General features: G+C 42.3%; 3 protein-coding genes across 4 annotated transcripts; 1 reads left to right on the forward strand and 2 right to left on the reverse strand.

The window, feature by feature from the left end:
- Window positions 1-1,063: 1,063 nt before the first annotated feature.
- SLC35E2B (solute carrier family 35 member E2B) lies at window positions 1,064-8,395 on the reverse strand. Its single transcript, XM_009957419.2, has 8 exons — window positions 8,060-8,395; window positions 7,199-7,334; window positions 5,957-6,084; window positions 5,264-5,384; window positions 4,874-4,927; window positions 4,173-4,245; window positions 3,327-3,472; window positions 1,064-2,166 (listed from the first exon to the last, which is right to left on the reverse strand). Exons 1-8 carry the CDS (start codon window positions 8,382-8,384, stop codon window positions 1,920-1,922), a joined length of 1,230 nt encoding a protein of 409 aa, XP_009955721.1. The 5' UTR covers window positions 8,385-8,395; the 3' UTR covers window positions 1,064-1,919.
- Window positions 8,396-14,354: 5,959 nt separating this feature from the next.
- On the forward strand, window positions 14,355-25,253 carry LOC104346960 (uncharacterized). 2 transcript variants are annotated; one of them, XM_086476138.1, is made up of 9 exons: window positions 14,355-14,382; window positions 14,651-14,723; window positions 15,365-15,518; window positions 18,448-18,593; window positions 20,223-20,399; window positions 21,195-21,308; window positions 24,308-24,394; window positions 24,778-24,925; window positions 25,178-25,253. In XM_086476138.1, the coding sequence occupies exons 1-9, from the start codon at window positions 14,363-14,365 to the stop codon at window positions 25,207-25,209; spliced, it is 951 nt and encodes a 316-aa protein (XP_086332264.1). In that variant the 5' UTR covers window positions 14,355-14,362; the 3' UTR covers window positions 25,210-25,253. The 2 variants fall into 2 exon arrangements, with proteins under 2 accessions (XP_086332264.1, XP_086332263.1); XM_086476137.1 differs by lacking the exon at window positions 25,178-25,253 and having other exon boundaries at window positions 24,308-24,818.
- A 5,355-nt stretch (window positions 25,254-30,608) lies between these two features.
- NADK (NAD kinase) lies at window positions 30,609-46,323 on the reverse strand. Its single transcript, XM_086476061.1, has 11 exons — window positions 46,124-46,323; window positions 41,122-41,205; window positions 36,918-37,047; window positions 36,234-36,342; window positions 35,904-35,989; window positions 35,510-35,612; window positions 34,524-34,675; window positions 33,899-33,998; window positions 33,123-33,280; window positions 31,850-31,932; window positions 30,609-30,789 (listed from the first exon to the last, which is right to left on the reverse strand). The coding sequence occupies exons 1-11, from the start codon at window positions 46,294-46,296 to the stop codon at window positions 30,642-30,644; spliced, it is 1,326 nt and encodes a 441-aa protein (XP_086332187.1). The 5' UTR covers window positions 46,297-46,323; the 3' UTR covers window positions 30,609-30,641.
- Between the last annotated feature and the right edge of the window lie 25,011 nt (window positions 46,324-71,334).

The following is a 71,334-nucleotide window of genomic DNA, read 5'->3' on the forward strand; positions in this document are numbered from 1 at the left end:
TCCCAGCTGTTTGGTTCACGAGACGTTTTCCAGCAACGGGCAAGGCCAAAGCCTGCTGGCTTTTCAAATGAAGCTCTGTCAGTTGCTGAAGGGGTTTACATGAGAACAGAGCTAGGCAGCCAAAAAGCCACCTCTACTCCTGTCTTCCAACATGAGCAGAAATATGATGGAAACCAGACTTTGTTTTCTGCCAAATACACCGAGATTTTTGAAAGCACAACTACCAAGAAAACCCCCAAAACCCAAAAAACCCATGAAACAGAGAAACCCACAGAGCTCCACCCCATAGTCCACAGCTTTTATAAAAGTGACAGGAGTCCAAAGAAACAAAACCACACAGACATCACCTGTACAACGATGGACAAACCTGACATTTCCCTCCCGCTCCGTTCTTCAGGGCATATGCTCCGGGCAACCAGTCCATAAAGGAATGCCCTGGAGTCAGTGCAAGACAACACACACACACACGCTGTTGAAACAGGCTGCTTCCCAGAGACCCTCCTGGGACACAGGTTGGCTTCCCGCAGGAACAGCTCACCAAAGCCAACACAACACCTCACGGGTGGAAACGGAAGCACGAGCTTCAATTTTGCAGGAACTCCACTGGCAGCTCCCTGTTCGAAACTATTTTTACCCAAGACCACTTCATCCATGCTTCTAGTGCTGTGCTACAATCTTCCAGAAAAGTGGCAATTATTAAAAATTACCTCATTTCACTTGGTAATTTTTGTTACCAAAAAGTCCATTTGAATGTTTTTGTAGCTACGTGTGCTTTTTTGACAAAACTAATTAATACTTAAGAATTTTTTTTTAAAACGAAAGTTAACTTTTAATCTTTGATCTACCACAAACCAGAATTTCTTTAAAAAAAGAAAACTTCTTAAGAGCAGCAGAAATAAAGATTGGCCGCAGTTTATGGTTAACATTCCTCCCTTTAGTGACCTCTCTTCCATCTGTCACAGATCCCTCCAAGACTGACATAATCAGAAATGACAGAAATACTTTTGCACATAGGTCAGAATTATAACCCTGAGTTTCTAAAAGGCAGCATTTTGTTGCACTCTTAGAAATAATTAAAAAAAATCATCAATTTATTTCCTCATAACAGAAATACATAATAAAACGCAAGAAATGAAAATGGTTCCTTTAGAAACGTAGAGATCCTGTGTCCTCTGTCACCAAAATTTCAGTGGTTTTTACCTCTAAACAACTGCACATATTTAATTCAACATTCTACAGTGTGTACGCTCGCCTTTCAGCACTGTCAATACACAACCAGGATGCAGCATCTCCACATTAGATTTTAGTAGGAAGAAAATCACTTTTCATTCCTAGCTTTGTAGTCAGAAACAGCTGCTCCTCACTGCCTTGGGGCACGGACTCAGTTCCATAGTTTGCTTCAACTAAACCCAGAGTAAGTCATTTGTGTGGAGAGAGGAGGGGCTTCCTTCCTCCAGCTCTGCAGCGCACACAGACGATGAGGATGCAGGCGCTGCAGAGTAACCAACACCCGGGAGTTTCAGTTATGGCCCAATTCCACCCCGCGGCAGGCGAGCAGAGTGCAGTGACGGGTCCATATTTTCACATTATTTTCACAGGGAGGGAGAATGGGGTCGTTTTCCCACCAGACACTGAACTTCTTCCTCTAATACAGGCGTGTACGTTCCTTGCAGTCCAAGAAAGACAATACAGCCCACATTTACCACGTTACATGACGCTGGGTCCTCCGTTTGGTGTATCAGTTTCTCAGTAAATCAAGGCTCGCTGGATTCTTCCCCTTGTTGTCTCTCTGCTTCAAGTCCCAGGCTTGACCTGCCATGAACTCAAAGGAACCGAATCAGCATCAAGAGCTGAAGCAACAACCACTTAAAGGAAGAGTTCCTTTGAGCCACTCTAGGTTGGAAGAATAAATGGCCGTATTAATCATACTGTTCCAAATCCTTGGAAATCAGCGGCTCAGAATCTTCAGCTGCACTTTGTGCGGATGATGGGGCTGCAGCTGCCAGGCTGTGCAGAGTCTCCTGCTGATGCTGCTTCGCCTTGTTATACAGCAGAACTCCAATTGTCACTAGAACAGTCCCAATCGCTGAGAGGCTTGTGATTTTGTTACCAAACACAATAATACTTAGCCAGATTGACAGCGCGTGCTTCACAGTACTAGCAACACTGGAAAGGAATACAGAAATTAAGGCCAAAGAAAGCTTTCTCATATCCCCCCCACAGCCACGCTTGAATGCAGCAGGGCCTCTCCGTTTTGCTCGCTTTTAAACGCCAACTCAGATTCCACTCTTCTTCCTGAAGCTAGTACTAACCCCAGATTGTTTGTACATTGGCACTCCTGTCTTCACACTCCTCTTAGAGCTAGCACGAGTAACTCAGCTCAGGTTTTTGTTTTCATTGTTTTTAAGTATGCAGTACAGCGTTAGCGGTTCACTTGTAGCTCACACAGACAGCCAGACAACTCTAACACCAGCAACACAACCGCCATTTGCGAGTGCGCTGCAACTCTTGAGGTAAAACAGGATTATAACCTGAAAAGAATCAATATCTAAATCACACCAATAACGTTATAGCAAGCAGTTAAGAGATTTTGTATCCACGTAAACAGGAATATATGCTTTTATGTCCTGTTTTGTAGAAAACACTAACACCTTCAGAATAAGCATGTGTGTAACGGTGAATTGTCACAAGACTGTAGCAGGGGCACCTGAAAGCATAAAGCAGCAGAAGCCTTCCAAGTGTAGGACCAGGGTTGTCCCACAGGCCCCAGGGCTACTCAGACAGATGACCTGTTATTGAACCAGAATTGTGCAACAGCCTAACGGTGGAGGCTGACCTCAGAGAACACACCGAGTTCAACACACACAGCTTGACACACCGTGTCGTGCTTCAGAAGAAAGGAACGCAGCGCTGATGCTCATGTTCGGTGCGGCACCGAGATGGACACAGGTATCACCTCATCACTGAGGCAAACGGCAGCTTAAACACTGGGGCTGGGGGTTCGGTGAATCCATTCACTCTCACCACCCACCTGGAAGGAGCGGTGTCAAACCCCAGTACAACACCCCTGCTAGCGCGCGTGAGCGCCTGCCGCAAGCTCGGGAGCGTGGGTCAAACGCTGCTCTCCTCGCGCCACCGGCGAGCAAACCACAAAGTTTCAGTGATCCGGATGTGAAAAGTTTTCTTCTTAATTTGATGCATTCGTGCCTTTACCTCATTTATTTCTTTGCACAATACCCTTAACTGCCTAGTTCTCAAGCAGACATACTAGGCAAGAAAAAAAAAGAAAATTAGAAAATGTTCTTGACATGAGAATACAGTTTTACCTGAAAGTCACAGGAGAAATTTTTCCCATCAAGGCATAGGCTGTAACGCTTTGTAGGTGGAACAAGACTCCATCTATCAAGAGAAGTATGACAACATCTTGGTTGTAGCTGAAGCTCCTCCCACTTTTCCCAATCACAGGCACATCCTAAACAACAACAAAATAAGAGGACTTTAAGAGTTGAGTTTATAAGCCAATCAAGAAGTGATTTTCCACCCAACTCGTTGTTTTTATAAGCAGATATGGTTTTACATTTAAACTTCAGCAAAACAAAACCTAAAACATAAGGGACATTTAGATCCTCAAATTTTCGCCCCAAAAGAACATAAACAGCTCTCATCTGACCGAGCTCCCCAGTGTGTTCAGCCTGCCTGTGAGGTATTTTCTTTCTGAACGCTGATGCGTGGCAATGAAATGCCGGAAGATGAAGGACACATATTTAACCCGATACATTATACTTACTTCATCTCAGTTTTGCCTTCAGAGAGTTAATATTCCTGCACACCACTGAATATGGCCAAAAAGTCAACAAATATTTAAGATTCAGTTTTCAAGTCTTTCTCTAAAACTTTAAATGCACTTTGACAAAGTTTGATTTGATCTCAAAAATCCTGAGATAAACTTAGGCTGAGTCACTTGTCAATTCATGCCTATGTTATATTATTTCTTTGAAAATTTTCTCTTTTTTACTGCCCTCAATCTCTTGCAAACATAAGATGAAGTGTATTCCAGGGTGATTTAAAAAAAAAAAAAAGGGAAGAATGAAAAGTAAAGATTAACCTTAGTTGCACATTCTGCTCACAAGTCAAAAAGAAAACATAAATCCGTGTTAGTGATTTCAAATTACCATGAAAAATATCCAGGCTGGAATAAGCATAACCACTGCAGCAGCACTGGTATAGAACTGAAGTTCCGGGGCTCTACACAGGAGAAAAAACAACAACTAAAATGATTAAAAGCTTCTTTCTTAGAGCTGAAGAAATCTGCATCGTTATTGGATTTACAGATACTGAAAAGTAACGAAAGCCATCGACCGAGCTTTGGGGACCACAAATTCGGCAACTTCTTGCAAAGACGGTGTTTTGCTTTTTGTCTTGGCCGAGACCGACTGGAGATAAAAGGCGCGTGTTTTCAAGACCAAATCCAGCATTTTCTCTCCTGGTAAAACACGTACCTCTGGCCATAGGTATATTTTACTCCTGGCTCGTGTTTTGTAGGTAACACATTGAGTGAGTTCTGAAGTTCGTTTCTGCATGCCTAGTAACGTTAGGGGATGTGTTACGACTGCAGAATAAGGACTTCTTTCTGGGAAAAGATGACTCGTTTTGGGTACGCTGAGAGCTTTAGCCAATTATGAAACTCCGACCTACCGCTGTGGGATCTGCGCATAGGGGAGATTTCTTTTCCTGACACAATGGATTATGTGAAAGCTGTCTGTCAACAGTCTGAGAAAAAAATATCTTGGTGCAATGTAATCATAAATACACGGTTTCCTTATGCAGCCCAAATTCCATCTATAATCAAACCCGAAATATTTTCAATACTTACGAAAATCTGTATTTATCTCCACTGAGCAGTTTTTTGGAAAATACATTTTGCAAACTGGAAAAGAAACACAAACCAACCCAACATCGTTTATTTGTTATTTTAGTTATGACAAATAAATCAATCCATGAGAAAGACAGTTGTTTCCCACACATCATGCAAGCGCAGAGAGGAGTTTGGTCTCACTCCTCCAGAGTAACAGAGTTGCACAGGTTTTTAACTGCATTAATGCTAGCAGACACGATAGGGAAACTGTATCTTCTCTTAAAAATAAATTTCAACTGCCAACGTTTAAATGTAGCATGCAAAAGCAACTACAGGCAACAATTTTCTTCCATCTGCCAATAAACAAAATCCCTTCATTCCACACATGCAGCTACCCTTATGCCTTACCAGTCCATGATATTAGTAGATAAAGCTGCCGAGAAACCTAGAATGTTGAAACTGATCTCAGTAGCTGTACACAGAGCCAGCCCACCCATAACTGGAATGAGAGAGAGATTGACCAGCAATCCTGCAAATGAGAGGAACAATTGAAATCAGAGTTTAATTACTGTACTTCCAATTACATGTATCAGCTACTATAGGTTTTGAAAGTTCAGATTCCGCCTTAACTTCCTCTTGAAAGAAAGAGCAACTTGCTGGTAACAAGCACAATCCCTTCGAGCAAATCGCACGCAATCGCAAGCGGAACCGCAAAGAAATTATATTGCGGTCAGTTGCTTGGGGTTTTTTGGTTTTAATCGCAGAGTGAACACAGTGAAGAAACTCGAGAATGTTAAATTCAGAGCAGCAAGCTGTCCTCATAAGAAGGAACACACTGAACTTCAGTTATTTAAGGCTGTAATAATATTTTCTTGACAGAAAAATAACCTCAGAGCAACGATGGCCTTCCATAGCTGCATTAAAATAAATCCTTTTTTACTTTCTATGTACTCTGCTTACTGTGTTCAATTACTCTTCCAGCTGCATTGACTCCATTTCAGTGGAATCTCTTTATCCACAGCCAACTAACTGTCAGCATTATTAAAAAAACCACCAAAACATCAGAAAAAAATAATCACATTTCAACAGGGAAGCACTTACCAGTGTACTCTCCTAATATCATCCGAGACATGATAACAGTAAAAATAGGCGCAGAGCTCTTCACAGTTTCTGCAAACGAAACCGCCACGTTCTTCAAGCTGACAAGCCCCAGGACTACTGTTGCAAATCTGCCATAGAAGAACAGAGGGAATTAGGCAGAAATTAAAATAATGCTTTAAGAGCTACTCTTCAGCACCTAGCATAGAAAAGGGCTGCATTATAATTTCTCTAGGTTTGCAACTTTGAGCTGCAGTAACGAAGACGATGGAGAGGTGCCGCTGGCGATCGAGTTCAGGGTTGACTGGACTGCAGCAAGGGATCAGCTGCACGCCTTTACTCCACAGCACCTGCGAGCTGGAATGGGTCAGATCGCCTTCTTTCTGCTTTGGCTTACACACTATTGTTTATTTAGCACAAAGGAAGGCACCCTCGGGCAACTCTGCAATCTCTAGGGATGTACAGCGGACTTCCAGAAAACGTCAAGTTTAATTTTAGTGCTTCGAACCAAGCTCCAGATAGCAGGGCTGTAAGCTAAAGTAGTCGGTAGACTCAGCTGAAAAAGTTCATAAAATTCTTCTGACAAACAGTAATCCACCAAGGAAATGCTGTCATTTGCAGTTACCCGTCTTCAGCGTCAGTCAGGTACGCTACACATTTCCCGTATTTCAAACGGTGAAATGAAACACCAGGGTGTTAGGATAAAGCTACTCTGCATTAATTTGAATCCTGTTATCCTTCAGCACTTTTGCAGCGTAGAGGAACCAAATCATATATTCTTATTGTCTCCTGGAACACGCACTGATACTATCCCAGCACACCGCAAATATTTACTTTTAAAAAGATAAATGTTAATAGGCTGTATTGCTTTTGAGGCAAATTACTGGAAAAGGTGAGGGAACAAAGCAACATTGTAGTAAATACTTGTACACTACACAAACAGCCTCAGAAGAGAACAGCAAGAACGTAATTGGAAAGAGAAGTGTGTTGTGACAGAAGCTAAATGTGATGGGAAGCCAAGCTAGCCAAAAAAATTTACATCTAGAAAAAGGAACGTAGCATTTAGCAATAGGAACTAAAAATAAAACTATCCTGTCATTTTTTGGGGGTGGGGGGAAAAGGTGAGTACTCCAAACACTTTGCAATCAAGAATTAAAAAGAAGAGAGCCATGGAAATACAGCTTCCGTTCAGAAGAACGCAGCGAAGCGACCAGATAGACCTCTAGGAAATATTTAACCATTTACCTCATTAATCCAACAAACAGCATTATCATGATGAAATTGGGTGGGTAAGAGATGCGTGTTTTGTGCTGATACAAGCAGCATGGGACAAACATTTTTATACAGCCAATGAAGGTGGTTGAAAGCATTTGAACAGCACCTAAAGAAAGATGAGAGGAAAAAAAAATAAATCAGAAGATGATGAGAACATGATGAATCGAGCAACATAAGAAAATTTCTTAGGCAAACTTACATGTAGCACTTTTAGCAGTTAAAAAATATGGCAACAACTGTCTAGGTGTTATAAATTCTCACAAAAGCCCTTGACTTCTACATCTGCCAGCAAGGCAGCAGAATAAAAGATAGGTGGCATACACCTTAAAATCTGGTTTACAGATAAAGTGCTCCTTGTTCCCCCCTTAAAAAAACAAAATAAAAGGAACGAGCAGCCCATTGTATAGCAGAGATCACACAAAGGCAACTTTTGCACTTCTACACACAAACAAAATCGTAACAGCTCTGGAGACTATCAACAACTGACTCAAGATCTTATTTTTTTTAAAAGCCCACACTACCCTCCAACACAGAAAACAAAATATTACATTTTTCTTTCCAGCTTTTAGTTCTCAAACACCATCTTACAGCTCCTGTATGAGCAAAGTTTCACACCATCCTTCAGCAAGCGGAGGAAAGGACAGTGTCAGAAGCCCTTTTATAGGCCAAGATCACAACTCCTGAGTGGCCAGCCCCAAGATCCACCCCCACGCCTCCCAACTAGGTCTTTTTCACTTCAGTTGAACCATCGTGTCCCTCAGCTTTACATAGGAGTATCTGGCATTGTCAAATACCTTACTGGAACTGAAGTGTAAAGAAAGGTAGGGTTACCTAGCATGCTGGGCTCTCCTTCCAGTAACGAAAGAATGTATTTGTTAAGAAAAAGAGTGCAAAAGCTGAAGAAAAACCACAAAGTGAGGTAGATGAGAGCATGAGAATTCCAGATGCCCAAGTCCGACTCAATGACCGTAGTCTCCGTGATGGTTATCTTCAGAACGTTCTCCTCCGGCACGCTGTCACTCCTAGCAATGACAAACTTTTCACTCCTGTTAGCAAAGAGCCAACCCCAATGAAACAGGGATTTTCCCTTTGGCTTTTCTTCAACGGAGGGAGGATTCGGTTCCTCCGGTGTCTGAGCACTTGTCACAGCCGACATGCTGACATTAAGAAATTAATATTGGTCCTTAATACAAACCAACATTGACTTAGCACCGAACAGCACTCTGACGAAACAAAAACATCACGTGATTAGCCTTTCATCTCCCGAGGCCTGAAGCAGCGTACTCGGTCCTCCAAAGAACATCTTGCGTAAAAATACACTTCACGTGCTTCTTCATGTGGTCTGCTCCATTTTTCCTGCCTAAGAATGAAAAAAAGAGAAAGAAGGAAAAAAGATGTAGCTCTGAATGTAACATTTTAAATCCCTAACGCAGCAAAGACACCACATTTCACCCGCAGTTTGTGTAAGATAAAAAGACAGCTGTAGCTCAGCTTTCAGACTCAGTTTTGCACTCCCAATATCAGGGTACCAAGATTAAGCACTAAGAGCTTAATCTAAATGAGATTTTTTTTTAATTCTGAAACAGCACGCGCGTGCACACAGAAAAGACTTCACGTGTTTTTAAGTTTTCTCCTCTAAAGCATGTCAACACAGCCTTTTCAGTCACAATTAACTCCTCTTCAGGATTCTACAGTTTCTTTGATCTCAGTCTAAGGTCTTCGTATAACCACTCAACAGGAAAATCTTCACAACCCAGAAAATCTGGTCTGGAGTCAGAACTCTTAGTACTAATTAACTTGTTATCAGCTCGAGTCAAAGTGAGCAATCAATAATCAAGGACTATAACCCCCAGTAATCACAAACACAGTTATCCTGGTCAATACGAGATCTAGTTGAACAAAGTAGGAGGCCATGTCCAAGAGCTTCCCAAACAGACTCGTTCTCTATTTAATTAAACAACACAACCTCACTTATTTTGCCATGCAGTACTGCTACAGCGTGCGATTCAATAGTAGCACTTCCAATAATTCTTAAAGCCTTTTTAAAAGGTCTGATCGAAAAAGGCATTAAATCCTCTGCGACTAGACCTTTCTCCTTTTCATGTTACATGACTTGAGGCAAGTTATGGTAGAAGAGTATAGAGAGCAACGAAAACACACCCTGACCTTTGTTCTTCTCAAGTCAGATAACGTTAGTGAGCATCATAATGCTAACGGATTCAAAGTCTGTATTAAGAAAGAAAGAAATTGCACCTGAGCAGCTTCTCTGCAACATTAAAACACACCATCGGATTTATGGCTTTCTATTTTGCAGCCTGTGTTTTATGAGCCACAGAAAATAGGATGAATCAGACGAGAACGGAACGATGGACAGGACCTCTCTTGCTCCTCAGTGAACAAAGACCAGGGGAAATTACACTTGAAATGCTCTTATCCAGCAGCACATCTGCTGGGTAGTCAAGATGGTGAACCTCAGACCGTTGATAAGTAATTATTGTGGGGGAAGTTAATCACCGGACATCTTGGAAAAGCTGTCTGGAATGAGGTCATAACACTACAGTGCACCAAACAATGGCAGCACAAGAAATAATCACGGCAAGCAAAAGTACAAGAGTCGTAACAAGAGCTACGGCACCCGCCCTGCTTCTGTTAGCGTGTGAACGGGATACACCGCTTCCTCCTGCTTTTTGAATGTCCAACGTGGCATCTCAAAATAAACCACAAGGCGGTCCTGAAGAGTTAAATATATCGTGCCAGTTCCAATATCCTAACAGCAGCTACTCCACACTGAAATTTTCCATTCCTCATGTTCTCTACGCCTGTTGTTACAGCCCCGTACAGAAGGTTTCCATCCCCATCCACCACTTGGCTCTCTCCGTTTTACCGGGAAATCGTGCCAGCGGCACGCTGAGGGACAAGACCCTCTGACACGCTCGCATTAAAGCAGATACTTCTGTAACCCAGTTTAAGACCAAACTTTGAAGGAAGATACACATTCTTTAAGAGGATTTGCCAAGAAAAATGGATTCTTGACTCCTCCTCCTTTTTCACGTCTTAAAAAACCACCGCTCTGCATTCACAATGGTTAGTTATTACAACGTTGTTAATACTTTTTCTGTTCATGCTCCTCAATTAAAACCAGAAGCAGTTAAGCACAACAGAACTCCCACCTCAGCAGCACTGCGATATCATATTTGATATCACTGATTCCATACATGGCAGGAAGCAGAACAGCAAAGAAGAACAAAACTACTCCCCTAAATTACTGACCTGCTGTCTTAAATCAGCTGGAAAGTCTTAAGTGGGCTGAAAGAGTTCTCCATCTGGACCTAATTCAGTCTTCCTCCCTCAAGACCAACCAGCAGCTGATGTTTACCAATAGATGAAAACGTGGCAGTGGTTGGTAGACTGTTTATCTTGGATTACACACAAACATTCAGCCTTCCAGCTCAAAAGAACAAACAGCATGCAGCGCATTTTACACTCTTCCTTGTATCTTCTTTTAACTACCTTGGCAATAAAAGTGTTGTATTAAAGCTGGAAAAATAAAGGAGTATAAGCTTTGAGAGTCTCAAACACATTCTGACTTACAAGCAGTAGCCAATTACCAATTCCACAACTCCCCAATTTCTTCAGCTTTAAGACATCATACTCATAAGACCACCTGCATTCAAACTCCTTTTCCATTTCCACTCAAGAGCAGTTAAAATCAGAAATACGTTCATTTCAAACTTAAAACTGGAGCAGAGAAAAAGCTTTTCCGAGAAGACTTTTAAGAGTGAAGAAAATAAATGAAGACATTATCTGCTTATGCTTTTAAGCATCTAGTTTTAATAAAAAAATATTAGTCTCCCCTCAGTTTCCAACCAAGCAGTCATACTTGGTTTGATCACTAAATTGCTTATGCTGTTTCCTACTGCATGCAGTAGCCTCCACGGGCACCCACACGGTTCTGCTGCCAGGCAGCCCACATGGACCTATAGAAACGGCAGCTTTTGTGGGAACGGTGTCACAGCTTAACGAGCAGTTTGAAGTGGCACCAGCTCACAGCTGCTGAAATAACCAGCACCCCCTTTGCTCACTGCAACTACAACAAATGTTGGGGGCGTGTGACAGAGCAAACCAGGGAAACTGCTCCTCCCCGAAGTTTTAAGGCTGCAGGGAAAAGGTCACTTAATCCACACCAGGACTAGTACACATCCTCTACACTTACTTCACGCCCGTACAGTTCAACCTCATCACTGTGAAAGCAGCTTGTCTACACGGATTGTTTTCTGCAGGTCTCAGAAGAAAATAAACACCAAGTTTTGCAAAAAATAAAATGCAGAAGCAACGCAAGCAAGCAAGAGCACACCCCGCCCCTGCATTTTTGCATTAGCTGTTTCACAAGAAGCGTTTTCCAAATAAACGGTAACTCCCACGCTGAAGTCAAGTGAACAAAAGAGAGAAAAAAAACCCAAGAAATTGACCTCACATAAGGTTTTACAGCAGTACAATTTTCTAGCACAATTAAAAGGGAGTAAAAATCAGTTTTCCTTCTCTGGTGAAGGGGAGGTCTGGGTCAGATCCCCCTTCCTCCAAAACTGCAGAGGCAGCTGGTGAAAATCCAGTGGCCGGCGCTCAGCAGGGCTGTATCAGGGCCCGGACACACTCCTCACGCCTGGCCCTCACTGAGGTTTTCTGCAACAGAGCTACAGACAAGGGCTGCCGCTGAGCTGTCTTCACCCAACATCACTGCTCGACTTTAAAAGTAAGCATAAAGGCAGAAAATTAAGAGTTCTTTCAGAGCCACATGGGATAAAAACCCAAAAGGAAGGGATAAAACCAACTTGGATGTTAAATTGTTTCAATGGCATTATCACTGGCGTGTGTCAAAAATCCTCATTATAGTATTCATTTAAACTTTCTTTTCATAAGAAACGGCAGTTTTAACCCTAATTTTTAAGAAATTGTCAAAAATAAAAAAGCCACAGTCCAATGCAACCAGAGTCCTTCCTTAGAACCAAAAGAATAAAATTATTTAAAGATAACACAGCAACAAGAGACAAAGCAATCACATGAGAGAGAAAATATAGTGTCTTTTAAGAAATACATATACCATACCAAGACACAATTTATCATTAAAATAAAGCATAGCATTTCCAGCACTACAGATTCTGTGTTTTTTAACTATCTATTGCAACCCCGGTTACGCACAGTCCTTCATGGTTCTTCCACAGAGCACACTAAATATTTATGACTGAAATATATTCATTGGTAAGCATCTATCAGGTACTCCAACAGATTTAATCTAAAATTCTTTTGTGATGCAGCTCACCTCAAACCTTTTGGTCAGAAGCTCTGATTATTTCTTAAATGCTATGCAGGTTCTGACAATCACCACTACCTGTATGACACCGACAGTTTCTCACTACATTCACTTGCCCAAGACTAGAAGTGCTCCAGGCTTTGGAATGACCACCATATCTAAGAGTGAGGACAAAAACCCATCGCTATAGTTTCTCTGACCACTTGCTAGTACCTGTATACAAAGACAGATGCCTTCTTTTGACAACATCCACAAAGAACTCCATTAAGGCAGCCTGACACCTTGCACAAAAATGAAAGCTCAAAAATACTGCAAGTGTTAGACAAACTAAGGCTGATCTGATCATGAAAAAAAAAACCAGAGGCTCGGTGTCTGTATCTCTTGATCTACTACGAAGCAAAGAGGCCACACAAACATTGCTTCCAACACAACGCATCCAGCATCCCGAGCAAGCTGTAAATATTAACACTGTTTCACTAAATTATAACGACAGCATCCAAGATGTTTATAAACACGGACCGTAAACACAATCGCAAAACTACTTCCCCTACAGAGAGGGAGATGCTAAAAGACTGAAATAGCTTAATACTTCCTCGCGTTTCAGCTGTTCTTCTAGTCACCCAGTGCCCAAATCCTCCCTCCTCTCATTCAGCACCAGCTACCACGCAGGCAAACCCAGCACGTGTTTTTCCGTGCCCCGCAGCACCTCGGAGCTGACCGAGCATCCCAAACGCAGGAGAGGCGACAGCAGCTCTGCCTTCCCCATCGAAATTCAGAGACCTTCAAGGCAGCACTGCCGTACCACGTCCTTTTTTTGACCCGACTTTCCGGCTCAAGGACTTTTCAGCGAGCACCAGCGTTGCAGCAGGGCGCAGCCCAGACATCTCCCCCTTAGGGGATGCCGCAGCCCGGCCGGCACCTACGCGCTGAGCCCCTCCGGAGAGCGGGGCTTTGGCTCTCCCCCTACCCCAGCCGAGCCCAGCCACTCATTTCTCCCTCCCGAGAGCCCCTCACAGCCAGCACCTGGGGGCTCCCGGTCAAACCGAGCTTCGGCTTCCCGGGCCACCACCGGAGCGGAGAGCAGCCGTCCGGTGCCGCCCCCGCTCGCCGGGCCCCGCCGCCTCGGGCAGGGGAGGCGGAACCACCGCGCCGTGCACCGCCCCCGCGGGCCGAGCGGGAGGTGCCGACGGGGCCCAGCGGCCGCCGCCCGGAGCAGCTGCCGGGGCGGGGTGGGCAGAGCGGCTTCGCCCCGCCTCGCCGCCCCCGGGAGCCAGCTCTGCTCCGGCAGCGGCCCCCGGGCGGGCAAAGCGCCTCGCCCGCGGGGGACGGAGGCGGCTCCGCGGGGACGGGCCTGGGCCTGCGCCCCTTTGGCACAGCAGCCGCTTGTTTCCCCCTCACGGCGGGAAGCCATTTTACGAGGAAAAAAAAAAACAAACAAAAGAGAAATAGTAAAAATAAAAAACCCGAAGACAAAAGAAAAGGGGGTTACAGGGGCCTTCAGGCGCTTCGCTCAAGGCCGGCCGGGCGGCAACCACCGGGCCGCCCTCCTCTGTCGCTGCGGCTGACACGGCCCCTCCGCCCGAGGAGAGCGGCGGGCGCTCGGCAGGGCCAGGGGCAACCCCAGAGGCCGAGGGGAAGGCGGCGGAGGGCGGGGAGCGGGGGGGGGGGGGGCCGCGGCCCCGCCACCCTCCGGCGGCTCTTCCCGCCCGCCACGGGGAAATGACGTCCCGGCCTGCCCCGGAAGTGCGGGCGCCGCCCGGAACCCGCGCGCGGCCGCTGTAGCCATGTAGGTACCGTTACCGGAGGGGGACGGCGCCGGAGCGGCCATGGAGAGCGTCGACGACAGGTAGCGGCGGGAACCCGCAGCGCTTCGCGCCATCGGGGAGGGAGAGAGACCGGGCGGAACCAAGCGCTCAGGCGGGGGTGGTTCTCTGTGCTCCCCCGCCTCGTTACCGGGGGGTGGTGGGGGTGGGCGGGGAGGGGCGTGGGCCTGTCCCCCCGCCCCCCGCTTGGTACGACCCGCGCGGGAGGGCGGGAAGCCGTCAGCGGCGGCCGCCCCGGTTGGGGGGGGGGGGCGGTGCGGGTGACGGTTGCCCCCTTGTCTCCCCCTCCAGCGGCGCCGCGGCCCCCCCTCTGCCGAACCTCACCCCCCGGCACCGGCAGCTCATCCCCACGCCCTGCGGCCCCGTGAGTACCCCCGTGCCCCGCTTACACCCCCACCCCCCCCCCCGGGCGGCGGTTCTGCTGTTCCCGGTAAAGGCCTGACCCCGGGCGACTCCAGCCCCACCCTTACTGCCCACAGCACGGGGGGAGTGAAGCGGTTTCTGCCGGCGCGGTGCAGTTTGTCCGTCCCCACCGTGTAGCCGTGACTGGGACCAGCGGGGAAAACCTCTCTCGCTCAAACCAACGCGCGTTGCTCGGGACAGCGAACTCTTCTTTACAGTTTTCTGAAATAAAAAGTCTTGATAACGGGATCCTGGGGAAAAAAAAAAAAAAAAAAAAAAAAAAAAAAAAGGCACTTGCTGTTTGGATAGGCGTGTACGCGGGTTCCTGGAGGTGAAGTTGTAACGCCGCGGGCCTTGTGGGGCACGGAGAACAGTAGAAGGCAGGCTGTGGGCATGAAGCAGAAATTAATTGCCAAATGAAGTTAGACTTCTCCCTTCCCCAGCAGTTTTGGAGTTTCAGTTCAATTGTAGAGAGTTTCTCTTTTTCCAGGAAAAACCCTGTGCTTGTGTCATTTAGCCGACTTGCTTTAATTTAATCTGTCTCTTAGGAGCAGCAACTAGTTTATACTGCATTACGTGTTTACAAATTTTCTTCCGTTACAGATAAAACCATGTTCAGAGCTATCCTTTCCCGTGAAGATCTACTTCTGTGTCACTATTTTGTCTCTGCTAAGTGTAATAGGGCTAACCATAGAGACCCTCGTTCGACAAACGGAGGAAGATTTCACCATTTCTCTCATTCAGTTAGTTGGAGTTGGTAAGAACATACCATTTGTATTTTAAAACAAATACAGTTTTTCCCAAGGTAGTAGCTAAGCATCAACTGAAGTCTCTTACTTCACTCCGTTTGGCCTGGTTACACGTAGAATCTTCTGCTAGTTTAGCACTAACAAGCTAGATGCTTTTGCCACGGTTGGTTTTCCCAGTGGTACTTTAGGGAAAGGATCGGCAATAGATAACGGTGTCATCCAAAAATATATTCATGTCTGAACAGCGTGAAAAAAAGATTGGGGTTTTAGGAAGTGTTGCTGTAATTGGCCTTCTTACTGGTGTTCCGTGAGGCGGATGTGGCAACGACTTTGCTTTCAGCAGCTGCCGCGTTGTGTGAGGCGTTCTGAGCGTTCAGCTGTGCCCCGGCGAGCTCACCATCTCCCAGCCGAACGGCTCTGCTGTAACACGCAGGGGGATTCAGAGGCGTCCATGCCCCAAGGCTTGTCCTAGCACGCACATCTCCTGCCACCAGCCGTGCTGGTACCTGAGCTGTAGCTGGTTTCAAGGCACCTTCTTACATTGCAGGAAACCAAACGTACAGAGTTTGACCTGAAACAAGAAAATGCTAAGTCATCTCTCTGTGTGAAGTTCCTGCAAGGATGTTGCTTCACCGGAAGTATTCTAATAAAAGAAAATAAGGACGTCATTTTTTTAAAGCTCTCTTTCTTTTGTCTAATCATTTTTGTCCTGCTGGCAGCAAAATCCAGACTTCCTTGGCTATTTCCAACGGGAGCTTCAGTAGAAACTTATGTTCGTATTCCTGAGTCCAGTTGTATTAAACAGAAATGAAACTTAACATGAAAATAAGTACAACTAAGTATTTTAGTCCTCTTCAGTGGCTTTAGCAGCTCTTGGCTGTTGGCTCGCTGGCCAAAACAGCGTAGAAAAGACTCGACTCTGTGGGCCTAACACCTTGTGTATGGGAAGGACATGCTCATCATAAGCAGTCATTGCTTTCCCGCTGTCATGGTTTCACCCAGAGGGAACAAAGACAATGGGTTTGTTCCAGATTCTGTAATTCGACACATACAAACAATACTTTTACTCCAAAACTCCGGTTTGATGAGCAGCTTTCCCACAGGACTCAGCACACCAACAAAAATGGCGATGTCAGAACAGACGGTCAGGGCTCCGAGCTGTCACGCTGGTTTTGTTTGCAGCCGCTGGTTTGTGCTTTGGAGAAAAACGAAGAACGTTCATAACAAACCAAACGAGTCCCATGATGTTATAAACGGGGAAGCCGACAGCAAGCTTGCTGATCTGTTTTTCCCCCTCCTGCCTTCTGTTGGTACTAATTAGTATTCGATGCTGCAACACACGCACACGGGAAGAAGCGCGTGCCTCTCGCCAGCCTCTGGTTTAAATTGGGGAAAATGCTGTGTTTTTAACACGTTACTTCTGATTTCAGAGTTTTAATGTAAACAAAAGTTGTTTTTTCAACAGACTGATCAGTAAAGATAACGTCATTCAAGGAACACGGTAACACGATGATTGGCATGCCGTGAGACTGTAAGATGTGTACGCTGACCTCCATAAATGTGCCAAACCCATGTTTTCTTTAGGGTCAACAAAGACAGACAGAACTGATAATAGTTCTTTAAAGAAAAATTGATGCCCTGGCTGTAACAATCTCTTGGATTTACCACTACAGATGCGTACTTTAAAAGAGGGTTTGGGATTTACTTTGTTGAAAAACGCTCACTTACCAAAACGAAGGGGATGTCCTTCATTTCAGAAATGCGTGTGTGCTATCTGCAAAAATCTTAATGCTCAGGAAGAAGTTTGTTTCCAAGTTATTTGTACAGACTTCTCATTTAGCAGCTGAATTTGCAAAACAAGGAAATACCATCTTAAATCTTCCAGGTCTTCCTGAGGTCATGAAGGATGCCAAAACATTGCATGATTCACTGTGCAGTTTGCCAGTCATTTTCAGTCCTCTCAATCACTGTTAATAAAAGTGAAAAAGGAAGTTCATGCACTAGGATGTTTGTTTAGAGAGACTGAAGTTATTATGTTACTTTGAAAACTTCTGTGACACGCTGTCCCCACGTCCCAGCCCAGCAAAACCAGATTATTTGCTGTGCAGAATCCAGGAAGTAGCCCTCTGGGAAAAGAAGTCTATTGTTACCTTGTCTGTGGTAAGAATTAACTAGTGTTTGCATCTTAGGTAAGAACAAAGCACTGATTCCTGGGTTTATGAAAGGAAAGCCTTTTCCTTATTTAAGCTTTGTCAAAACAGCATTGAGTTCAACAGTGACAGCTAACTGTGGCGTTAAGGGTGGTGGGTCTTGATGTATTTCATAAAAACAAAGAACTTTTCCCCAACCGGTTCTGGACTATAGTTTGCAGGGTGGGGTGTTTCAAAATTTCCACCACAAAAATAAACTGAGGAATCCAGTCTGCCCCAGGTCCGTTCCACACACAAGCCAGTCGTAGCGGTCAGAACCACATCAGCCATGCTGCAGAGGTGTGTGTACGAGTAGTAAATTGCTGCTTAGTCACTTGAATTGCTCTCACTGGGAAGATGATGTAATTTCAGTTCTTTAATGAAAATGGTGTTGTTTCACTTAATTCCAATAAGCTATTCAACATAACGCCCAATACAGTATTAATAGAACAACACGGGGCAGCTGCCAGTGCATTTGGATAGCTGATGTGTTGCCATTTTCAGAGTGTTACTTCACAAGTAATTTAAAAAGCTAACAAATTATTCCATTTCTTGCACGCTAAACACAGGGGAGAGTACTCCTAAATAGCTGATTGGGGCTCCTTGGTAAGAACAAAGATATGCTCTTGGCTGAGGAGCCTGAGTTACGTGGTCTTGATGCTTCCATGCTGTCATCTGGATCAACCCTATAGAAAAACCGCAGCCTGTGGTGTTCACCTGGTGACTGACCTTTCCTTCTCCTTCCCAGTGTTCTGTGTGTACTACGTGACGAGAGGAATCCTGCAGGAGAATCGCCAGGAGCTCATCGTCTTTGTTCTTTCCATCTTGCTAGTGATGTTTCGTTCCGTGGTCAACTTCACGGTTCTCTCTGCTGAGCAGAAGCCGAAACTCCTGGTTAGTTTCCTGGTTTTTTAATTAACTTTGCTTCTCTCCACATCGTGGATTTGAAAATGTTAGAAAAGCATCTGTGATAAGGGCAGTGATAGCAGGGAAACATCAGGATGGGTTATTCCTACCATTGAATAACAGAACGGGCACCTTCAGGATTGCAAATCTCTCTGAGCTGTTCTATGGGTTTGCTTTACGGCCGTATCTGAAAGTAACATAAATATCAAAGAATTTACTCACACAGGGTTACTGCAGAAGATATCCTTCACTTCACCTACTCTGCTTCAGATTTCTGTCTGTAAGACGACTGGCCTAAAGGCACGTAAATCTAAGCTTTGAACAGAACTGGAATCCCAAGTCTAGATGCAGGGACATAGCCCTTAGTCCCACTGCTCCATAAACGCAGCCGTGTGTTTTTATGAGGGTTACAGTAACCTGCTGCAAGGAGACAAAAAGATACTAGGGGAGGTACTGCCATTCCAGGTTAGCTTGTTTGCATTCTGTCGCAATAAAGTTTAATACAAGGATTGTATTCGATGTGTTACCGAGATTTGTAGTTAGACTTCCGCTCGCCGTGCTTCTCCGAGTCCGTCCCTTTTGTGGTCACACGTTTATAACAAACGTGAGAAGGAGATTCCCTGCTGTGGAGTCATCCACAGATTATTCTTTGACAAAAGAGAAGGCAACCAAGCTAGGAAGATGCAGCAAAGCAGAATTTGCCTATTCCATTTACGTATCAATTGTATATTTAGTTAAACATACTTATCTACAGCAAACTGGGTTGTTAGGGTCAATAAGGAACAGGCATCAGAGCCGCAAATTACTTCAAGGTATGATCTTAGTCATCAGTGTATGTACTAAACAACCACCTCAAAGTAAAGCCTGGGGTAGAAGATGTACTATTAAGGACTTTTTTTTTTTTTTTAACTACTACAAAAGTAACTTGGATTACTGTAACTCCTGCTTCCCGTGCAAAATTTCTGAGCCAGAATAAGCCATACCAGTACAAATATTCTCACATCAGTGCAGTTATGAAGGACGTTTTGCCACTTCAGCCACCTTTAAAACAGCAGACATGTAGAGTGAATGCCAGCAAAGTTGTGGGTACAACTAAGACAAAACCAATGTTTTCCAAAATTTAGTTAAGTGCAGCATTCAGAATAACCCGCTGTCCCCACTGCAGTCAATGGGGAGGATTTTTACCAGTTGGTTTATGCCGTACAGGAAGCTCAGCGCCAGTCCCTACCAAAGAAAGCTGTTTCTTCAAACTGTCTGATAAAACCTCAAACAAAACCTTGCTAAAAGTCATCACGATATTACAGGCAGGGCAACGGTTATGTTTCCCTTAACAGTTGTAAAACTACTACGTCAAGAGTGACGTAAACCAGAGCAGCCCATGCGTGTTTACAGTTATTACCAAGTGGTTGCAACAAACGGCAAAAATCACGGCCTGATCTTTGACACTTAACAGCGCAGCAAACCGCCACCTGTCCTGTTGTCAGTTAAAATGCTATTAACGGGCAGCTCGGTTCTCCTCGCTCCTTTTTTCTTTCGTTTCCAGTTAGAAGATGTAAGGTTAAAGACTCTCCCTGCGTTGGCATGGCCAGTCTCATCCTTATTTCTCTCTCCCATCAGGCCCGCTTCATTCTGATCCTCTTGGTCGGCTCCTTCGATGTGATCTGTGCCATCATCCTCATTCAGAGTCAAAGCATGATGGCCTTTCGAGTGGGTGGGGCTCTGGAAAGCCTGCAGTCCCAGTACTTCATGCTGAACCTCTGCTTTTCCATGCTGACCTTTGATCTTCAGGCACAGGTATAGAACTCTCTCCCCCTGGGTTCCCTTTTTTCCCTCCTATTGAGAATATCTTAGACCAGCTGAGCCGTTACCTTCCTGGAGCAATCCTGCCTCTAGCTTACCTTTTAGGTAAATTAGCTTAATAATGGTCATCTCTCCACATGTTTGCTGTAGGGAACCACAGGATGTTAGGGGTTGGAAGGGACCTCGAAAGATCAAGTCCATAAAAATGAATCAATATCTGTTTTATCATCGTCCTGCCCAAAAGGAGAACCGAAACTTATTTTGGGAAAGTTTGTCCGTAAAAACAATCGCACGCAGAAGCTCCAACGCAGCGTGGCCTCCTAAACTAAGAAAGGCTATCACCGCACAACATCTCAGCCTACAGCCTCTAGCTTTCCAGCCACCCTAGCTGTCTGTATGTTTGAGAAAGCAACGCTGGGATGGGAGAGGGGAGCCTGACCTAGCAGGGCAATCGGGGTGAGACAGCAACTGAAGTTACAGATAAGTGAAGTGAACCCAAGATCTGTTGAGAAAGAGCTTGTACTCTGTACGCTGCCCTTCGTTGTGTTACCCTGTGTTACCTTGTGCTTCGTCTGGAGCACATCCTACTGCCTTCCCTGTTCTTGTTGCTAGTATGGCACACAGGGAAGTGCATCTGTCCTCGTGTCCCGTTTCGTGCTGTCGGATTCTGAGGAACAATGTCAGCCCTTAGACCTGTGCCCAGCTTACTGAGTGTTTGGGTCAAATATTTGGTGGGCTGTATGGTCTCAAGCTAATCATTTTACCAAGTCTTTGCCTCTTCTCTTTCAGCTCTGCTTATGTATTCTGCTGATAAGCCTGCATGAGATCACCCTTCTACATAACGTCATCTCCGCAGCAGGGGTTCTTTGGGCCTGCCTGAAGGTGACCATTAGCATCATCGCAGTAAGTGTGAAGCTAACGGTGGACCTAGCGAGGCTGGTCAGTTTCTGAGACCACAAGTTCTCACCCTGAGCAGTTATCACAGGCTGGGCAGTCACAGCCATCCCACTCTACATAGTACTGCTAAGTGGAAGGGAGCCAGAAAGGATCCCAGCAGAAACCAGAAATTTATAAGAAGGCAGGTTTGTTATAAATCTGTGTCTCTCAGCTGAGCGTACAGGATGAAACAACGTCACACTGTTGCTATTCCTTTCCGAGGGACATTGTTTATTCTTTCCTTGATCACCTACTTTAATGAAACCTATAGCATCACGGTGTCTTCAATATTTCTGCCTCTCTGACAAGGCTAGGTGAAACTGGCAACAGTCCTCCAAATTACGGTACAGACATGGTGAGACTGCATAGGCCTTATAGACTTAGGCAACCACACCAGAAAGATGAGTGGCCCTTTACGGGGGCAGCTTCTTTAGAGGTGAGTGACAGTTTTCAGGTCAACATAAGGATTTGTGAACTTGAAATGCAGTTTTTCATGTCAGTCAGATGGAACTTCCTCTGAAATCCTGAGAGTTCTGTTCCAGGAACGATTGCAGAATCAGGGCCAAAGTGCATCAGATATGTTAGTCTTTTATAACCAGGAAGGGGTTTAGGGGGTTTTTGGGTTTGTTGGTTTTTTTAGGCTCCTTGGGTGTTTGCTTTAGCCATCCAGACAAATTCCTGACAACTGAAATACAGCTTTCCAAGTGTTTTGATTGCTTTCCTTGCCAAAAATGGAGCTAGCACCAAGCACTGTGCTTTTAAAATACTTCAGTAACTCTAGGTGAACAGTTGCACAGAACCATCTTTCTCATGCACTTTGGAGTGTCGTGGCCACTAACAGCTATCCAGCAGGGAAGCATGGAGACAGGACTAACTGTGAGGGTGACACTCAGGAATACAGGTGGGGATATCAAACAGCTTGGTTTCCTCCTAGGAGCTCCTTCTGTACCTTTGTGAGGCCCCGGATCTTTGCTCTCAGTTCAGTTGTATCAGGTGTGGAAAGAAGGGGGTAATCACAACTGTGTCTCTCTTCCTGCTAGGATGGAAAGTGTAAACCTTTCAGCTACTGTTCCCCCCACCATCAGAAACAAAGTTGATCTCACCAGGTGCCCTTCACAGATTACCAGTTCTTTGCGTGTTCTTGATTTGCCTTTAGGCGTTACCAGAGGCACTGCTGCTTTCAAGAGAACGAAAAGGCACTTCAGTTGGATGGCCTCATGTTTTACCACACGTGATACTCCTTATGCTTTCATCAACAGCAAACGTGTTTCTTAATAGTTCAACCAGTAATAATAGATGTCCTAGGGATAAGTGCACATTCTTGCCCTTTGCTCAAAATTGTACATTAGAACTACTCAAAAGCTATTTTTACCCTGTCTAGGTACATTACTGACTTCTTGTCTAACTAAGAAATAGGAACTATAAAATCAATGAAAAAAAAATAGTGCTGCATTTCAGTGTCAGCACTGCAGGGCAACAGGAACTGATGAAAGGTGGATACATTTCATGAGTCTGGGAGCTTTGCTCCCAAGGTAAAAATGATTCTGTCGTAGGCTGGAGCACATAGACATTTGGACAGACGGGTGACAACAGTAATTTCTTTCCCTTACCCTGTTCAGACAAGTTTTTCCCAATGAGCTTCTTGAGGTGACAGAGCAGTAGAGAAACACATGTCATTGTCTTGTTTGGTGCTCTCAGAAACTGCACCTGCTATGAGGTTGTTACATTAAGAAAGGTATGGAGACATACACAATCCACCAGAAAGCATAATAGAAAGGAAAACTTGGAAACGCCTCGTACACAGTCCTTTCTGGTAACTGCAGAACCTGAAAGCCCAGCTAAACCTCATGCTCCCTTATTGCTGGGTTGATGCACACACCATTTCACCAAGGATTATTAATTATTTTGCTTCTATTTATATACATGCTCTCCCATTTACTTTACTGGATTTATTTTTCCTATCTCCATGATTTATTTTCCCTCTTTTCTCCTGTTAATTACTAATTCTCTCTTTCCCCCTCCTCTTGTTTCTCAGCGTTTGTTTTCCTTTCCCTTTCGGTCTTAACCGAGGAGGAGCACTATGCAGTACCACAGTAGAGACAATAGTAGAGGTGTTGAGAACAGACAATAGAGAACAGACAAGCTCCCTTAGGGGAGGGACAGTTCCCTTAATGCTTTTCTAGAGGTTCCTATATTGACCATTGCAGAAGGGTCAGTATTGGTTTTGCGGGGAATCTGCGGTTGGTCAGATGCCTCAAATCGTGTCACGGCATTGACGCAGTCACTGCTTTCATTCCCCATGAATCAGGTGGTTTTGTTTGTTCAGACCTGTCCTACAGGACTGCTAAAAGTTGCTACCTTCTGGAAAGCAATCCATCGTTTCTTCTTTCCCAGGTTCCAAGGTTAATTGTGAAACAAAGGTTTTCTGACAGTTAAATCCTCTTGCTTCTCCCACATTTTAGCTCTCAGTGACTTTACTTCTCTGTAGTAGAAACAAAGGTGAAGAAAAAAGTCACAGAGCACCTTCAGTCTGTCAGCTATGAAAACATTAATTTGTTAGAGAAAATCTAAGTGTGCCCAAAGAAAACGTACATCAGCTTAACTACCACTCAGAAGAGTCAACTGCTTCTCCATTTAAGCTAGCTGGGAGTTGTACTGCAAGCATTAGAAGGCACAGCTCGAGAGGATGCAGACATCAGTCACATCACACAAGCTGTCAGGACGTGCTCATGAAACAACCAGTTCTGATTTCACCAACATCACTCCTGGCCCAGCTCAGTGGAAAACAGACACCGTATTTCCTGCTAAAAGAATGTAGGTAGAGAAGGCAAGTGGAAAGCAAAGTTACACACGAGAACCCAGCTAGGCCAGCACTTGAAATGCTATTGAAAAAATCAACTATATGGCCTTTATAGAGTATATAGCAACGAGTTATAAAGCTGTATATATCTCATCTTATTTTACAGATTTTAAAAGAACTGAAACCTCTAGTGTGGATTTTTCTGAGTCAGAATGTACCTGAAGTAGCTTATCTCATCTACCTGCTTTACACGGTAATTCATCCAACTTACTTGCTCAATAGCGGGGAGCAAGGCTGGAGGCCTCCTCTTCATTACTGGATGCTGGGGCCCAAAATACGGTGCCTCATTCCCGAGCACACCCCTTCGTCGCAGCTCCTGTTAGAATCATTGACAGCAGCAGGCACGCCCTGCCTCTTCAGGATCAACTTTCAGTCTGGGCATGCATTTAGCTCGAGTCAGTGTGCAGCCAGGGAATCATGCAAGCAGGAAAGTAAGACAGTTTAAAAGGGACCAGGTTTTTTTCCCCACAATTGCTATCTTGTGACTTCTTTCAGAAATCTAGTACTTGATTGCATTTTATGGCTTCAGGGTTTTGTGTCAGGTGTTGATTGTTGTATGTCTCCATTCTCCTGCAGGTGATAACAGAGTGGGGCAAAGGGAATTCTTACACTCTGGAAGCTGCTTTCATAACCGGCTCTTGCATTTCTGTTGCAATAAAATCTGTTTTGTTTTGGGCACTGATTCATGTCTACCGCAGCTTTGGGCAGGGGCTGAGAGAAAGAAGTAAGTACTTAAAACAGTTAACTTAACATTAGTCAAAGTTGCTTCCAACCTATGCAAGGACTGCTGCTATCCAGAAAAGCAGACCTGTGTAGAGAAATCTCCTCTATACGAGATACATGTAATTCTTCTTCTGCCTTATAATAACGCAGACAGACAGAATAAAGGGACCTAGAGAGCCGCTAATCTCAAACCACTCAAACCTTTATAATATGCTAGGCACGGGTGTTGACTGGTCGTCCTTTCTTCCCACAGTGTTTTCTTCCTATGGAAGGATCGACTCCTGAGCATCCCCCACGTGCTCTACCTGCAGCTCTTACAGAGTGAAATCACAGCCGGGGAAGTTCTGATCGAGTACTTGCATTCAGGACGTAAGACAATGGGTCAGCTTCACAGAGGTAGAGGAAGTTGCTCAGAAAAATGTCTGTACATTTCTTGGTTCATATTGTGCTAGGGAACTACAGCAGTGCAGCTGGTAGCTCAGTTTAAAAAGCAAAGTGCACTCGGGAAATTAACAGTAATCCTCTCAGTTCAGTGAGTTTTGCTGACAGGACAATGCATCTTTCACTCCTTGTTTTCCTGATGTTGCTTTGTAACCACAGGAGGTTCACAACATGCATGTAAATAGAGAATGTTGGTAATATAAATACTGTTTTCCTAGATACACACAGACGTAACGAAAATAATTTGCACACCCATCTACATAGCTGAGTCTGGAAGTGCACTGCCCTGCCATCACTTCCCAACTCAGATCTGTTGCTAACGGAGGTCAAGCCCCGAAGCTGTTTTGAGGACAGCTGTGTTCCCTGATCTCCAATATGGCTGGGTGATGGCTTAACCCAACAGGATGGCATGGGCTCGTGTTCCTCCTCTGACTTCAGAGTATTTCCATTTTTAGAATTTTTTTCTTTTTTAAAATCCCAGCTACACATGAAGACCACACAATTAATCTCATGCCTTCCTATAGCGTACCTAACTGATGTGCCATTTCATACACCAGGGTGACTGTTAAACTAAGCCTTTAATATTGTAATTTAAAAGTTTGGTATTTTATTTATTGGAACCTTTAGCTACTGGCTGTCTATTTTTTAATAAAGTATAAACACCGTTTCTGCATGGATAATTATTTCTCCTATCGACAGTGTAAGTTCAATGGGAAGGCTGTTTACAAACGGAGTATGGAAGAGGCTGGAACTGCAGCTCACGTGTGCTGAGAACATTGCCATCCCATTCCTCTTCAGATCCGTCTCTGACTTGCAGGTCCCTGTATGCTGCAAAAAGTAATTCAAATAGTTTATTGCAGCTTATTAGGGAAACTCACAAGGGTGATCTCAAAAACTCCTATTAAAAAAAAAAAAAGTTTTTCTCATCCTAGTCTTCTAAGTCTGAAACAAATCTACTTCACAGACAGCACAATGAAGAGGTTAAATGTCTCTGGGCAGACTGCACACAGCTGACGATACCCAGAGAAAGCACGAGAGAACCAGCTGATGGCTGTGACTTCATTCCGCAAGTCAGAATGTGACTACGGATTGTTGCTGAAATGGAGGAACCCAACTAAGCATATTCAGTCCTGTTCTGAAACCAGCAAACATGCCGCAGGTCTTGCCTGGAGCAGGCCCAGGAAGGAAAGACTCTGATCTTGCAGTAGGCCTGTACTTGGTCAAAACCAGCTGAGGGAAGTAGGCTTGTGCTATGCTCTTTCTACCTGCGGAGCAAGGAGGTGGCAGAAAATTGCATTAGAAGGAAAAAAGTTGTGATTACAGTCAAACATTTATCTCTTCAAAAGCAGGAATGTATCGTTATGCCCTGGGGAGTTAACCTTCCTATTTTCAGAGGAAAATGTTCTTAATTTCTGACTAAGGTCTTACTAAATTCTGTGGAAATCTGCCTGTTCTTTTTCACAAGGTCTTGAAGTTAATACTTGGGTACATAGGAGCTACTAGGCTGAATCTGTGAAAGTTTCCTGATACACAATCCTGTCATAATCTGCAGACAGTGTCTTTGGCCTACTCTGAATGGAAGCACTTTGGGTTTTCCCAGCCACTCTAATCCTGGTTGTAGGCAATCATCAAACCAACTGGTTCAGACAACCAACTTCACATTTTCTGTTATTAAAGCAGGAGATCAATCCAGCTAAATCTAAACTTAACAGTTTGCACAACATGCAAGGGCAAGGACAGAACAGGCATTTAAACCACATTTTCAATCTCAAACTTACTAGGTATCCAAATTATCTGAGATTATCTCAGATTATTGCCCTTATCTATTTCTTTCTTCATTCTTCTACTCTTGGGCGTTCAAAAAAGTTGTTCATGTAGCCCAACTAGTTGTACAGAAGATTTGTTTCAACTCGCACAGCAAACCCAGCTTTTATTTTGAAACTTTTGAGAAAAGACTGGTATCAGACATATACATTCAAAAAAGCCTTAGGTATCTTTCTAGAAAACAGATGCTACTGTCCCATGAGACAATGAACCAAAACCCCGCACTGGACATTCGCCTTCCACGCAAGTAATTGTGCGTACACCTAATTTCATATTCTCAACAGTCAAAGTGCTGCTTTACAAATCCAACTTTACAAAAAGATTTTATTGAAAGGATTGAAAAATATTTGTTTTCAACAATATTTAAAACAAGTTTTCAAAGCATTAACAATATGTAACACGATTTTTGCTCTTTTACAAATTCAGTACACTGCTTTACTCCGTACTGCATCAGCTGTTAATAGCTTCTTAAACTCTAGTAGAGAATACCTTTAGCAAATTCATTTCCAAGCTTCCATTTTGGCCCTTTGTAGACTGGAAAGGATTTGTAGGTATGGTGACATTTACAAACCCTTATATTAAAACACTGCTTTTAACCAGCAAAAACCTATTTTACTAGTACAGTTTAAACGAGTTACTTGCAGTAAGCTACATCAGCACAATGAGCTTTTATTGCCAACAGAACCAAGTCTGCGTTACAGCTTTTTTCCTGGTTCAGCTGTGGTTTGAACAGAAGTTGCCCCCACTTGAAGCAGTTAAATACGCAGAACTTGAGTGCTGTTTAAACCTCGCTAGCCTGCTTGTGAACTGCTGGTTTGCAGATTAAAGGCCTTGAAAAGAGACTTTGTATAGTTGGGTAAATTTGTAACGTATTACCACAGTTGGGGTTGTGTTTTGATGTAACGTGGGTAGTACCATTACAATCAACACAGCTTTCTGAAGAAAAAGCAAAGACTAAAGCCATCGGGTGACTCTCCTTCCTTCAGCCAGTGACTGTAGCTCTACTCGGCTGCTCAATGCTCCAAGTAAGATTGTGACCAGGCGGGAATAGTTGTACAAGCAAAACCGCAGAAGCCTCAAAGCCAGTAATGCAAGTGCAGTACTCTCTACTGATAAATGTCAAGACAACTCCTGCTCTAGATCTAATCTAGAGAAAGTCGTTAGGTAAGTTTGATTACAGATTTCATGAACTACGCACTCTGAAAATTAAAGTTCGGCAATTTAGTCAGTAATAGCTTTACTATTATAAAAAGCATAAATAAAAAGTGCTGAATATAGTTTTATCTTTAAAAAAATACTAGATAAGGCTCATTAATCATTTCGCCTCACCTCTGCAAAATGATTTCCACTTCCTAGCGTGCCTAGTAATCTGCTTGTTTTCCACTTAACAATACATTTATAATAGCCACTATACCCTGTTCCTTTTCTCAATTATTGCATGTTTAAATAAAATAGTTTAAAAGCAAAAAGTCTGACACTTCTATAGTTCAAAAAGTAAACAGTTATTAAATAACTGAATACTCCACCTAGGAAACCCGTAAGCAGCTTCAAAACAGTGATAAAACAATTACTGCAAATTCAAGTGAAAGCTATCTGGATATTCTCCAAGATACCACAAAATTCGTCTCTTTAGACCAAATCAAATGAATATTCTATTTTACAAAATTTACAAACTGAGTATTGATTTATATTAACACAGTTCCATTGTGATTTGTATCATTAACCAAGAGTTTGCTTCTCTTTAATGGAAAAGTGCTCTCACCTGGGTTTAATAAAATCAGACAGAATAGGGCAGCATCCAAAATGGAAGAGACGTTATTTAAACCATCAGAGGACAGCAGGTTAGGCAGAGTTTGGAAATTAATACATTTCCCATTACCACTTTGGACCACATAAACAACATAAGACAGTCAAGAAAAGTTCAACAGAGCTTCTCACTCCACTTTCAAGGAAATCCCACCTTAATCAGTAAATGAATTCCTCCACAATATGATGCCATAGGCTTAAATTTAACAGATCGTGTGCATTCCTTTAATGACCAATGCAGCAAGACTTTGAAAATGCTAAAGTTTGGATAGTATGATCATGAGACTGCACCACAAAGAACATAAATGTAAACATTATACTTGGGTTTGATATTTTTCAGTTAAAGTACAGTACAAACCCCTTTTTTCCCAACTGTTTTTTGTGGGTTTTTTTTTCTTTCATAAAAGCACATACAATAAAATATGTACAGAGAGAAGTTAGAAACATTTGAAAGCATCTTAAAAAAGTAAATAACAAGACTTAGAATATCTTGAGTGTGCTGAAGGCACCATTGCTACTCTACTGGGAATGTGTCCTCTCGTTTATCTGCCTACCAATGCAGTATCCCTTTCTGCATCACAGCACCAAGAGCTGGAAGCTATCTATGGAAGCTGAGGGCATTCGAGGCCTCGTATAGCATATTCTTTTCTTCACGACACTAGTGGCACTAGACAATACAGTAGTAATTGAAGTCCAGATTCTTCTCGCACACTTGGAGAATTTTTCTTTTTTTTTTTTTTTTTTTTACTGTATAGTCTCTAATGCGACCATTTATTCCAGTGAATCAAACAAAAATGGTAAGAAAAAACCAACACGTTGATGATTCCCACCAACAGGAACTGCAGAGCTATAAACCAGCTCAGCTACAAACTGGAGGTCACTGTAATAACCAACTAAGTCCACACTAATGCTCGTCCATGCTGTTTGTTCGTATTTACACAGTGATGACAGCCAAGGGTCAAACACTGTTCAAATGGGCATAAGATATATATATATAACATGTATATATATATATTAAAAAAAATAAATTTTTTTATTAGTTCCATCTATTAATAAGAAACATTCTTCATGGGTGTTTCTTTACAGTGTGTCACATCCAGAAGTAAGGAGAAAGTATTTTAAGCGCTGTCTTAATGGGCAGCTGTTCGGGGCAAGACGGAGCTAAGCTAACAAAGAGGAGCTTTTTTTTTTTTTAAAGAAAATTCCTTAGAGCCTTTATACGCGTAGCAGTCTTAAACGAAATTACAAATATACCAAATTAAGCAGAGTATTTTAATGCCACTTTTCTTCTGCCACTTTTCTATTATGTATCTACATTCAGCCTACCATGTTACTGCCAAGTTATGCGTTGCAATCAAATGCAGTAGTCAATAGCAATCAGAAATAATCCATTTTCAGATCACTCATTTGAAGGAAATTCACACTGGATTACAACAATCAGAGCCTAATTTCTTCCATTCCTACTCTCGGCGGACAAGCAGCAGCACAATAATTTCCAGCCATCAGCAGATCAGACAGATATGAACTACAATCACTATATGTGTCTGAGATGGTGACCACGCTTGTTAGCCAAAAACTTAAAAATCCAAGCATCTAAAGGGATACTGCCACTTCCCATTCCCATGAGTCTTGTTAGATGTAGACACTCAAAATTCTTCTTCTTCAACAGCAAAGTTATTTTGCTTCTTCCGAACATTCCAGTGTAAACACTCAGCCAAGCTTTCAAACCAGTCGCTCACAGGATCTCGGAAACAGATCGAAGGAAGGGGGTAGCAAGAGGTAGTGATGCTAATACTGCAACAACACAGGAATACCCCAGTCAGTCAAGGGCAATGAACAGTAATTCTTTTAAAATAGAATCTTCTATTCACTAACACGCAGAGTGCTGTGTTCAGGCAATTTGGTACAACAGCGAGCTTCCATAACCAAGCGATAACCGAGTCTGCAGGCTCATCTAACCGGAGTGAACACGGGGCTTAAAACTGTTAACAGCTGCACTGTGGGCAGCATTCTTTGACACAGTGAGGATACTGAACCCACTCCCTGACGTCCTGCAGTCTTTCGGTGGTCTTCCCATCAACAACGCAGGGACAAAGGAAAATGGAAGTCACCACCTTGGCCTTTAAGTTTCAAGTTCTAAGAATAAGCTGCAGCGCTAAGAAGTCTAGCACCTACCCAAGGGCCAAATCTCACGTCTGAACCCTTACTAGTCTCCTGATCTATTCTATAGATCTTTCAGCCTCAGAGGAAATGCAGTTCAAGCATTTTCCTCCCTGGCAACTGGTATGGACCAAGAAAAAAATGAAGTCATCCTGAACAGCAAGTCTACCAGTCACATATCACACCATTGCCTTAAATCATCTCCCATTAGGATAATCCCACCACACAACTCAGGAAACTTCACACACTGCATTCTGCTCACCCAAGGCACCAGCATCGCAAGTGACCACAACCACTCACTAAGTTAACGCAGTTTAAACCGTGTGGCACTGCTCAGAGCCACTGCTGACCCGCAACTCCTGTTGGTCTACAACTTCTCAAACTCCTAAGATCTATATTTTAAGTTAAATTTATAGAATTTTCTGAAGGCATGTCCATCTTCCTTGCCAAGTATGCAATGCTGGCATGCTTTTGTCTTAACATTTCACTTGCTTTCATAGGAAGATCTAAAAAACTCAAGTTAAAAATTAAATACTTTCAGCACAGTTTGTGCTGTAAGAGGTGTTAGGGTTTATAAAAGCTTGTTTCTTCACTGCCAGCAACCCTTTTGACAGATGTTAGAGAGTGACAGAAATGCATGAATCCGTATTTTCTATACTTATAGAGAGATCCTACAATCAAAAAAAGGCTTGACCTGTCTCCATGGCATATTTCCTGCCTCTTCCTTCCATCAAATGAAACCCATGCTGTATTCCTGGCATCGGGAGAGAGCATAATCTGAAAAAGAGAAAACAACTAAACTTCAGGTCCAAATCCTATTTTTCAAGAGCAAGGAACAAACACCTCCTCCATCCTCCTTCCGAGTACAGAATTGACTCTTCACAACTTTACAGTTGCCCTGAAATTCATAATCTGTCCATAACAACAGTGCAGTAACATACCACACGAGTTCCAAACCTTCATTTCATGTTTGGTGGAGATACATATGTATTTTTTCTACAGGCAATAAACCCCCTCTTTATAGGTATAAGGTCATAAATCAGAAAGACCTTCCTGTTACAGCCAGTGCATGCTTTAACTCAGTTACGTGAGTTAACTTACCATCTCTTTCAAGAAAAATAATAAAGTTAATCCAGAAAAATAGATTTTAATGCCTAATGAACCTAAAGCTGTCAAATTTAGGAAGTGTTGCTCATTTTTAACATATATTCCTATTAAGGGAAAAGAATTGACTACCATTGGCCAGTAACACCCATTGACGTGAAAGTAATTGAGAGCAGTGCCATGAATAAACATTCCATTTACACAGTAAAACAGAAACAAAAACCCCAGTACGTGCTTAAGTCACTTATCTCAATGCCAATCTTCTAACTTCCCTGGGAGAGCCCTTCTAAACACACCAGCTCTCTTCCAACCTAAGCAGACCGGAGGCTTGTAACAGATACAAGAACCACAAAGGGGTTCTTCCTTACACAGGGGTATTTGTTAAAAATACACATTAACTAAGTCCATTTCATATTCAGGTATTACGTGCCTTTTCTTCTGCAAGACGGCATTAACAAAAAATAATTAGTGAATTGCAGTTAACTCTAACAATATACTCAAAATCTGCAATATCTGTTGTTTCAGCTATGCAAGTAGAATTTTCCATTCCCTTAAACACGACTGATTCACATGCACTTTAGCCGACACGATGTAAAACTTTATTAGTCAGAATGCAAATGTATAATTCCCATTTTGCAGAACGTTACACAACTACTATCCAGTAGGAAGCAGTGGAAAGGACTCCACCAGTGGGTATATTATTTTAAACAAGGATGCATTCTTCAACCAGGCGTGATCCGGTCCGCCCACAAACGAAAGAATGCAGAAGATACACAGCACTTCCTAACCCTTCTGCTCTGGTGAGGTTCACACGGTTATTACAAAGGTTTTTAACTTCGAGAAGTAACGTAACAGAAGCCAACCTTGAGTTCCACTCCAGCAGGAACAACGATGGGTCTGAAAGACAGTGAGTGAGGGCAGATCGGGGTGATCATTATTGCAGGAACATTTGGATGAATCATAGAAGCTCCTGCTGCAGCTGCATATGCAGTGCTACCAGTCGGCGTGGAGACAATGACTCCTGTGAAAGAGGCAGAGTTTCACTTAGATTATCATTACAATCAACGTGTTATTTTGGAGGACGACGAAGAAATAGCACAGTTAAGGAAAATGAAGCAGAGAATGTATCAACTTGTATTTCACAGGAGAATTGCAGTCTTATACACAAGAAGTCAGAAACTCTGTTCTAATCCTGGCACAGCACGTTTGCTCTACAGCTTCATGTAAGTTGCATAAACTTCTAGATCTCAGGTTACACAACTTCGTAACACTGACATTCTTTTTTTTTTTTAAGGGCAAGAGCTTTAAAGATGAACTTCTGTACTTCATGAGTTGAGATCATAGGCCTTCAGCAAATTCCAGATATCCAAGCAGATTTTTTCTGAGCTATTTCTTGCCCTTAGCCCCAACGTATCACAGCCAAAGAAAGTGCCACTTGCCTTCACAAGTCCATAAACGAAGCCTACAGCACTTTAATGCTTCCCTGTGGAACGCAAAACCTGTTCTGTACACACTAATGCTTTCTGTCACCAGTGAACTGACGCTTGGGATTTTGTTTCCGTGTGAGAAAATCCTCCAGTAAAATAGCAACAGGCTACGCATGAACCGACAAGCATTTTAACTCAAGAAGCAGACTCACCATCTCCTTGCACTGTTGTTATCAGGTGTCCATCTAGAAAGACATCTACATTGGAAAGGTAAGAAGAAGGACCACGATCCACTACAACTTCATTTAGGACCTGCCATGACATCAAATGTTACACCAGTCTGCTACTGCTGACTTGGCAACGCAATAAAGGACAAGCCGAAACGTGCTTTCCAGGTCTTTGAAAAATTCATGCTGCTTTAGGACCTGCCAAATTAGACTCTCTGATAAGACACTTTGGTCTTATCGAGTGCCAGCTGAAGTTTTAGATGTTAAGAATTATTTCCAGAAGCAGGTCACTAACAACGTGTGGGGTTTTTCTTTTCGCTTACAGAAATCTTTGGGATATCCTATTTTAGAACTGCTGCTTTGTTTTCAAAATGGAAGGAAAATATTACTACAGGGAAGTACAATATTAGCACTTATAATCGCAGAAAGTAACGAGGTACATCATTTCCCCATTATTTAGTGGAGATATTGTGAGTAAGAGCAACATGGATCTGTCCCATACTACTGGGCTAATGAAAGTAAACTAATGAAAAGGGGAAAGTCATAATAAAATAAGCACAAAGCAATTTACAAAGAGCATGTTATTCTTCTGCCTATTTTGCCCTCTGACCTGATACTGCATAATTTGCTTGCCCACTTCTTTCTCTATATTCGTAGACACTACTCCGTTCTCTTCTATACCGTTTTGTACCGTCATTTTCTCTCTGTGCTCTTTTACTACTTTCACTTTCAGCCTGCTTCGCAGAACGAGCGCTGCATTGCCTAGAAGGAGAAAGTATACAAAAATGACACGCTAGTATAGTAAATAAAACCCTGTAATGACTAGCAAACTGTATGAAATGCATCTGTCTATTGCCCATGCTTTCAACATTCCCAGTTTCATTCACAAGATCATTGTCTACATTTGGTTAAAGCTCAAAACTCATTGTTAGAAGTAATGAGCAAAATTAAAGTCAAATTTTAATCCAGTCCTTCCTCCCTTTCCTCATGATGCAAAAAGAAAATTTTAAGTTTTATATGGACATGACCAAGACTGGAAAACACTGTTAGGCCCATGTGATCTTCACTAAGACAAAAGCTAAGCCTGAAGAAAATCGGTGCATTAGAAACACCTCTTAAAAGACAACACTCTAGCAACGTGAGAATTTTATACGTCTTTTCAGGAATCTACTTCGGATGCAACTCAAATAACCTCATATTGAGGAAACAAAGCATTTCTTTCCTCAGATATTTTATTTGCCTCAATTCTCAGTATTTAAGCGCTGCACTGCTTAGAGAAACAGACTAGCACAGACTTCAGAGCTACGCTCTATTTGTATGTTTATCTGTCATTTAACACAGATTCTGCATCATTTACTTGTTTACTCCACACAGGACAGAGTTATTTCTCAGCCATTTTCCTTTACAGAACAGTACGGAAAGCAGCACCGAGTGGGTCAACGCAATGCAATACTTCTGTTAGTTTAGCACACATTCCTTGTGACTCAGTCTTACGGGACAACCTAAACGAGCTGGTTAAGAAAATGTACTCGTCTTGGAAAAAAGCTACAGAAATGTAATGAAAAGAAACACCACACCTTGTCCCCTTAAATTTACCTTCTATAACCTGAGTGACTTGGGACTGAAAATTCTCAAAATTAAATGGAGTAAGAAATCCAAGGGATCCCAGATGAAAAGCCATAACTGGAGGTACACTACCCTATCAATAAAGAAAAGAATTTAAAAGCTACTGAATAAGAACAAGTCATACTTCAACTAATTGCCTGTAAATATTTTGAGTATTGATGTAATTTCAGTTGTGCACAATAAAAACAACACATTACATACACTATTTTCAGAAGGTATAGGGTAAAGCAGGCTTGATAAAAAAAAAAGGCATGAACAGCAAAGGACAAATCCTGTCCTCAATAACCAAGGAAAAAATCCCAACAACCCTCAAATACTTCAAAGAGAAAAGAGGGCTTTAAGCCTATTTCCCATAAAGACCAACCTGGAAAAGTGAAGAAGCATAAAGTAAGGTCCCATCTCCTCCCAGGCAAATGATGAAGTCTATCTGATTGGAGATATCATCATAATCTAGAAGCAACATTGAAATAGAAGTTTCGAATTAAGTTTTATCAACAGTCTTAATTTCCTGACATAAATTAAGTGCAGCATGCCAACATTCACTCATAAATATAAAAACCCCACAACTAAGATTTACCAACAGCCGTTCGCAAAAAGACACATTGGTTTTACAAACTTGACCCAAAGACTAAGGAAATACCAAGACAAATAAGCAATATACCTCAACTTTACACTCAAGAAATCCTTACCATACCTTCTCTGAAGGTGCAAAATTTCTTCTTCACTGGTCCAAAGTTATCATCATTAGCTATAGCGGGGTCTTCCAAGACTTTTTTTTCTACATACACTATCATATTGTTCTCCTTAAGAGAGGTAAGATACGCTTGTTAATAACCTCTTAAAATGACAAAATATTTTACTCTTTCCATAACTTGCATCAGTTTAAAGCTGTAATACTGCAATACGTAAATCAAATTAAAATACAGACTAGTTCTGTAAAATAACATTTTGCAGAAGTAGTCTGCATCTGTTGGTTGTGGGTTTTATTTTTAATGTGTGGTCTAATCCTACCGGGAATTTTGCAGCGTGCACAGACCATCTCATAAATTAAACAAAACTCTGGAATATAGATTGCATAGATAACATTACTGTTTGTTCAAGGCTTAAAGCTTTTTATATCCCCTTCCCTGTAGCTTAGAATTGCAAATAGAACGAAGGAAAGTTTTGACTTTTTTTTTTTTTAAGCTCTGTACTTGAAGTACTTCAGTACTGATCTTAAGCTCCAAAACATGTTTTATTGCTTCCAGTGGCAACGGGTAGAACAATTTGTTTGCACTATACAATTCTGCACATTCCACATTCAACAGAATCGGTAATTGAAACAGTTCAGATGTAAAATTTGCCATTATGGTAAAAAATGGAATTTACAATTCATTACCTCAGTAAGATACACACAAAGCTCTTTAAAAGGCTGCAGCAGACTGGCATCACGTATCTTTTTAATAACAAGGACGCTCTTGGGAGGCTTGTTCCATGTCAACCGCTGGCTCGCTGGATCCTGAATGTGCCTAGGTAACAGGAAAAAGACACCGTTAGTACATTTTGCTTTGCCAGCGTCCAGGTCTGTCGAGAATATATCCTCAATTATAACTGCAGGCAGCCCTAGCCCAGCAGAAGGAAGGAGGCAATGGTTCCTATCGTCACGATGCTTTTTCCCCCACGAAACCACCCAACGCTTTACTGTATTCCCAGGGTAACGCAGCACTGAGGCGTCCGTTCCTGTCAGCGCTCCCAGGCCAGCAACACGGGCAAACAGGGGCTTGAACAGAAGCAGCACGAAAGCTCTTGGATCAAGTTCTTCAACTAACTGACACCACCCCGATGCCTTCCTCTATCTTGTTTTAGTGCTCTCTCCTCTTAAGCTGACTCAAAAATAAGAAGCATCCAATTAGAGAATCAGAAAAAGCTAATGCATAAATTTTTTTCCCATCCAATACCGTAAGCCAAACACCTTAAGACAACATACATTTAAAAAATAGTGCAGTAGTTCCAACCCAAATATTGCTCTTTTCTTTTCAGCAACGTTTCCTTCAGCATTTTTTCACTGATACCAGTCTATAGGCATGGGTTCCTCAATACAGTTTGAAGCCTGTAGATGCAGACACAAATTCCACTCATCTAGTTGTTCTACTCCTACTAAACAACACTGTCACAAGAGAAGGGCAAGTAAGATTCGCATGGTCATCTGTACCAAATCCTCAAGAGAAGCCTTAACAACTATGAAAAACTGCAGCACATCGCTCTGTTCTGGGAAGCTGCACTGGCAACTCTTGCCCTCCCTATCACAGAGCCTCATAAGTAAAGAGCTTAAGCAGGAACAGATGCCTCTACACTTTATTCCAGGCAAACGTTACAGATATGTCAGCATATGTAACTTTTGTGCAAAATTTTTTAAAAATCTAATCTACATATTAGTTTTATTTTGGTGTTGATCCCAAAGCAAGTTTATCTGCTTAAAGGAGCACAACTATTTTAAATCTAAGAAGAGAATTAACTTTAAAAAGTAATATAAAATTACTGCCTGCCTGTTGTCAGGACAGCATTCTAAGACTAGAGAATCTAATGAACTAAACAGACAAACACATAATTTTGTGGCTTTCAAGAGGGTTCAGTAACAGAACCGTCATGGTGCTCTATAATACAGGTAGTTGATTTAGGAAGGTCCTTCTTCATTTGTATCTACTTCTAAGCTACATAATTTCACAGTTGTATCTCTCCTATTAAATGCATCCCGTCCTTTTCCATATGGTGTAGATATAATCCATAGAGCAAAGCAGATTAGTATAAATGCTGAACAAGCCAAATTTACAAAGAGATTTGGATTTAGCACTTCAAGGGTTAAAATAAAACAGATGATGATGCTGGAGGTGGAATAATCTGTTCATTTTACTTTCCAAAATGCCTATATTCTACATATAAATACATAAATAGCTAAACTGAAAATAAAGTAAAATAAAATAGGAAGAGTTGCGTTAATGGCTTTATTGCTGCCAAACAATTGCAAAGGAACAGAAGCTGAAGTTTCATGTGCTATTTCCAATACAGGTGGTGACTACGGAAGCGTTTTCTATACTAAAGTTCATTTCATAAAATGAAATTCCTCTGTAGAAAGGTAAAAAATACACAAACACCCGCAAAACCATTTCAAGACGATTAGGCTATCTTCTAAAGCTAGCAAAGAACTAAAGATTGCAGCACTGCTTTTCACTTAATAAACCTAGAACTAAACCAGACTTCATTCAAGCGAAAGACAGTCTGCCTATTTCAACTGTACTCACCAATTCCACGTCGTTCTACTAAACGAAAGATTATTCATAACATGCTTTAAGATCTTCATGTTTCTTTCCAGGAATCAAGCAAATGCAACAGCTCCAAAAAAAAAAAGAAGGCTGAGCCTTTTATCACTTCTTAATAAACTGCTACCTCAAAAGAAAACATTCCTCTCTGAATTTTTTTTCCCAGTTAAGTATTTCAATCAGTCCCAATAAAAAGTTGGGAGGCTTCACACAGAAAGCCTGTATAAAACCTTTTTTACAGATCTTCAGAGGCAAGATTTCGTAAGAAAAATCCCATTTCAAGAAAAGGGTTAAAAACAGGTATTTGACCACCCCTCTCCTCAGCAACACAGACACCTGATTCTTTTTTCACTGAATTCAATTCATTTGGTCATCTTGCATAACAGTCCTCCTGAAGCAGGTTTTTCAATCCAATCATCAACATCAGCACTTAAAGAGACACCGTGACCGTCACTAACGTATGCTCATAGATAAAAACTAACATCTTCTGTTAAAAAATCCTCTCCAGTGAAGAGAATTTAACAATATTACTGCCTGTAGAGAAGAAAACCCCAAACAAAAAGGTTTTGCTTGTTTTTAGAAGCCACACCAAAGACCTCACGCACGGTAAGAAAAGTAACTTGCAATCTGGTCCCAAATTGTCCTTTCCTTCAACCGCCCGAGAGCACCCTGCTCTCCCCAGCGACTGAACGCTGCCCAAGCCGCCTTTTCCCTGGCAAGCAGCACGCTTTCAGCATCGCCCGCAGCCTCTGCGCTCAACTGATCCTGCCACTATCACGATATCGTACCATGCTGGCCCGGCCCACGGGGAGGGGCCCGTTCATCCCAGCCCGGTGGGTAAACACACGACGCAAGCTGGGTTTCCCGACAAACCGCGGCACTCCAAGCCACCAGCTTCGGGACAGACAGCAAGAATGAGGAAGCTCAGAGTTACTGTACACGGCAAGATTTCTGCCACACCTTTGTAGGGAAATCAGGATACCACCAACCTGTTCTGAGGAATACTTGTACTATTTAGGTAAAGATTTGGGCAAATAAGTACTTAACTCAAATACCTTATGTTTAACTGAAAGAACAATGAAATAAAACTTTCTAAAGGGACCAAAACAGGGACCACTAACTTGGTCAATCTGTAGAACCTTGGCATTCCTCATTTGACTAAGTCAAGATACCATTTATTAGGTATATAATACACGGTGTAAAAAGCAACCCTTTTATACCACCTAACCTAGAAAACTAAAATGTTTATACGTCTGCTAAGCAGAAACCAACCCTTATTTTCACATTAAGTTTATCAGCAGAGTCTAAAAGCAAATTTGCCTCAATGATATTCACTCACTGAAAGTGCCACAGATCAAATACAAGAAGTCAGACGACCAGCTCCAACACATAACCCAAGCAAGGGAGAAGGCTCTCCTCAGATTTCATAGTATGCACCACAACTTCTCCTCCTGTCCTTGCGTTGTCCATAAAATTTTTGTTCCTCTATCATTCAGAAACACTGCTCTTTTCTTATTTCAAGCTGACGGAATAAACCAAATGCTACCCAATAGCTTCTCTGTACCACAACAGGATTGCTACAAGGGTGTTTATTTAACACACATGGCGAGTTTACTGTCCATTATGTTGGAAAGTGTTTCCTTACACTTGCCGTTGCTGACATCAAACTATGGATTGCAGATTATGTAAAACATGTCTAAACAAAATGTCTGTACTTACTATTCACATGCCCTGCCCTATTTTTACGTGAAATGGCTGGTTTTTCCAAAATAGATACACAGCTGTGAAAAAACTCCCACTAGTTTAGGCAGTAGATAGTAGGTCTAAGAACACCACACGAATTAGTAATATAAAACCAATAAAATTACTTTCCTTTTACATCTGTTACCCTGCAGGAAGTACTCCAAATGGCAAACCCACTATAAATCCATACAGAGAATTCCCAACTATGTCCTATCATCCCTTGGGAGGAAAAAAACCACACCACGACGTTCAAACCCATATAATGCTTTTCAACACGCACATCTAATGGGGTTCTACTTGAGACCACAGTCCAGCAGCACTATCCATTCTCCTCTCAGACTGACTTTTTAAATGGTCAATGTGTGATAAAAATGGCAGGCAATTTTGGCAATGCAGACCCCAAGCTGGCAATCAAGCACCAAGTAAATCTCTAAAAATCAGGTAAAATACAAACATTGCTGATTAGGTGGTGAACAGTGGAAAAATAAACTTTGCTCTTCCACATAGAATAAGGAGAATACCATTCATTTGACAAGTACTTACATAATCGTTTTAGGATTTTGCAGCATACAGGCCTTTGGTCCGAATGTGGTCACTGGGCATGGTCCATGCAAGGAGCGTGTTCTCCTAAATACATATACATATAAAAATGATCAATAAGTAAAAGAACTGTGATGACAAACTGGGTATAATTAGCTCCACAACCACTTATTTGAAAAAGCTGCACTAAGCAACACAAGGGAAGGTACATTTCTTAAACCTACAGCTGTGGTTGACCAGCCAATGTAATTTTACACAAATTAGCTTTCACATTTCCAATCTAAAACTTAACTCCTGTACCTGCTCCTTGGAAGCGATTATAACCAAAGCCTTACTCACAGTTTATCCCCTCCACATACTGATTAACCACTTCCTAAATACTAGTACCAGGCACATATTCATCTTGCATTCACTTCATTTTGCACAAAGGAAGCATCACAGCCTCAAAGAAGATATGGTCAAGTTTTCTCAAGTCGGTTCTGTGAATTCAAGCCAAGTCTGCAAAGATTCTATTTAGTCTCAACTCTTCTGGACACTACAATACAGAACAGTACAAGTGTCTCAGAGAGACCAAAAAAAGTGTAGCTAAATCCTGAATGATAAAAAACATAATCCAGTTTCAAGGTCTCCCTACTGCGAAAAGGAAAATTCCTATGTTTAAGAAACGATGCACAGATAACAGTCAACACGATAGCGTAAACAAGTATTTAACTCTTCGAGTACTCAACCAGGTACTTGAGCAGGAGTTGAGTGAACATTTCAGATTTTGTAGGAGGTTACCAGATACCACCGAGAAATTATCAAGTGAGAGACTTGTGCCAACATTCCAAAGAAACTCAAACTACCTCTGTAATAACACTGGCTGAGCAAAGAGCTGCAGCCTTCAGTAGTGTCACAACCTTCACTTAACAAGCGCGCCTAATCGATTAATTAAATACAGAACGTGAGCCAGGGCTTTTGTTCACACAGTATAAACACTTTCTCTTCAGCAGTATTTGGTGTGCATTAATTTCTGTTGACAGCAAGCAAGCAAACAACTAAGCATACAAACAAAATATAAGCCCCAGACTCTTGTTGTCAGGCCATGTTTTTGGCAACGAAAACTACAATGACTGTTAGCTGTGCGCAGTTAGTGTGTGGTAAGGATTAGTCTCCATCAATTCCTAAGTGACATCAGCTTCACTGCTGCAGACAAAATAACCACGATACTTTTTTTTTATTTCTTGAAGCACTACATCTTACCTAAGAGCACACAATTTTAGAAGAGGACATGCAGAATGATTAAATCTGTTATAAATAGACAAAAAATAGCTTCATGAGTGCTCTTCATCTTAATACGGTACAGTAATGTATATAAATTAGGTTTCCCAGTGTAAGTCTTGACAAGCACTCACAAAGAATCCTCCAACATCAAGGTAACAACTTTTGCCACGATCAAGTCACAGTAATGGCGTCCTGATCATTTAAACACCTCTTTTGTTGTTTAAACCTTTGAAGTTCATAAATTAATAAAATGCAAATCCCTCAGTTATAAGGTATATGGAGATCTATAGCTGCAGTACCAGGCCTTAGCTTTCAATAGGTAGAAAAAATGCTATTTTTTCCATTTATTTATCTAATAAGAGCTAATATGATCTTTGTCTTCAAATAAACAAGTTCTGAGATGTCATTCATCCTCAAACTCAAATCCTCACCCAGAACAGAGGATTACTCCTAGCTCTAGGATGAGATTATCTGGAGCAAGTCAGAACTGTTCTGCCTTCCTTCCCTCCCACCTCCTCCAGCCAATCTGCAAATGGGAGTAAAATTTACTCAACTCATGTAACTGTTGAAACATTATGTAAACTCTATTAAGAATTATTGCATTAAAAAGAAGGGGTAAATATGCCTTTCCTGTGCTTAATTCAATTAACACAGGAACTGGTCACTAACCTACTGCTTGGCAGTAACAAATCGTTACTGCGCTGCCTTCTGTTGTGTACATTATAAAGTAGCTCAGACCAGCCTGATGACTCACTCTTTGTACTAAAAAACCCCTCAGAAATCTAATAAAAATCAAAACCAGATGACAAGTTAAAAAGATATCAGTAATAACAGCAACATCTTATTTGTTCCATGTCTAATAAAACACACATGTGTAAGATCTGAATTCCAATAATGAAAATGAGCACTTAATTTCCTCCATCTAACACACTGCAGTGACACTTGATTTTAAAATAATTTTTTCCCTTTATTAGTCCAGGCAGGTCTAACCCAGTCAGATAAGATTATTACTGTTTTATAAAGTTTACCTTATTTATATTAAAACAGAAAAATAAACAAGGACTGAGATAATTAGAGATTAATGTGTGTACCAGTATGCGTAAAGGAATGGTAAGCCTCTATCTACTTGAGAAAAATTACACTTGAAATCAGGATAGTCAAATGACACCCTGGCAACATCAGCTCCCACTTCTTGTTCCGCTCAAGCCTCTCTCAAATAACTGTCTTTTTTGCCTTCTTTCAACACAGGTCATTCCACGTCACTCCCAGTAACTGGCTAAACTCTGTTCCTACAAGAGGCATTAAATAACCACGTGACCTTCACGGCATTCAAACAAAGTTTTCTCTGCAAGCTCTAATTAATAACTGATATACATTTGCAATGAGATTTTACTTGGTTTCATTAGTACTCAAACCATGCACTATTCATTCAATAGAAGGTAAAATGTTGAGTGAACAGAATTTAAAGTTGTTTGTAGCAAGACTGTCTTTGCTAAGAAGGAGCAGCAACGCACTGGCAGTTACACATCTTTTGGGAAAACAGATTTGTCAGTTAAAGCAGACAGGCAACTACTTAAATCTGAGAATTACAAGCAAGCCTGAGATCCCTTTCTGACATTCTGCAAAACGCTTTGTGACAATTTTTGCACTAAATTGAAGACGGCCAGTGAATGAATGCAGAGCATCTTAATGAAAAAAAAATCTCGTAAACAATAACCCTAATTCAAACCCACAACAGGTAGGGTCTACAAAGATCACTTCTAGCTTAAGAAAGAAAAAGTAGTTATTTAGCCAGAAGATAGTAATACACAAAAATTTAGACCATGTGGCCTCTTACGCAGGTTGACTGAAGTCTACATTCTTAAAAGTCTGAGCGGAGAAGGCAAAATCCACCAGTTTTACAGCACACACGTAACAGAAAGTCTCACCTATTGACTACGACACACAACACGGTAGCTAGAACAGCACGGTCAGAGCACAGCCCTTTGTGAACACCTACCAAAAGCATTCAAGTACACTGACCTTCTGAACCACACATGCAAAGCAAGTATTTTCCTAACCTTACAGCCTCTTCAGGTACAGGCTTTTATTATGCCTCCCTTCACCCTACAGCTTCCCCCTGCGGTCCTCACCCATATACGCTCTGCCTTGCAAGAGCATTCCTACCAGCAAAGCAGTAACTCTGGATGAGAACTTCATCTGTTGAGGAACTCCTCCGTGATTCTGTCCATGTCACAAAAGGTAAAGTTCTGCTACGCTTCCCACAAGATCAAGACACGCTTCCATCACAGCATGCTAGTCAATATTTACAGTGGGTCCAAAGATCACAAAATCAAAAGTTCTGTCCAAGCTGTCCACATGACGAGAGCCTTGCAACTAGATTAGAAATCTGGCTCAAAGAAAAAAAAGGGCGTTTCTCACGGCTGTGCAACGATCTGCAAGCACAAACTTACTTTGTGCTGCCTCATGTTACCATAAAACCTAAATACTCACACAGGTTTTGAATACGCAGCACCAGAGCTCTAGCTAGACATCTGTAAAAAATTGCAGAAGTGTCTCTACTGTTGATTGATTCTTTTCTGAGACTATGAACTCTGCAGATACTTGTCTCGACAGCCATGCCATTTGGATTACAGGTCTGCTTTTAGTCTATCCCCCATCTGCAACGTCCTGCCTTCATTTTGGACAAACAACCTTTTGAAGTGCATTTTAAGAATCCCTTAAAACCAACTAGTTGAGCAAGAGGTGAAGTTCTGTCTACTATTAAAAATCTGGAACCAAGCACAAAACCGTTCCTTTCCTGTGACCCGAGCGACCACCAAGGTATGAGCTAACACAGCTCAGTACAGATGCATTTGTATTTTGCTTCTGGAAGGTACTTAAAACTTCTGAAGCTAGGTTGAAATATGACGAATATCATAGTATTCAAAGTTCAAGTCTACCCCAAAACCCTGGAAGTCAAGTACTTGGGCACAATGGGTTCCTCAAATTTGAAAACTAGTATTTTATCTACTTAGAAACAATAACCTTGTAAGCTTTTACACTTTAAGAACAACTTCTAGCTGGAAACATACCCATACTTTCTTAAGTAACTTTCTTACTAAGAAATAATTTCAATACATGACGCTACAGAGAGCAGTTTTATGTACAGTTTGTCTTCAAAAAAAGGATTTATTACATTTCACGTAGCCATTTCTAAATGCAAATACTTTATTAAATCCAGACCGACATCTCACTTCAGACAGAATCTAAATGGCATATACAAAGCAAACGAATACTCTGTTGTCTTGCTGAAGCTGTATATAGAATGCTGAAAACATAATTTCAGCACATGTAGAATGTTGCTGAAATATCTACAAAAAGCAATTTTAACATCTCCCAAGATACAGTGAAACAGAAGACAGACCTCACAACCGGCCAGAACCGATTCCCATGAATGCCTGAGTTTAGAGATGGCCACCTACACGGCTGCTTCAGAAAACCAAGTTCTTTTCACTGCACGGACCACAGTAGGCTGGTTCACTAATCATCTCCTCTCCCTCTCTATTACCACAAAACACTATTTTTATTTATGTTCATTATCACTTGTCACAGCTGCAAGACTACGGTTACACAAAAAAGGGGAGGAAAAATTAAATTCTAGATAACTTAGCAGTTCCAATTTTCTTTTCTTTTTTTTTTTTTTTTTTCCCTTCCCATTTTTCTTAAAGGTAGCCACAACAGGAAGAGCCAAGAGCCATACCGGAATTCTTTGGTGCTTCCTAGGGCTGGTGAAGCAGACAAACTTCGTGACTTAGCTCGTCCCCGGCTAGTATTGCTCCACTCCTCATCGTCGTGACATGTTGAGCAATGATAAGCAGAATCTGAGCTCCCATCAGCCTTACTGGCACACAGCTTTTCTCGATTCATCTCCATACTGGAAGTGAAGGAACCTCAGTGAGAGAGAAATTCAATTCCTATGGAAAAATACCAGGAGAAAGGGGATAGGGAGAAGAAAGAAGAAAAATCTCAGTTATCAGCAAAGCTAACAAGGTAAGTATTAAACACTGAGTTTACACACTTTGATAAACACTTCTCAAAAGGCCCGACAATTGAGAAGTTCTTCAAGATAATCAGAAGACACTGGAAGCAAAACCAGACCAGAATCAAAACACACGTTCACAGATTCAGAAAAGGGTCAATACAAAGTTGTTTCAGCACCAGCGCAGATTCACGTCTCTGCTTGTATACGAGGTAAAATAAATTTATTTTAGATACTGAAGAGGGAGAAAAGCTTTAAATATTTGCCAAGGAATCAAGAAGGGAAAAACTATAAAATCTCCTATTAGGTGATACATATATCAAACAAATAAAACTAGAATACTCTAAGGTATAGCAGGAAAAAAACCTGCCAAAGTAAGCCAATAAAAAACCAGCAATAGAGACAACCTTAATAAACTTCAGTTCTTCACAAAAATGAGATTAATGTCAAGCTGAGAGGAGACAAACACAAGTTGGAGGACAATACCGGAGTTCTTAAATCATTTCTGACAAACCAGGGAGGTGGTCCAAAACAAACAAGATGAAATAAGGACAAATGTGAAGTATTTCACTTCCACAAATAAAAGATAAACAGCTGGCTAGACAGCAATTTTGCAGATGTAAAAAACCCAAACCAAACCCCAAACTTTACATAACAATCCTTCCTCAAAAGTACTAGAAATCCCGTATGTAAGTCCTCGTCATTATTTGAGCCAAGTAGAAGCAGCCTTATCAGAATATAAATAGAAAGCAACTTTACGAATAAACACTAAAACTATAAACAAATAGTATCTAAGATAATGCTGTCTAAGGAACAGTCCATTCCTCCAGTCAGTTGATTTCGACACGGGGAAAAAGTTGGTTCATTAAAAACGTGCAAATATTTTTAAAACAGCTTAATTTTGGACGCACTTCCCACTGTATCCTGTGGAGAACGGACCATAATGTTATTGTAACCATTAAAATGGACCACGGTTCTGAAAAATACTCACAGAATAACGGTATTTGGCTGTAAAGTCACTGGAGGATGACAATCTCCTCAATTTTACACGTACTATGTTTCACGGCATCCTACTTTTTAGCTAACAAACATCAATAAAACAAAGTTCTAATTTTAGTATGAGCACTGACTCATTACTAAATTAGACAGAACCACCACTTAATCAAATTAGAAAATACTTCTGCTCCTACCACAGATCGGGCTTATCCTAAGAGAACACGACTACAAGAGGTACAATTACCGTCAGCCATTAATAATTTATGAGATCCTGCAACTGTAAGATACCACTGTTTAGTTGTCGGTTACTCATTGCTTGGTATCACCTGTGACCAGGACTTCGGAAACAGTCATTTCAACACATTTCTAACTTTTTATAACTAAAACTAGAAAAAAGTAACTCCATTTTTAGAGCTTTAAGCTCAATATAAACTTTGTGCCGGTTAGTTGATTTATGCACATGATCACTCTGATCGTGCAAGCACATCTGTAAAGCAGACTGTAAAATCTGACTCAACAGAAATTATTTTTAATAGATTTTGATTTGTATTGCCTTTTATCACAACTTCATCAAGCTTCAGGAATACAGGAATACCAGCTACAGAAAACAAGTCATTTAGATACCTGAGTTTCAGAAAAGAAGCAACTTTAAAATGAGATACTCAGTATGTCTGACTGAAGAGGGTCTTTCAGCATCTGTGTCCGCACGAGGAAAGTTCTTGCATTGCTTGTTCTTTAAATCCTAACCTAAACTAGCCCACCGGTTTCAATTCAGGTTCCAGATTGACTTGAACAAGCATTTCTGATGGATTCCCATCCCCCTGCTCCCCAATGCAAACTGGATTCTGAATTAACAGTCTTCCTCATCAAATGCAGAAATAACTCAAAATTTTAAGTTCTGAATTTTAACAAAGAGGGGTTTATCCAATAGATTTAAAAATAATTTCTAAAAAAAGCCATAGAGGAAGTTAGAAAACCAGACACCCATTTACCATCTCTTTGTAGCTACTTACACTTGTAATGCACTTATCAAAGGCCTAACAACCAACATATCTTAAAAAAAAAAAAAATCTAATCCCTTAATTTTTACATTTAAATCTAAGGATTATTCTTTGTTACCTGAAATCATTCTTGAGTTTGATGTATTTACTTCATAGGGTGCAAACAGGCTTCTCCAGCATCCTTATATACCCAGACTTCCACATACTTTACCATCTTTCTGATTTTTAAGGAATTATAGAGCTGACTATATCTTCACCAGAATACCACACTCTTCGCTAATATTAACCAAAACGACACATATCTGCACTATGCATCCACTCCCAAAAGTCAGAATTATAAGTAATTATTTAAAATACTAAAATTATTTAAAATATTCTTTAAAATCTCCACTGCAAAATGGGCACACACACAAATTTGACAAGCCCAGGCAGTTAATAGCACATCATTTTCCTTTGCTTTCCCATTTCGTAGGTTATCAACTCCTCATTCCTTTTGATCCAAACACTGGGAGCTTGAGCTGGGCCTAGGAAAATAAAAATCCCAACAGCAGCTAAACAAAGTGTATGGAAATGCAACATCTGTCAAAGTAGTTTATGGAGAATTGGTTTTCTCAGTAACTTCAGTTGATACATACACATCCTATCCTACAGCATTGCTCTTAACTAAGAGGTGCAGAGAACAATAATTTATATAGTAAGCAGCAAATAAGGTGTGTTTCCAAGCAACTTTGTTTGAAGAATCTTCATCTGACAGGTGCTGCCAGTAAAGAAAATCAGATTAGCACAAAACTGGAAGTAAGATGCTGTACAGACCTACTAAATACAGCCTAAGAACTTGATATTCCTTCCATGTAATGCTTTCCAATTCAGGATGTTTTAGCTACAGCTTACACCATGTACTGTTTAATTAACACTCCCTCAAAAGACCTTTATTAGGTAAGCAGACTTGACATAAGGACAAAACTATCACTGAACAGCTTCCAGGATTGGATCCAAAAACTTCAAGCACATGTCAACGAACTAGTGAAAAGGCTGCTCTGGTCTAAGTCATGTCCAAAATGAAAAAATTTTTCATCTATATTCATATATATTCAACCTTTTACTGTAGTTTCCAATCTTCAGCTTCTCTGTTATTATAAATGAACGCTTCCATGAACCAGAACTTCACAGAGGTTTCACCAAACCATGTTTATATAGGAGGATACTATACCGTAACATCCCCAAAGCTTTACTACGCTGTTCAACTATTACTAAGGAATCGCACTCCAGGTCGACTGTAAGAGTCCCAATTACAAAGGAAGCCTGAAACAACTCCACGAAGCTTTCACACATGTGTAATCTACACCCAGGTGGCCAAGCCAGAGCTATGTGCGCTCACATCTTAAAAAATCACCTTCTCCACTGTTTGATCGCACAGAATAACACTCAACCAAATATGATCTTTGGATGCAAGCAGGTACCCAAGGAGCACAAGGCAGCAAATCAGCAAGCGATTTAAATTTTTTTTTAACGAGCGTGCCTGTAAGCTGTTATTTTGTAAGAAACTTTTCCTGTCCAATGCACTGCCCTAAATCGTCATAATTAGAGGATTACTGCAGGGTCCATCCTGAACAAATACTCACACTACTTTAAGAAGCCTTCAAGGCTGCACAATTTCTACTAATTTATGAGAAATTGCATCAGCCGTTCAAATCTCCTCATTTTGTACCTTATTTTACCAACCTTGTACTAGGGCATAAGAGGACAATGTTATATCCAGAAAAGGTACCACTTGCCCCACTGCTACAGCTCCCTGATTGTTTAATCACTTAATTCTGTGGACAAGCTTTTATACGAGTATACTTTGCTGAAGGAAGAACTCCAATAGAGGTCACATGCATGTGACTCCATCCCTAAGGCACCAGACCCCCTCTCACCAAAAGAGAAGGAACAACTGTAGTGGACAGACAAAACTTCTTTTGTGGTTTTCGTTTAGAACTTCACATTCTAGTGTGCCTGAAGAAAAAACAAAACCAAAACAATATTCCATACTGAAAAGCAGTGGTCTGACAGCAGTTTAAATTTAGTAGCGTGTTTTTTTGATTACATACTCAATGCTATTTCTACTAAAAACCAGAAAGTATGACTTTCACGTGTTAAATACCCACGGAAAACAAGTCCATTGTTAACCCTTCCGCTGCGGGAACACCAGCTCCCTCACTCACAACCCCAAGGAACGGGTATTAACAACCTAAAACTCACCGCCGCCCCTTGAGTCAGAAACGTGGATGTCAAAACAAACCAGCCAAGAGGTGGATCGCACACGCCGGACGTCCGACCAGGAGATCGCGGGCCAGATTAAGTGGTTTCGGGAAACGGTCCTACCTCAGGACTCCTCGGCGCTCACCTTACCGGAGCGCAGCGGTGGAGGAGTCCTCCTGGGTTTGCAAGCGATACCTGGAAACCCGCGGCGGGACCGACAACCCGCGGCTTCCCGAGCGCCGCCCGCCGCGGCTCCCACCCCGCGAAACGGTCGCCCTGGGGCCGGGCCGGCCCGCGGGACGAGCCGCAGGGGATGCGGGCGCCGCGGCTCCCACCCGCCCCGCGCTGGCGCCAGGAGCCCAAGCGGTCCCCGTCCCGCGGCCGCGCAGCACACACACACACACCCCCCCCCCCCCCGCCCGCCACGGGAGGCCGCTCGGCCCGGGCGAGCTTCTCCGGGGGCTCCCCTCAGCGCGACCGCCCTCGCCAGCGCCCGGCGCCCCCGACTCACCGCGGTCCCGGCTGCTCCCCCTCCCTCTCCCGGCGGAGCGTCCCGCCCCCTGCCCCTTCAGAGGGCGGCACGTCGACCCCGACGGTGGTGGTGGTGGCGGCGGCGGCGACTGCTCCCGGTCAGCGAGCGGGGCCGGCGGACCCTGCGCGCCTCCATCGTCCTCTCCCCGCCTCCTCAGCAGCCTCGGCCCCGCAGGCGGGGCGGGGCAGCGCGCATGCGCCACACCACAGCCCTCAGGCTCGCCGCTCCGCCCCTGCGCAGACCGTGGGGGGGGGGGGGGCGGGGCAGCACGCCTGCGCGGACTCCGCCGGGCGGCGGGAGCAGCGTGGCGCATGCGCCGTGGGGCCGGCCGGCGTTGTGGCGGCTGCGCGGGGGGGGGGGGGCTGTCATTTTTTTGGTCCTTTTGGGTCACTTGTTGCTTCCCCTTCGAAATGACGCGGAGGTCGAGCGAGGCCCCAGCAGAAAGGTGCAAAAAAAAGCCCCGAAGGAGGGCGGGCCGGAGGCTGAGCGCGGGGCAGGGCCCTTCGCCGCCCGCCCTCCCAGCAGCGCTGGGCCCAGGGCGGCCCCGGCGAGGCCCAGCAGTTCCCCCCGCCCCAGAGCACCTCAGGCTGCTGTGGGGTGGGGCTGCTGGGCAGCCTCGGGTAACGGTATACACTGTATTGTCTATCAGGATAAATCGGGAAAGCGAGAGCCGGTTACACCATTTAAGAATGTGGCAATTCGGGATTTTTTTGGTTTTGTTTTCTTCTTCCTTTACGCAGAAATGCGTTTTCAGGAAACCGGGGAGCTGCAAAGAAGTGACAGTCAATAAATGACGAGGCAAACCTGAGAAAGAGGAAGCATTGCTACATATGGGGAAATACCACAGGCAAGATTACACCACTTTCTAAAAAGTGCAGTGGTTTGGGTCACAATTTCTCAGCCTTCCTTCCAGACAAGAGCCCAATCTGCAAGGAATGAAGGAAACAATACACAGTTCTATGAAGTTAATGGTATCTCGGAGACTCAAATGTCTTTCAGGTGCTGAAAGAGATACTCAAACTGTAAAGGGACAACACAACGTGGCACTAGGAAGGAATATAGCATTACGTGTTACAGAGTCAAAGCATTCATCTTAAAATTGGCAGTAAAAAAAGGTGTTCCAGCAGAAAGGAACCATGTCCAGACACAGTGCCTTTGTTAACCATGCCTGTCCATCCCCAACTACAGACTACAAAAGTAACCAAGGAGTAAATTTTCATTTGAGTTGGCTCTTGGGGTGGATTTTTCCCAATTCATTAAGATCAAAGTGATAAATCACCACTAGAACCATTTTCCACAAAAATATATATTGGCTGTTAAAAAATAAACATTTCGAAGTGGCAAGTTTTTTTTTTTCCCCCCCACACGCAGTAACTGAGAATCACAGGACGGTTTGGGTTGGAAGGGACCTTGAAGATCATTTAGTTCCAACCCGCTGCCATGGGCAGGGACACCTTCCACTAGATCACGTTGCTCAAAGCCCCATCCAGCCTGGCCTCGACTTCGTGCAGTTGCTCAACATTTTGCAAGAGGCATGAACTCTGCGACACGACCAATGCTTATCCTCGTTAATTGGTGGAGATAAGACAGCTAATCAGCTGAGCCTATCCTATTTATAAAAGAGCTGCAGTTACAACAGCAGCTCTGAGCTGCCCAGGTGCAGCAGCGACCTTGGGAGCTCTGCTTGCTGCTCTGGATGAACGTAACAGCCAGACTGTTAACACCTCTTCCCTCTACAGACTCAAGTGCCCTGAGAAATAGAGGAGTCTAACGTCACTTTTGAGCATGTCCTCCCTAACACCACCATCAGAACAGTGTAGCTCAGCACTCTAACCCAGGTTGTGCTTTCTTTCTCCCAGGGAAGACACTGGGGAAAAAGAGAAATGTTGGCAGTAACACTGAGAAATAAGCATAAAAACTTACTGCTTTTTTCTACCAAGGCTCTCAGTTCTGTGAAATACAATTTGACTGGCTTTAGACCAACAAAAAAGGTAACAAAAACGCTGTTGCACAGAAGACTGGTGCCTGATACAAAGGGGCTCTGTTCAGTCTCTATCTACAACTCAAACCTACCTTCAGCAGAAGGTGTTTCCACTAAACAGGAAACAATTAGCCAATTGTCTCTATTAACACCTAACAGGTTGAAGAACATACTTCTCACTTCTCAAACAGCCTCTGATGACTCAGAATTCCTGAGGAATCATGAGAAGTGAAAATGTACCACCAAGTTTAAATTCTGATGAAAAATGGTGGCGCACGAGTGTGACAAATAAGCCACTGACATAAAGACAGAGAAATGTATGCCACAGCATTGCATTCATTATTCAGGCTGATTACAAACACCTCCAATCGTTATTTAAACGTCATTATCCCAATTTTAAAGAATGAAGCAGATTAACTGCCTTGCACAAATCTGTGGCACGGTTGAAATACACAGTCAGGAATGTTGACATGCAAGCCCCACACTCGATCCACTTGACAATACAGATCGTCTTTGATAATGTCAGGACAGGACTGAGAGCTGTTGGCAGCCAGTGAAGAAAACTTAGGTAACAGAAAGCAGAGAGATTTGGGAGAAATGTAACGTGTGAAGAGTAGCATCAAAACAGGCACCCAGGACTTACCTCCTGTCCTGCAGCAGGATAGAGAGAAGAGGCAGACCTATGGCGAACGGCGTGGGATACTGCTTGGGGTGTTTGGGGAGGTGTTCCTGTCTCTGCCTGCGTGACTAATGGAGTCTGTTTTTCTGCCTTCAAAACAGATAAAAACAATTAACTTCCCTCTTTATCAATCTTGTCAAGACTGTCATCTCACTCGTACAGGAAATGCCTCTTTGCATGCACCTGAGAAGCAGGCAGTCCATCATTTACAGGTTTCCAGTTGCTACCCTAATATAAGGGAGGATTAAAACTCAGGTCTACTTATTACACCATTTTAATGTTCACAGGAAGCCTAGTAATTCTTTTTTAGGAAAGACCTTGATTCACAGGAGACTTTGATTCTTCTTAGGAAAGCAGCTTGATTAATTGGGAAATTTAAAAGCTTCCAGTTGCTTCAGTTTCCGCTGAGAAGACAGAATAAGGTGTTTGGTAGGCAAAGACACTACTGCAGCACTGAATTTCAAGCCAAGTTACTAGCTAGATGTGCAGTCCAGAAGAATTAATTCTGTTTTCTGTAGGACCCCTCTAGAGTCAAACACCCCTTAAACCTTTACTAGGCTCAACTTTCACATTGACAAAGCCGACGTTGTCCGCAGTTCCAAGAGGAGAGGCTAAAGGGAACTCTAGGGGAAAACTTCTCTTGGTTTTCTATTAAATGCCTTTGCTCTGTTTGGGAAGGTCTGGGCAATTGCAGTTGCTGCCTGCCCCTGAGCCACCAGTGCTTCCAACATTTGTTACAGGAATATAGGAGAGATGTCAGAATCCAGCCTTAGGGAATTCCGGTGCTCTCAGTATTTCAAGGAAACTGGCTTTTTTGTATCACCTAGGCCGTCGTCAGAACACACCACATCACCATAACGAACAGTTAAAAGGTACTGAAATTGCAACTTCAGCTACTAGTTGGCTCTTGATAGCATGGGGACCTGGTTGTTCTGGGTCCTTCACTTGCCACCCAAGAAGCCACCCGAGCCAAACACCTTGTTGCAATAACTGAGGAAGCTGGGTCACAAGGTTTCACAACTGTCCAAACTTTGAAAACAATCTGATGAGCAGCAGCAAAGAAACAAGAGTAAGATGGTTCCTTCACATTCGATTCCTCTTTGCTATCATGTGTCATCAGTCACACAGACATCTGGAGACCTTTCATGCAGCTATGGAATGATTTTAAATAGCAAGAGGCACAAGTTCAACAGGTGACATGGCAAGTAAAATGGCCAAACCCTGTCCTTGTCACTGTCAAGGGTCAGCAGGTGGAAGAATTGTCACTGCAGGCTTTTCTTGCTTAGGTGCCGTATGGGCATGAAATACAATGTTCTCCTTCCAAAGAGGATGTTGATGGAAGACTCGTTCTTATGTCTAGGTTACTGCACCAAAATCCTACCATGTGCTGGGTGACTACAGCAAGCACCACACAGTCACACCATGCACTGCAACATGCACATTCATTGCTGCAGTGCAGCTGATGCTTGTTAACTCGTTATTTAACACTTAAATTCCTGCTCTCAAAGCCAGCAGGGAGCCAGTTTGCAGCTTGGTCATTAACAACGTTTCCTTGCCGCCCTAAGGCACTGCAGTTCTAAGTACAAGAGCTTTGTTGTCCACAATCAGCAAAGTTATTGCTATCTTCTTACTCTATGTCTCTAAAGTCTTTGGAAGTAACTGCTCCTTTGCAGTGGTTGGTTTATCAGACAGGGTGCACTGTTGTATTAAACTGTTAAAAAACCAAACCAAACCAGTCCCTGGATTAAAAAAGTTACTCTTCCTCTGTCACTTCTTCTAGAAATTGAGGGGCTTTGTTCCTTTGACTTTTAGGTTTGTGCTGTCCTATGACTTATCTAATAGCACAAGGAAGAGTTCTAACCAGTGACTTCATATTACCGTGACACTTTTGGTTTTTTTCTTGGATAAACCTAAAAACCTCAAAAGTAAGTGTCTGGATCCTGATTTGCTGAGAGTCATGTGGACCCAGCTTGCTTTTTCAGCAAGAGGTGAGCCAAACTAAGGCCAATGTCAACACAACAGGGACTTGAAGTGACAGAGTTAATGCTTGGGAAAGTCTGTGCAAAGGAAAAACTTAAATGTAATTCTGAAAACAGGGACACATCTAAAGAGTTGATGTGATTAGTACACCACGAGTGTGGAGGAAACCAGTCTGGAACCCAAAAGCTTCAATGTAAGCTAGGATTAGTTCTGAATACAGGCCTGACATCACACCCTTCTAACTGTCAAAAACAGAAATTAAGAGACTAGTCTCTGCCAACTAATGGTTCATTTGCATTAGAATTCTTCATAGCCCAGCATTATTAACAGTCTTCTTTTCATGTATTCAACTCGTGTATTCTGCAGATGCTCAGATCACAGATGCATTTGAAACCCTTCCCTTTCAAAACCTTTGTTCTAGATCTCAGAAAGCCACAGAACGGGGATGAAGATATCATTTTCCTTCGCACAAAAGGAAACACAGCTACCAAATACCCCATATTAAAAGAACAGCCTGCTCTGTAGTTAAACGATCCTTTTCTTCATAGTAAAAAGAGCAAGGTGATTTTCCAGATAAAAGAATGACACACTCAGGAGATCTGCACCTGCATTTACAATAGCTTGGGTAAAACTGCTGGTCCTACTGCCTCAGACAGAAGGCTTAGCGTGACTGTGGACCCCAGTGAAGCCTGTCCTTTCCCAGAGACATTTGCACCAGAAAAAGTACGAGAAAGCCGCACTGGTCTGTTCTTGTAGGACTGACTTGTTCTCATCACTACGAACTAGCTATGCTTAGGCACCAATTTACCTTCCCCCTTCATTCACAGATGATTTTCCTAATTCAGTGGTCAGGAAGCTATTTAAAAAAAAAAAAAACCAACTCAAAATATAACCCAAAATAACAGCCATGCATCTTGCCATCTCCCACAAGACCTATGTCTCTGCCTCATTCCCCCAGGTAACTACCTCTTCCTGAATGACTGCGTTTCTTTTCAAACCTAACCGATCAAACCATTTTAGTTTCCTGTGTTTGCTGATTTCTTCCTCTACAAACTTTCCAGCATTTCCAGTTCTGGCACTGTTCCCCACTAACCTTCAAAGATTTCCAGTAATCATGGCTGATCCTGAATCATGCTTTCACTTCCTGTTTTGTCTCTTCAGCGTTCGCCTGTTGTGAGATAGCAGGTGAGTTATTCAGGAAACATTTCAGTAACCAGGTCAGCAGCGTCATGTTTATAAGTCTATTATTGAACAACTCCTAATCATAGGAAAACAGGACTTGGCGATGCCTCAAGAGGTCACACAGTCCTCTGCCTCAAGGCAGGATCAGTTTTACCTACGTCATGGCTAGCAGGCATCTACCAAAACTGTTCTTAAGGTTTGCTAATGGTAGAAACACTACAGCAACTTAAAGCTATATATTTCAGTGTTACACGTAACTATTACATTAATGAGCATTTTCTTCTGCAAAACTTTCTTGATACATTCCGAATTCCCGTTACTTTTTGCTCTATGGCAGGGACATGGAAAAAAAAAAAAAGCCATTAATTCCAGCAGATTTTTACACAGAAACTTATGTTTCTTCTCAGTTATATTTCCTTTAGATTGAAACACCTCTATTGTTCAAACAGTCCTTACATAGCACAGTATCTACCTCTGATATTTTCATTGCCGTCTTCTGCAACTTTTCCAGTTCATCCATGGTTTCTCACAGAACACCACCTGAAATCACAACCATTACACTCTCTGAGGAACTACCACTGCCTCAGAAAAGTTACTTTACAAGGCTCACAAGGCTAATTCCATTTGTACAACCTCGTGTGATGTTGGCCTTTTCTGCAGTGGCGTAACACCACTGACTCATAGTTAGCTGGGGATCTGTTTTAATTCTGTGATCCTTGTCTGAAGCACTGCTGCCTGTCTTTATCTTCCCCTGTTCGTATTTTTGCATTTTATTATTTCTCCCAACTGAGGCAGTAGCTTTTTTCTACTGATTGTCATCTGTTTTTTCTGGACTATATCTCTAATTGACCTAATCATTACAGATTTCAGTGTCCTCCAGCATATTTATAGTCCCATTCAATCTCACATTATTTACCCAGAGTATACGATAAAGGTTTCCTCACATCTTTTGCAAGTTTATTTTTAAAGCTACTCATTTTTTAAAACATTTATTTGCTGAAAGACTTTAAAATAAGAAAGTATTTGAAATACACGGGAACTTCTGAAGTCAATAGTTCTCTTTTCAGACACTTACCGCAACAGTTTTTAGCCAGTTTGACTTGCCACTTTCTTGGGTGCAAAACCGGTGTTGGTTACAGTGACGACAGCAGAAGGCGTCGGCAGAGCGCACGCGGTGCCGTCAGCCTGTGCGTGTGGCTGTACCTGCTGCCCCTTCCACCTTGTGCACCTGAATGGGTGCAGCACACGAAAACCATAACCCTGCCCACGTTTGCTTGGTACCAATTCTCACTCTTTACTTGTTCTGGAGCTTTCCTGCGTGTCGGAATCCCTACAGTGTGCAAACACCTCTCGGGGCTTGTCAGAGGCTCCACAGGCTCAAGTGATGAGCATACACTGGGTTTTGTGATGTGGGGCTCTGTCACTTCAGGACAGAAGCAGCATGTGTCTCTCTGCCCCCAGGGCAGGGGCGTCCAAACGAGCCTGTGGCACAGGGAGTGGCAGAAGGTGCTGCTGCTGCTATCGCACCCCTACACCCCGCACAGAGGCGAGCGGGGAGCACTCAACCCCAGAAACCAGGACAGAGCTGCTGTAGAAGCTGCAGCAATGCCCTCTAGCGTTTATGAGACTGTGCAGAGTTCTTCATTTTTAATTAAGCTCAAAAGGTTCACGGGTTCAAACACAAAAGGTGAAGTTTTTAGCTAAACTCAGTAACGCTGCGTACAGCACCTCTGTGACAGCGGAAGGGCCATCAGCCAGGTGCAACTCGGCTTTGTGTCTTTCCCAGACACTTCCCTGCAAGTAATTTTTAGGTCAGCCCAGTATGGAACATGCCAAAGGCTGGCTTTGCTGTTCCTTTACACATTGGCTACAAAGACTGAGAGTACAGAAGAAATAGTACCTCCCCCTCATACTTCATGTCTATGTAGAAGGTTCAGGAAAACAGCATGTTTTGCCAGGGCATCCAAGAGAGACAGAAGGATGCAGCAAGAATCTGTATTGTAGGATTTACAAAAGAGTATTGTCTGTAACAGTATTCCTGAACAATAGCAGTTGTATATCCCCAAACCACCATGAAATACAAAAGTGTCTGAAAACATGCAGTGGGGCATATTTCCTGGTGTAAGTCATGTATTGGAAAAATCATGTTGGCCTGAGTGCTTGCTTTCCAGCTTTCATCAAAGTGGCATCTTACCATGCACTTTAACCTACTGCACACACCTTACAGTTAGTAGCAACCAGTAAATTCCTTGTAGGTTTTGTGTAATTTTGTGTAATAATTTGTTTGTGTATATTAGTAGTTTATCATCTTGGAAGCCATGAGCCCCTCTGATCCTTAGAATTGGTGGGAAGAGCCTGCTGAGGAAAAAGAGCATCCGCCTCTCTCCAGGGAAGTATGGGTCTATGTGAATCAGACCCTAGCAGGAAAAATGAGGAAAAAAGCCGTCGAGGACAGTGGATCACAGTTAGAAGGGTAAGAAAGAACAATGCAGGAGGTTCAGACAATATTAATGAGCCCATGAAAGGCTTATGAAATTAACAGCTGGTCTCTAGAGAAGCTTTGCCCTACTGGGTGAGTAGACCAGAGAATGGAAGAAGCCCTGAGTTTCAGAGAACTTCACCCCGTTGAGATTTCTTCTCTCAGAGTGACAGGTCTGAAGGACAGGTTTTTAAGGAGAACACATCATACTCCCTTTGGAACAACATTCTTATAATCTGTGAAGTGGAGCAGGAAAAAAAGTTAGGCTTTCTCCAGGGATGAACCACAGCAACAGGTACAAAAAAGTCTCAGGTCCCTTACGCTGCACGGTCTGTAAATAAGATGCATTTCCAAGGTGGTCACCACAACAGGGCTAGGGCAGATAAAACATTTCCTACTCCTGAAAGCGTACCTTGTTGTGAAGATTTATCTTCAAATATTGTTAAAAGATAACGACAAGCGTTCTTACACAGCTAGTGCAACAAGGAAGACCACGTTGTGGTCTTTAGAAGCACGCAGAGCTCGTCCCCCCCAGCTACGACGGTGCAGCAGCCATACCATACCAAGGGAACGGCAGTTGCCATTCCTATCTTTCGGTCCCTCGTTTGCCCTCGGGCCACACCTTGACATTGAGAAATGCCCTTTCTCTTGCAAAGCCGCCTGGATCACTCTGGGACAAGCTGCCAGGCTAAACTGGGCATCAACACGAGGTGGCAGCAGAAGCTGCAGCCTGGTACAAGCCAGCAGGCATTGGATTCAGTTTTGTTCCACTGTACAGCACCCGATACAGCAGACTTAGGGCGGTTTTCATGCTCATCACGGGACAGTATCTTGCAAAAGATCATATGGAGGCAAATACATCAATTCTATTAACTTGCAAGATTGTGCCCCACTGTATTCTATGGGCACATGGAAGCGTGCCAGTACGTGGGTCTCTATACACACCTACTTTACTTCAAGTGACCCGCAGAACTGCAAGCCTCATGTTACTCAGATCCAAACTGCTGTTTTCCCCACATTTATACACATAGTCAATTACATGATATTAAATCATAACAGCATAATCCTTTCTGTAGATGAGAGTTTAAGTTTTAGCTCTATTTTAATGCAGATCGATAAAATTAAGAAATACCCTCCACTAACCTTCACCTATGGCAAGCATGTATTAATGCTCCCTACTTTGGCAATTACATTAGCAGCGTGAAGCTGCAAGATTGAATTGTGCTGGGTTCTGCCTACAGAGTAATAGGAATCAAAATTCACAGCTAAAAAGCTTCTGATGAACTTTAGGGTCTTGTTCACTTATATTTCTTATATTTGTTTCCTTTCATAAAATACATCAGGAAATTCATGCACACTCTGTCAAACATCACACTGAAACACAAATATCTAATTTCAACGTAAGTGAGCAGAAACCAAACTACTTGGATATAATTAACATGATAGTTAATTATACAGTTACGACTACAGGGTCAGAAGTCAGACCCTGAATGTCACACAAGCTTGGGAAAAGCGGTATTTGATGTTCACATATGGTATAATCTTCAATTCCCAGCAGCTGAAGAGTCTGTACCTGACCACTCATGCAAGCAAAGCTCCTAAATAATGCACGGCACTACTATGAACTAGTTCTTAATGCACACGCTTTCCGCCAGGATCACAGGTCTTTTGATTTCAGCCAGCGATAGCGCAGGTGGCCATTCTGAAACGCGCAGGACGCAAGTCAGAATCGCTGGCAGGCTGCTTCACCAATGGATCCTAAATAGCACTGGACTAATCATGAAAGTTGCTGGCTTTGTGACATGGAAAAGAGGTGAGGGCGTGGGGAGGAGAGGGGGAGAAGGAAAGATCCAAGTAACTTTCAGATGCGATGCAGCTGCCCAGTTACATAACTTTTCAAAGAGCCCAGACAATTATTTTATGGTCTGGCCTTCCTCCACAGAGCTGAATTTCCATACTGCGAAGCATTAAAGCCTCTCAAACAATACCAAGAAAAACAGGGCTATCATCCGAGTAGGACGAATAGGCTCATAAATCCCCTTGATATAATTGCAGAGGATGTCCTGTGAAGAACTTGGCCAAACACAACTCCTAAGATTATCTCTCTCTACTAGAATAAACTGTAAAATTAAGAATATTTGTGCTTTGCCTGGCTTACACCCAAATGTATTACAGTTGACATTTCCTCCAACAATATGTCATGCTAATCCCACCCTGATCCTGTTGCCATCATCTTTTGCTGCTCACTAGAGTGATTCTGCATGGCGGAAAGTGACAGCAACTGCCAAGATCCATCAGCCTGAGCAAGCGGATGTCAGGCAGGAAGAGCCACGCAGAGGAGTACTCTCCTCGCTGAACACAGACCTGCAGGTCAGGGAGCCCGCCTGTGTTCCAACTCGGCCATTACATGACAAAGGTAAATACAACCCTCTCCGTGCCACGCTCCCTGTACACAAAATGGAGGAAGCTCCTTCCTCACAGGAGTGGGATGAAATCTGCTGGGAGGTTTTTGCCTTTTTAGGTGGAGAGACGTACGCAGGCGTCGCATTCGCAAGTTGACAAAGTAGTTCAAAAGGGCACATGTAGGTTTGGTAAGGGACTTCTTACTTGATTTCTTTGAAAAATAATGTCAAAAATGGTTCAGACAAAGAGGTTTCTTTGCAAACATCCCACTACCGCAACATCGCCGCAAAAGAAAACTAAACTGCCTGGTGCTGCTGCTTGCCATTCAAAGTGTAAACAGTAAGGCATTAGAAATAGTATATTAATAAGTTAAACTATACAGAACCAGCATGAGGACAAAGAGGTTTTGAAGCTCTTGGCAGCTGTACTGCTAACCTTAACTGCACGTTTTCCATCCAGCGCGCACCACAAATTTTAATTGACGATGCTGGTTGAAGCGCAGAGAACTGATGGAATAATTTGGAATCTAAGGGCAAGGAGAATAGAGCTGCCACACCATAAAACAGGCCCAAGAGTTTTAATTTATGGTTTTCCTAGAGAATGAGAAGCTAGCCCTGTTAATTTAAGCTCTACAGCTTGGTGAGGAACTTTCACTTTTACCAGGATCAGAGCTGAGGTCAGAAGACTCGTGGCTCCCATCTGGTATTTCTGGTTAAGTTACTCTTTGCATATAGAACTGTGGCAAGCTTCAAAGAACAAGAATGATCCTTTTGCTTGTAAAAGTTTAACCTTCAGTTCTGATAAGCTGTTCCTTGAAGCCTATCTGCAATTGCTCCATTTCCTGTCACCAAGTCCGATGCTATCACTTGATTGAAATAAGCCATGGGAGAAGGAAGATAGAACGGCTCAACAGAATCATTTTTTAATTCCAACATCACTTTTTAGAACTGCCACCAGCCCGGCCAACACATCTCACTCATTTTCCTCCACGCTGAACGTCCCTAGCTCTTTGGTCTTCCTTTATAATTCAGTAATACCTCATACCCTGGGCAATTCTTTCATGTTGCTTGACAGCGTGACCCTGGGACAAGATTTGACAACCTTTTTACAATGCAGTGGGTTAAACATACAACTGATGCAAATAGCAGATAAAATATAGAATTGTTCAATTAAGTGATGCAGTCATCCTTGGAAGAGCTCCCAAATCTCTCATTAGTGCAAACTGGCGTCCATCACTTCCAGAACTGTCACTCCTTGAATGCTTATTGTTCATTCAGGAGCTCAGATCCCCACCAGGCAAAGAACAGCGGCTGTTTAACAGTTAAACAGCTCCTATGCTCTCCAAGAAAACTTGCCTGGAGGGGCCAGAGAGAAGGTAGAACTGGTGCAGGGCTCAATGTCTCACCTTATGACTCCTCCCTTCAGCTATTTTTTGTTGCTTTCAGAAAGAAGCAGCCAGGGCGAAAGGAACTGTTAAATACTGAAACACAAAAATACAAATTGGTGCTTCACTGACGCAAGGAGATGGATGGCCTTCAGCTCCAGCAAATACCACCAGCTTGTCATTTTCATTTTTCTATTGCCAGAAGGTGGGATGAACTTTGTCTTCCCAAGCCCCTTCGGAAGAAGGGTGAGGTGAAAGATACTATTTGAACAGGGTTTTATTCCTCGGCTCTCTTTACTTGGTGATGCAAGTGAATGCATTAATGATTTACGGTCTCAAACTATAAATCATACTTCCAACAAAATAAACTAAGCACACAACCTATATCCTGCCCCTCCTGTTGCAGCTGGGGAGGTAGAGGTAATGGGTCTCGACCTAGGTGGTGGAAATGAAATATCTAAATACATTCACAAGATCCACACTTTCACAGAGAAGAGTCCATTGGCAAGACTTTATTGGTAAATGCAGGCATAGAACTATTAATGCCACAGGAGTCAAGATGTCTGCATCAATATGTTGGACGTTTCTTATTTGTGATTGGTAAAATTTTTGATTGCCCTCGGGGCTGGAACTTCTTAGAAACATTTCTGGTAGTTTTCAGTACATATATGCACCTACAGGCTAAGGGAGGTGTAACAAACACGCATGTTTCTCGATATTACCTACAAAGTACAGCCCACCTGTACAGGTGGTACAGATGCTGCTGTTCTCTACTTTTCTGAAATAGAATTATTTAGAAACTCTCACAGCTTCTTGTATTATTTGACTTAAACACAGTCAGTGCCACCCAGCACAGAATTAAACAAAGGTATTCCCTTATTTAATTGCAGGAGAGGGGCTCCCGTGGTTGGTTCTGAAAATATGAAGAGGTCCCCAGTTATCTGGTTTTGATGCACTGAAGGACAACTGAGAGAGCAAGTTTAGCGAAGACTCCAACTCAACAGCCAGACTTCAAGGTAAGTAACCAAGGTATCACCAAATGGGTTAGAAATGTAGAAGCTCAGTAATATTTCTAATTTCTACCCAAGGTTTACAAACCCATGATGTGGTCCGCAGACTGTCTTACAGCAAAGCATGCACGCTGGTTCACAGAAAAAAAAAAAAAAAAAAAAAAAGATACAAGGAAGCATATACCAAACATTTTTGTTCGGTGTAAGGAGGCGGCTGAAATAACCTTCCATGAAGTGAACTGTAAACTGTACCTAGACCACTTCATTCACTGTTTAATATCCTCTGGATACTAACACGGTATTCTGAGCACCTTCACTGTACGAGAGAACACAGTGCAAAAAGACGTGGCAGTTATAAAGCTTCAGTAATTTTAAGCGTCAGATGTTGTCTAGCACTTTCTCTGAATCTGGTCTTGTTCTTCCCATTGGATTAAGTGCCAGCTTCAGGGAGCCAAGGATCAAACATGATTATTCCCATTGGACCTTGTTTCAGTTTTGTTTATACCACCACAGAAAGTAAATCACTAAAATAAGATAAGGAAGGATGACGAAAAAAAAAAATCAATGAAAGGTTAGAGAAATATATGCAGTTGCATATTATTACAGTATGACTCACTCTGTCAAGCAGCAGCCAGTGTAGAAAAGGATCTGCTCTTGCCTACTTCCTCTTCACTCAACATGAATCCTTATTTTGCAAGAGAGACAAAAACTAAATGTTAGAATTCTGTAAGATCTTAAAATATGTTGCTTTTGTAAACAAGGACTTGAAATTTATGTGATGGTTCTATCAGATACAGGAATATATCATAGCAATACTCATTTCCACTGCAGAAAGGTACTTGCCTTCACTGCTAGATGGAAGCAGTCATCATCACAGTCTGATCTTAGCATGAATACCTTGTCAATCAAAATATATTCATTAGAAACTCCAGATCCCAATTCCTACTTAAAGCAGAGGAGGAAAGCTGAAAAGAGCAAGCACTTGTGATTAGAGCTGTGACAGCGTGCGTCAAAAATGTTGAGAGGGAGTTCAGAAATATGGGGGGAGGGTGGGGGGGGGGGGGGGGGGCAGAGAGAAGTGCAGGGAATTACTGAAGCTCTTCAGGTTCTCCATCCAGTATTTTCTACATAAGAGTTGGATTTAAAGTTGTCTAAGAGACCCTGCTCCAGTTAACACTGGCTGATTTTAACCTCTCCACCTCTGCCATCTCAAGATTTTACATTAAAAAGTAAGAAAAGAAAATCCTTATGAAAGTAAACATTAGGAAAAGCTTGTTTTGTTTGTAAGTCTTTAAGGAAAAAAACAGAACATCTTCAATGGACTCTGAAGACACAGGAAGGAGGGGTTACATGTGCTAGGACCACATACTACAGCCAAATTCAGCACAGGCTCCTCTGTCATGCACGCTTTCTACACTGACCACCCATCTCCATTATGTTTTATGTCACCAGATGGAGCTGCGCTGTTTGTACTTCTATATACAATTTTCATGAGAACTCAGCATTTTATCATCTTGAGTAGTTCATCCTTTTTAACAGACTTTTTCCTCCCTTATCTATTTTGCCATTTAAAAATCTGTTATATCAAACTTGTCATTTTCTACTTCCAGCTCCACAGATGATTACCTCTCAGGGTCAATCACATCTCACTGCACTAATCTAGAGCAAATGGCTTATGAATAATTAAAAAAGGAAAAGAAGACTCTCTTTGTTCTATTTTATGACAAAATTGACTTTGTTTAAGCCTGGAATTACTTGAATTGAGTATTTTGTGGGGCCTCTGTTTCTAAAAGGTGAGTTTTTAGCAGCCAGCTCCCTAAGCAATGAGAAGCAGCTTTTATTCACATTTCTATGGCTTCCATTTTCCTCATTAAGTGACATACTGGGCAATTTTACAAATACAGCCTGTGTTACTATCCCATACACACTTTCAAAAATACTGCTGGGAGAGATTTTAGTATTGACATTTGAAGAAAAAGCTAGGTGGACAGTTTCAGGATGGTTCAACTTCGCATTTCCTTTAATGAACATGCTCTGAATGGACCCAGATTGTCAGAGGGAAAGTGCTCTGGAACACCAGCTCCTGGTCTGGGACCCCACCATTTGTCAAGATTTGGGGCAAGGGTTTCGGAATCACCATGGGAAGTGCAAGCTCAAGCTTTCCTGCTTCCGCTGAATTGATTTCATCCACAGAGCAAGTGCTTCACGAGGAAACTTCTCCCTGGTCTGCATTTCAACGCTCAAACATCGACGGGTTACGAACCAGCAGGCAGCAAAGCGCAGATCCAACGTGAGGCCCTGTGGTCAGAAGGCCAGAAATCTGCCAGTCATGAACCGGCTCCTGTCAGGAAACAGGAACTACAGATGGTCTGAACAGCATTTCCTGGAGAAATGGTTTGACACAAGCAGTTAAGCCTGGAACAACGTCCAGCCACATCAGAGTCAACGCCTTCATTTTCTCAGGCTGAGCGACTGACAGAGCAGGCCCGTGGATTTTGATTTACCGGCAGATCAGGTTTCACAAAAACAGTGAGAAAAGAAAAAGACAGCACCCAGTAGTGTTTAAGAGAAGACTGGAAAGAGACAGAGCAGGATCTTTTTTAAGTAATCAGGTACACTGGACCGAAGTAATAACATTTAAACCAGCAAATAACACTGCCAGACACAGGCTCATCTGACAGAAAGCAAGCAGCTGCCATTCCGGATACAAGATGTCTGCTCCCCTCACTGAGCATACAGGGAATTTCACATGACAGGGCCATTCAGAGCAGGGGTGACAAGGGAATAGGCTAAGCATCCCTGTTCTAGAACAGTGGAAGTGAAATCTATTGTTTATTCTTCCCAAACGTTCCCCAGCTCTTCTTCCTCCCTTTCTCATACAACCCTAAACCAGAAAAAAAAAATAATCAACTTTTCACGTACTTTAGAAGAACAATTACACATTGGAATGTAACGTAGATAGAAAGTGACCAATTCAACTCAGATCCATTGAGTAGCCTGATATTTAAATCAGCAGCAGACTTTCTGAAGATTATATGACGAGAAAAGAAACAGAACATCACTGCAAAAATAGCCAACTGCTGTTAGAACTTGTTCGTTAGTTGGTTCTTTTCTTCTTTCCCCTCAAATCTGAATTCATAGTTACACCTACACTAAAAACAGCGTTAATCATAATACCACACAGGATCCTGATTTATTTCAGACTAAGTTACACAGAACTCAGCAAGGGTGACAGGTTTTATTATTCTTTATTTACCCTGCCACTTCCCAGAAACCAGATTATTCTATTTTTAGCTCTTATACAGCATGATTCAATCAGTAATTTTAAGTATGTTTTATAGCTGATTTAAAACACGCACTCCAGGGCACTTAATGGTCAGAAGTTAAAATGCCCAACTCAGATCTTTTCTTCTATTAGCAGCAGAACCTCAGATCTTCTAAAATACATTTAATTCGCTAAGAAATTAAAGGGCATGAGGGACACAGAAAACATTCTAAGTAAAAGTCTTAACTCTATAGGTATGGAGACTGAGAAATCTGTTATCTCTTTCTTCACTTGACTCCTTCTCCCTAGCTCCACGAGAAGATTCCATTCCCACGGAAGTCCATTCTATTACCACGACCAAGCCAGGACCAGAAAACTGTAACTCTTTTCCCACCTCCACACCCACTCATTATCCAAATACCTCAGATCCATTGGTCTTGTCCACCTTCGTCATCTAACACGCTTGGTAAGGTACAAAGTTTTACTCCATCCTCCTTTGCAAAGCCACCACTCGTCATCTTTCCATGTATCTAACACATACTCAGGAGCCCACGAGTAAGAAACTGCAAGCGCTGCCGCTAAGACCAAGCAGAGACAAACCATTCTCACATATTAGTGTTCTCAGTTTGTGAAACCTTGCTCTAGAAATTTGCCAACAGCCGGGTGAAGCTGCTCTTTTGGAACCACATCCCAGAATTATCTTTAAGTCAGAACCTTTTCAAAGCCTACAGCAGGAACGACGACGTTACTATGATTGCTACAGGTAAGATTAGATAAGCCATTTTGATGCAGGCACTGATTCAAGCCCACTCTAAAATGAAAGGCGTTCAAAACTCAAAAGACTGGGCCCAGAGTCAAAGACACAAGAGTTCAGTGCTTCTCACTTTGCACACCCATTTTTCTTCAGTTACAGCTCTCTGAGTAACTAAGCCTACAAAGACAGACAGATCTTAAAATAATACAGTTTAAAGCTTCGTATTTAACAGAAGCATCGCCTGTAATAAGAGGCATTGGCAACTGTTTGCATTTGAAATAAATCCCACTGCACATTAGCCTCTCGACACAAGAGGTTACTATCTTGGCAGGTATTTTATTGCCAGCAAAGACATTCTCAGCATGGGCAGAAAGCGGTAATTTAATATGCGGATAGAGAAGGTAGGACAGATCGTGTCTGCATTGATTTTAGTATAGACTAGACAAAGTCACACATGAAACAACCATTGGAATAAAAATACACCACGTGAGTGGAAAAAACAGCTATACTATTTGGAATTGGAAAAGACTAAATTTGAATTCCCAAATTTAAGCATTTCCAGCCATGAGCTACTTACCAGTATTCTGCAGTCCAAGAACCCAAAGCTCACAGTTAACAGCTGCTAGTAAGTAATGTCACCATCATATTTTCCATACTCACGGCTTTTAAAAACTTCTCCATTGAGGCTGAGAATTTCCATGTTTGGTTTGAAACCAAGCCATGGCACTGGAATTTCTCTTGGTTTGATGTGAAATGAGGGAAAAATCCACTTTTGTTTAGGTGAGGACAAGAGAAGAGACTTTACCCACTGAAAAAACAAAACCAAACCCTCAAGTGGGCCAATACAAAGTTGCAAAACCAACTGCCTTTCAACACCTCTTGTTTCAGGAATTTGCTTCTGTGGGTAGAAAATCTTTTTTTTTTTTTTTTCTTCTAGGTATAGATCTGGCTTTGTGGAGACTTTGTTCTTACTGAGCATTAAAATGACAACTACTTACCCTTCTCAATACCTACAGTAAGGACAGCTAACAATGACAACAGAGCTTATTTGGCCAGATCCTCAAATGGCAATAACACATGATGTTCCACTCAATTCTTTTCCTATTAAAGGACATAAAAGTTTTAAAATAAGTTACTAAACGTTTTGTTCTGATTTCCTAGGCATTACACTTTTTCATATTCCACAAAGCATTTCTGTGATGTATACCACATGACTCATACTAGCTACTTTCATTTGGAGTTTGAGCTAAGAGCTAAGAGCTAAGAGCACTACCAGCAGGTTTTGATTAAGCTCTCGAGTAGCTCTAAGCAATCAAACCAACAAATGTCCAACTCAACTACTTAAGGACGCAGGAAGCAAAACGCCTGCAGCCGCCAAGCCCCACCGACTTGCCTTTCGGCCTTAGCTTCTATCGCACATTTACACGCACGTTTTCAGACACCGCTGGCGACACTTTCCAGTAACAAAAATCGTGAGGGTTTTAGTTCATCTTGCAACTCTGGTTTTAGCTTTGAAACGAAACCCACATCCGTTCACATGAATACATACTTTCTAACAGACTCTGCCCAATTAACCATTAAAAATCCAAACCATTTTAAAATACCGAGCGATTTGTTTTGGGGCAGTGGAAACTTCTCTCGCGTTTATTTCATAACTCAAATCCTGCCAGAAGCCGTTTTGTGGGTTGAACAATAATCTGCAAAACAGATCAGCCAAAACTCATGTCAAACTGCTTTATTACATCTTAAATAACATTACATTTTAATATAGTATCTATCTTGCATCCAGCTTTCTTGAAGTACACTGACTTTAAAATTAAATACAAAAGGTGAAGAGGGATACAGGGCGTGGAGAAAGCTCTACAGAGTAGTTTCATGAAAGAGAGTAAGAGGGAATTCATCTTTTATGCCAAATCCAGGCCTAACGCACAATTACAGCACATTTTTGTACAGAATGTTGCAGAAAAAACAAAATGGAGAAAAGCTACTACTGCTGCTAGGAAGGAGCATTTCTGGATACAGTGAGAAGATAGGAAAGTTTAACAGAACAATCTGCTGTCCAAACACTGCTGCTTTTAACATTTTATTTGAAAAGAAAGCCAGGAAAACCTGCTCATTACAAAAATGACTCTGATCAGATGCAAAGGACTCATCCTACAAGAGGAACTGGCTGTGAGGAACTGATTTATAAAGAAGATGGTCTAGGTTCCCTCCTCCCACACCCCAGAATCTTTGACAGCGATTGTTTGAACAGGCTGTTTCTTTAAAAAAAAAAAAAAGTGACTTATCACGCTACTCCAAAACGTGCATAGCTTTGTACTTGAGTTCTTCAGAGATTTATGCACAGAGTAGCAACAATAAATGAATACAGCGACAATGGTTACAGTTTTTAAACAGGTTATTTCTTCAAAGAAAAAACATCTAAGGACTTAGTCCAATATGCACTTTTTAGCATTTCTACAGCATGCGATTCTAAGAGTAAACCCACCCAATATGGCAAACAATCAAAAAAGGTTTTTTTTTTTTTGTTTAACTTAGAAAGTTCAAGATCATTATTTTCAAAACATTGATTTGTACATCATTTCATACACAAAGAATTGACTCAATACCCAAGTGTAGGATAGGTCTCTTTTGAAAACAGAGATTCCTGGTTGTTGAGACTTATAGGATAGTGTTAGGATATATAAACTGCCCTTTCAAGTGGACAAAACCAAAACAGATTAAAAAAATCAGTGTGGTGAAAAAGGGGGGGGCAGGAGGGACCAAGGATTGCATTTGTTATCCATAAAAGGTGAAAGGATTCTTTAAACAAGCATTCATTACCTTTTACAGCATGTGCTTGGTTACCTTACTGCTTAACATTATCCTATATATGCCAAGTTTTGTGCAACAATTATCTGTGATACTAGAAAATAAAATAAAAAAAATTAGGGACTAAATTTACAGCGTTAACAACCCCCAGATGCTCTGGGCTAGGACTCCCTTGTTTTGCTCAATTAAATACATAAAGAAATGTATTTAAAAAGGAAACTTGAAAAAAATCCT

Source organism: Leptosomus discolor, chromosome 20, assembly GCF_034619465.1.
Source record: "Leptosomus discolor isolate bLepDis1 chromosome 20, bLepDis1.hap2, whole genome shotgun sequence".
Classification (NCBI taxonomy): domain Eukaryota; kingdom Metazoa; phylum Chordata; class Aves; order Leptosomiformes; family Leptosomidae; genus Leptosomus; species Leptosomus discolor.

Excerpts from the sequence above, each read along its gene's own strand:
- SLC35E2B (XM_009957419.2), bottom strand. The coding sequence starts at position 8,384 with ATGTCGGCTGTGACAAGTGCTCAGACACCGGAGGAACCGAATCCTCCC. Across the intron at positions 5,385-5,956 it reads GATATTAGGAGAGTACACTG|GATTGCTGGTCAATCTCTCT; the intron begins GTAAGTGCTTCC and ends TCTCATTTGCAG. Across the intron at positions 4,246-4,873 it reads GGAGATAAATACAGATTTTC|AGCCCCGGAACTTCAGTTCT; the intron begins GTAAGTATTGAA and ends TCTCCTGTGTAG.
- LOC104346960 (XM_086476137.1), top strand. The coding sequence starts at position 14,363 with ATGGAGAGCGTCGACGACAG. Across the intron at positions 18,594-20,222 it reads AGCAGAAGCCGAAACTCCTG|GCCCGCTTCATTCTGATCCT; the intron begins GTTAGTTTCCTG and ends CTCTCCCATCAG. Across the intron at positions 20,400-21,194 it reads CCTTTGATCTTCAGGCACAG|CTCTGCTTATGTATTCTGCT; the intron begins GTATAGAACTCT and ends CTTCTCTTTCAG.
- NADK (XM_086476061.1), bottom strand. The coding sequence starts at position 46,296 with ATGGAGATGAATCGAGAAAAGCTGTGTGCCAGTAAGGCTGATGGGAGC. Across the intron at positions 35,613-35,903 it reads ATGCTTCTTCACTTTTCCAG|GGTAGTGTACCTCCAGTTAT; the intron begins GTTGGTCTTTAT and ends CTTTATTGATAG. Across the intron at positions 33,281-33,898 it reads AACAACAGTGCAAGGAGATG|GAGTCATTGTCTCCACGCCG; the intron begins GTGAGTCTGCTT and ends CCTCTTTCACAG.